Source organism: Anastrepha ludens, chromosome 3, assembly GCF_028408465.1.
Source record: "Anastrepha ludens isolate Willacy chromosome 3, idAnaLude1.1, whole genome shotgun sequence".
Taxonomy (NCBI): domain Eukaryota; kingdom Metazoa; phylum Arthropoda; class Insecta; order Diptera; family Tephritidae; genus Anastrepha; species Anastrepha ludens.
This window is the reverse complement of record NC_071499.1, coordinates 72333195-72394734: the sequence shown is the minus strand read 5'-3', so window position 1 is coordinate 72394734 and position 61540 is coordinate 72333195. Positions and strand designations below refer to the sequence as shown.

The 61540-nt window shown below is 37.0% G+C and overlaps 1 protein-coding gene across 9 annotated transcripts; it reads right to left on the bottom strand.

Annotated features, from left to right (window-relative positions):
• Positions 1-20569: 20569 nt before the first annotated feature.
• Positions 20570-53889, bottom strand: LOC128858199 (histone lysine acetyltransferase CREBBP). 9 transcript variants are annotated; one of them, XM_054094262.1, is made up of 17 exons: positions 53798-53889; positions 47475-48363; positions 47102-47397; positions 46831-47023; positions 46172-46546; positions 41521-45603; positions 41159-41448; positions 40906-41063; positions 32049-32159; positions 30961-31909; positions 30664-30894; positions 30300-30530; positions 26793-27190; positions 26325-26727; positions 25829-26149; positions 25116-25748; positions 20570-25043 (listed from the first exon to the last, which is right to left on the bottom strand). In XM_054094262.1, exons 2-17 carry the CDS (start codon positions 47527-47529, stop codon positions 24321-24323), a joined length of 9450 nt encoding a protein of 3149 aa, XP_053950237.1. In that variant the 5' UTR covers positions 47530-48363; positions 53798-53889; the 3' UTR covers positions 20570-24320. The 9 variants fall into 9 exon arrangements, with proteins under 9 accessions (XP_053950237.1, XP_053950230.1, XP_053950231.1 ...); XM_054094255.1 differs by lacking the exon at positions 53798-53889 and adding an exon at positions 53363-53791; XM_054094256.1 differs by lacking the exon at positions 53798-53889 and adding an exon at positions 53442-53791.
• Between the last annotated feature and the right edge of the window lie 7651 nt (positions 53890-61540).

Here is a 61540-nt window from a genome sequence, read left to right as displayed (position 1 = left end):
TTATGATAGCTAAAATATGATACAAACGCTTTGGTTTCGATGTTGTCAACATATCTTTGAAATATCGGGTCAATTGTTGTTTTTGATCGTGTTGTCGATTCAGTGCGATTGTTACACATTTTTAAATTGAATGTTGTATTGAGAAAGTCAATTAAAGGAACCGCTGTGTCCAATGCAAAATTTACGTTAAAATCGCCACTTAAAATCATTGGAACTTTATCGTAATCTTTTCTAAGTATCCGCGATACTTCTGGTGTATACTTTATTAAATTTTCGAGAATGAATTCCGTGATGCTATTTATTGATTGATTCGGTGAAATATAAATTGCCACAATTAAAACTGTTTTTCCATTGTTCAATCTGGTTTCACATGCACATATTTGTCCCACTTTAGAGAGCTGAACAGACAGTGATTCTAGTTGCTGTGCATTCAGATCTATCTGTGGAGTTACAATACGGGCACCGTCATTTTGATTGTGGTAGATTGCAACACCGCCTGCAATTGCAGTAAATATTTAAAAATGAAAATATTTACGAATATGAAAATGCGGACGCAATACAGCACACGCGGTTGTTATTATGAGCGTCGTAACGCGTATATTACACAGGCGTACTAACATACATACAAACATTCGTAGGACGCTTGGTCGAAGCAAGTATTGGGTAGTGTAGTATAGGTATACATAATGCCTTCTCGCTCATCGTGGCTCCGTAATACGCAGGCGCGCACACATACGAACTAGCATACATACAAACATACATACGTATGACGCTTGAACTAAACACCAAAGCAAGTAATAGGCAGTGTAGTATACATACTACAATACTCACTATACTAGCTTGGCTTAGCAGTACACAGCCACACACATATACGTATATCAACATATAACGCTTCGTAGTGTCGCTTTTTCGTTTCATCGAGTCTCAAATCACTCCCAACGATTCTAAAAAAGTTTTCACTTCAAAAAATATATATAGTAGTTATTCTATCTTTAAACTGAAACAAATTCAGAAAAATTATAATTTTTTATATTATTTTACCTTTAAAATCCATAAATCTTTTAAGCATGGTAAATGACTTCTTCCTCTAAGATCACGTGTCCAACACAACTATGAACTCAATTTTCGGTCCCTCTCTCAGACATTTATTGGTCACAAATATTCAAGAATGACACAAATATTATGTCTGCATCTTTGCACGAACGAGGTAGGGCGCGTGCTCGAAGTTGGCCATTTGTGTTTCTTTGGTCGGTTCTACGGCGATTGATACCCACTTTGACAGAGTAATTTGTGTCTTTGACTTGCCGAATGTCGGCCGGAAAAAAAAGTTTGGGCAAGTTTGAGAAAACTGTTAAATTAGTGGTCAACTGGAATTAAAATGATCACTAAACAACGTTAAGTAACTTTGACATTTTCCTTCGTGCAAAAAACGTTTTTTTTTTGTTTCCAGTGCTTCTTAGCTGTTTACGCTCTATTGAGAGACCATTTTGTTCTAACACTCGCAAAAAATAGTCCAATGACGTCACAACATAGGCAAACTGATATTGAATTTCAGTTATGTATGTTTGTGAACAACCTACAATCGTTTTGACCTGTATAACATTCCAAGATGATTTTTTAAAATTCTTTGAAAACAAAAGCCAAGAACTACTGTCCAAGAAAATAATAATATTTACCGATATGAGAGTTCGAAAAGTGAGGACAGAAGATCTAAAATTGTAAGTTGTTATGTAAATATTGGTTGGGGAATAAGTTCATAGCGTTTTTATATTTTCTTTTATTTTACAACGTTTTTTTACTGTTTGGTCAAGAGTAAGTATTCATTCGATAGAACTCTTTCTGCTCTACAAAACTGTTTTTGAGCTATTTAATTTTTATTAGTTTTGAGGCTTAGAAATGGAATACGCAGGAGGCAAAAATCAACATTTTCGACACCTGCTCTTCTTTGCTTTTCATCGAGGTCAAAAAGTGCCGAAGCAGACGTGTATGGAGGAGGTGCCATAGGCGAGTCTACAGCACGGAAATGGTTTGCAAACTTGCGACTTTGAATTGGCGGAAAAAATGAAGTGCGATCATAAAACGATTCTCAATCACCCTCATTCGATGGGATTTACCAAAAAATTGGGAGTCTGCGAGTCTCACGAGCTCAACGAAAAAAACAAAGAAAGTCGCGTTCAAAATGCTTCTCAGCATCTCGCCCATCATCGAGCGGTCATCAACAGCGCTTTTTGTACCGAATGCGATGCGAAATGGTGCCTATACATCAACATGAAGCAAAGAAAGGAGTGGGTGGCTCCGGGACATACGCCAAAGCCGAGAGTCAATCCGGATATTCATCCAAAGAAGATCATGATATGTGTTTGGTGAGGCTGGGAGGGCATTGTAGACTGGGAAATTCTCGAAAATAATGTCAGGGTCAGCGACGAGCTCTACATCGCCCAGTTATATAGCATGAATGAGGCTATTCGACTAAAAAGATCTTATCGACATGGTCAAACCATTCTCCTTCATGACAACACCAGGTCTTATGTTGCACAAGTCGTCAATGCCGCACACCAAAAGCTCAAATGGGAGTTCCTTCAGCACCCGCCGTATTCTCCAGACCTTGCACCGACCGATTACCATATGAAGGGCGTTACCTTCGATAATAAAGAGGTCCTTAAAAACTGGCTCAACAACTTCTTTGACACCGGACTAGGCGATTTTTGGCGGAACGGCAAATTTGTAAGTCTTATAGGAATTAGTCAGAAGTAAAAAAAGTTGTAAATACAAAATTTTCCATTTTATTTAGTATAAACGGTGGTAAATATTTAGATATTGAAGTATAAAAGATGTGGCAAAACATAAATATAATAAACGCGGTGTTTTCTAGCGGCTAAAAACAAGTTTTTTGCTTTCCTGCACTTTTCAAGGCAGCTCTGGCGTCGCTCTATTTCAAAGAAACATTTAATCCTTGACAGTTCTACAAGTTTTAATGCAAAGAATATTTGAGCAGGCCAATTAGTTAGCCCTTTCATTATGGACACTGTTATATACTTTTGCTTATAGTAGTTGGATTGCCTTTGCTAAGGACAGTTCTTGCTCGTCATTGTAAAGGTATCATACTTCGCCCAATGCACGCTTGTTTTACTTCAACAATTTTAAAGAAAGAATAGAAATATCCTGTAGTACATGAGAAATTGCCAAAGTATCCACTGAAAGTATCGAAAATCGCAATCTTCCATTTTACAGCGCTTTGTAGGCCTTTAACATTTTAATTTTACTCGTTGGTTCGTTTTTTTTTCCTATTACTATGGCAGTATTCAAAGCTACCATTTGGTGATAGAAGCTTTCAAAGTAAAACAAAACAAAGCAAAAAAAGCATGCAAGCCTCCATCGAGGTATCACCTTAACATAAACCCTATTGCCGTAAGTGCAAAGTGCATATCGGATTGCCATGCTATTTTGTTGCTTTTAACACGTCGGCCGCCATCGTACAACTAAAAGAAGGCGTACCACTATACAATAAATAGATAATATTTTATTTTTAATTTTTAGATAATACCATAAAATATTTTTTTAGAATAGATAACATTCGCTTAATTTACTAAAACTCGAAATAGACGATAAATTCTGTTTATAAATAAATAATAGTTTTTCGAAGAGCTAAAGTGGCATTGAACCACCTCAGAAAACAGAAATTAGTAACAAAAGGGAACCTTGAAAGCTGGTTACCTACTTCTGAGAGTTTTGTAGGGGGTTTAGGAAGAATATTTGAACTTCATTAAGTTGATCATATGAATATGAAATTATTTCAACCAAATGTAAATATTTTTTTATAAATGAATAAAAGCACATCGGTGTTTTTCATTCAATACAAATAAGAAATCCGATTTTTCTCCGGCATGTGAAGGTTCTCGCCCGGCACTAACCACCTCTTCAGGTACCCCCTCATCTAACCCTCATCTTTTCCTTTTGCCCAACCTATTTTCTGAGCCTACCGTTAGAAGAGAAAGGGTTTTGTACACTACCACAACAACAACAACAACCATGTTTTTCTCATTAACTTATGCTGATCTACTAGTCTCACACATGCAAGTCAAAAAAAGCAAGAAAATCGATTAATACATCAATTACATAATAAACACGAATTTTTATGCGGACCGAATTAACCTAATATAGTAGTACCACAGAGCAAAATCACAAACGAAATTCATTGATATCTGCATAATACCCATCTTCAATACACTTCATAACATTTCTCTACAGTTTTATAGACAGCTCAACATAATTTCATTGTTTTTTACATAGAAATATAACAATTTTAGCAATACCTCTTCACAACTGCATTGCCTTATTTATACTTGTTCGCTTTATACAAATGCGACACTGTGCCGCCGTGATTTTCTACAAAGGCAGTGAGGTGTTGGCGTTTAGAACGGAGTGATGCGCCATTCACAATACTCAACGATCAATATTTGAGAACTACTCACTTGAACGTATATATGTATGCGTGTATGTATGGATGTATGAATTATATTAATAATTAAATTGAGCTATCACAAGTCAAAGAAAGAAATCTATTGCTCAACATTGATTAGCTTTTAGAGAATGCAGAAATTTCCACATACACATTGTTGTTTTACGTCAAACAAGACGGTATTAAATACTTCATGGCGCATTGACCTATATACTATTAATATTATCGTCTTTTTAGGTGTTCTACTATTCCCAGTCGGAATGAAATCGCAATAAATTCAGTTAGTAACAACTGCAACTTGTGACTCGTATCACTTTACCAAACATATATATATATATATATATAATTGGCGCGTACACCCGTTTTGGGTGTTTGGCCGAGCTCCTCCTTCTATTTGTGGTGTGCGTATTGATGTTGTTCCACAAATGGAGGGACCTACAGTTTCAAGCCGACTCCGAACGGCAGATATTTTTATGAGGAGCTTTTTCATTGCAGAAATACACCCGGAGGTTTGCCATTGCCTGCCGCTATTAGAAAAATGTTTTTCTTAATTTTGGAGCTGGATATCAATTTGCACAGTTACTTAAGGAGCCTGGTTTATAAGGTCAAAAAAATCAATTTTTTTTTTTCGTTTTAAGCGATTCCTAATATATTTCAGAATATTCACACAAAGTTACAGAGCCTAATTCTCAATATTGCCGTAGATACATAGCCAAAGGTAGGCGAGCGTTAGGTACTTACGCTGTGACCGTACAGCTATAGTACAAACTTTATCTTCTTTTCTCGACTTTTCATTTTTATGATTTCTTTGAATTGGCGTACATGAATGAAAAAAAACGAATGAACCTTTTAAAATGAATCATAGCTTGTTCCCTTCAGTATTAAATTCTCTTCTATTTGAACTAACAAAATAGATAAAAATTTTTCAAGATTTTTATACCAAGTTGAAGTAAATTTTTTTTATAGCAAGGCATTTTTTTCTTTAAAACCTCCAAAAAGTTGAAATTTTGGAATTTCTCTCAGTTTTCTTAGTTCATCTAGAATAAAAAATCATGATAATTAGAAATCCATTTGAATTTTTGGCTTTAGATAATATAATAATTACGAGCTGTATCTTGTACGCCAGTTGGAAACTCCAGCGTTGCAGCGCTCTACTAATTTCTATGTTAAACATTTTTTTCAACTTATTTTAACCAGTACAAAAATTTTGTATACTTTTTAAATGTTCATTAAAAGATAGAAAAACTTTGCAGTGCTAAATTAATTTTTTCCTTAAAAAAAAATCGCAAAGAGATGGAATTTTTAGACCTCATAAACCAGGCTCCCCCCTTTAAACAAAACATCCTTTTCGACACTTGCAACAAATGAGCGATATATACACTGTCAACTTTACAACGACTCTTATTGGTCAACTGATTGGTTGCTGTTGTTGTTTTAGCAGCATAAACATTCTTCATACATGTACTAGGAATGCTGCTGCAGTGACAGTACTTGGCCGGATATAAATCCTGGTCGTTCCAGTAACGTAGAACAGACTGCCGCTGGAATGGGTCAACTGATTAATCAAAAGTTATGTTTGTTATGACGTCTATAACCTATTAGTTTTTCAGAGAAAAAAGTTATTAACACTTATCCTGTATACAAAACAAGTAACGTACGTGACATAAGTGAGTCAATTTTGCCCAATGGACGAATGAATAGATTTTGATTTTATTTCAAGGTTTAAAGTATTTTTTTATTTATTAAATTATAGAATTCAACATTTTTTATTTAAAAAATTAAAAAATTCAGTTAAGTAATTACAAAAAGGTGTTCTTATGGCAACTAGTACATAAGATAGATGTTTCAGAATGAGTCTTACAAATAGAGTTTTCGCAGCTTCCGCATTTACTGCTATATTTCGTCCTATTTGATCGACTTGGACAAATAAAGCAACGACCACGTTTTAGATTTGTAGGTTTCGGAGTCTTTTCAGTAGTTTCTGCTGTTTTTTGAGTGTTTATTACGATCATTTTTGCTGCACTGCTTCGAGAGAGTACAGATCTGCGCGAAATTTCCTGTAAAATATATTAAGTTCATTTCCGAGCTCTTCTGGGAACAAACGACGCTTAATTCTTGTTCCATTCAGTGTTTATTTCTCTAAAAATTACAAAAGCATTTTATGCACTTATATCCAACATATTGTAAAACAAGGACTGTGGCCATCGATTTATCCTTCGCTTGCAGGTGTATGTCCTAATAACTTGGTCTAGTATATCGACCCCGAATTTAGTTTTGTTGTAAAAATCTATGATTTCTGGCTTTTCAGTGTGGAGAGTACTGAGTAGATATACAGCTCGATTCTTTTTAGGCACATATCCAACTATTGTGGTTTTGTTCTTGTTATCAAAAGAGAAGTGTGAATAATTTTCTGGTTTATTTTTTAACTTTATAATTTCCACAGGCAAAAACGTTTTATTCTTTCGTACCGTACTAGGGTTATCTTACGTTTCAAAAGTTCAATCCCCAACTCGTGAGATGTAAAAAATTATCGCACGTGATATTACGACCTTGTATATCCCTTACTAGATCGAGTACAACACGCTGCCCGTGCTCTTTCTCAGGCTTACAATTTCGATCTTTATCTCTATACACCTGCAGCGACCATGCAAAACTTGTTTGGCTATCACACAAGGTCCAAATTTTAATTCCGTATTTTCCAGGCTTCGATGGGATATATAGTTTGAAAGGACAACGTCCGCGAAATGTAACCAATTGTTCATCGACTGTGGTGCGATTCCAAACATCCCTGATTGGTGCCAGTTTATCTCGCGCTCACCTCTCATTCCGGTCAGATTTCTTGTCGAACCTCAGGACTCTGGAGATATTCTGAAATCTGCGTAAAGTCATTGTTGATCTGAAAATCGAACGTATTATGCTGAAGGACAGAATTGTCTTCTTCGTCTGTTTCATCTGATAAATTGGGATCCTAAAGGGATTCCACTTCTGATATTTGGTCTTCTTCATCATCACTTTCGGTATCGTGTGGTGCTTCTTCATCCAAATCGGAGTTCTCTAGAAGGGCTTCAATTTCTTCTCTATTCATACTGAAACATAAATAAAACACAACCGCACTAAAAACACTTCTTACTAATTCACAAAATAATATTGATTTCACTTGTTTATACTTACTTTATTCCTTAAGAAAAACAACCTGACGATTCAAGAATTTTTTACGACTGAGCAAAAGATTGTAAACATCGTATATGTACTTACAAACATATAAGTACACATACTGCTTTTACTATTCGGCAATTTTGACCCACTTATACAATATGTGTAACTATTTCTGCCCAGCCTATCCTGTAGATGACATATTTAAACGAACACTTTTTTCAAGTTTAATTTTATTAAATAATAAAAGTCGAGAAGTTTCACCAGATTATATGAAGCATAAAAAAAGATATGCAAAGTTGGGCAATTTTGACCCACTTATACAGGATAAGTGTTAAAACGGTTAGTTTACTGTATCGTAAATATGTACCTAATTGGTTAAGGGGTAGTCTAGAACTTTCAAAAAATCGATTTTTTTTAATATTTCGAAGGTATAGACTTTTAAGAATATACAGTCAAATTTTTGTAAGGATATTCCCAGTATTTTCCATTCTACAGTCGTTTTAGCAGGTAGAGTCAGATTCGTCACGCGGCGGCATCACTTGTCGCTTTATTCACTCTCAAAACTTTAAACTAAATTATCTCGAAACGACTTTTTTCGGCCTGGTGTTGTCAAAAAAAAACACTATTCAACCGAATCGCCTGGAATTTTAATATATTATTCACAACATCAATAGCTATCGCCCGTACTAGAATCATTTTGTTATTTCAATTATTTCGTATTTTTTTGCTTAAAAAACTAAAAAAAAAACGGTTTTTAGAGTGTCAAATTCAAAACCGCGTGATTTTGTAAATTTTTTTTTTTTATTTTAGTACGGGACAGAGCTACTGTCATACTTATTAATAATTTTTTTGGCTTTCGTGTTTCAGATAAATATAAGAGCCTAAATGGACAACACCATCCAGGTCCAATTTTTCGAAGGGGGTCAACTTCAGCCACATTTTTTAAATTAATAAAATTAAAAAAAAAACATTATTAAAAATAAAAGTTAAATAAAAAGCCTAAAAAATGTAAATATCGTTTTTAATTTTTTTTTTAGTTAAAAAAAAATCCTGAAAATACCCTAAATTTTCGACCACCAGCACCCCTTAAATTTCTAATCACGTGCGTTTAATTTTTTTTCATTTCGAATGGCAAGGAAAAGATTTCCGCATGGGTTTGCAAATGTAGCCTGAGTGGGGTTTATGACTATTTCGTAAATAAGTCAACAGTTTTCAAATTAGTTTTAGTTAAGGTAAGAAAGCAAGAAACTGTTTTTATAATTGAACTACCTTGAACTTTAGTATCGTTTATGATTATTTTACGTACTATAAAATGAGTGGCAGCTGATAAGTTAGCAAGCTGTCTGAGGTATTCAATGAATGAAAAGTATGGTTTTATATATTTTTTTTTTCTATGTAATCGTACTCAAGTACTTTCGACATCTAAATATATCCGCGATGTCTTATGCTGCTAAAAACATTACATATTTAGATTTGTCCACGTAAGCGGTATCTGCGAGCGCATTCATCTTATTGTTGAAAAAAAATCTTCGTTTCCATAACTCCTTTTTTAAATTGGAATACTCGTATGTAGGAAAAAATAACATTTTGTGAAGACCTTTTCATTTTATCAGTGTATCAACGAATACAACTAAATGATTCAAAAAGGTAATCGCAGAAACTACTACAACAAAACATGATATTATGTGAAGTATGTGTCTTTGGAAACTACAACTTTACTCCATCTTTCAGGCAACATACGGAATCCTCTGCCGAAAAATTCGAGTTCTTTTGACCTGATCCATTCATTGAGCCAGTTTGCGATGCTCTCGTAAGAACTGAACCGCTCTCCAATAGAGGCTGAAGGTGCAATGTCTGAGGAATACTGCGGGTGGCGCAAGATTTCCCATTTAGTCCCTCTAAATATTCCTGGACCGATTTAAGAATGTGTGGCCTGGCGTTGTCATGCAGCAAAATCAGTTTGTCATGTCCACCGTCTCATTCTGGCCGCTTTTCTTTGAGAGCTCGATTCAAACGCATTAGCTTCAGTCGGTAACGATCGCCAGTGATGGTTTCAGATGCACCAGATGCACAACAATACCTTTGAAGGATGAATATTTTTTTTCGCTGTAGATGGACCTGGTCACCTGGTTGGCTCTAACATTTTCGATTTTTAAGGTTATCATAATAGATCAATTTTCCATCGCCAGTAACGATGCGATGCAGAAAACGTTTTCTTTTCTACCGTTCAAAAAGCATCTCACACGTCACCAAACGTCTCTCGATATCCCTCTCCTTCAGTTTATGTGGCACCCAGTTACCTGCTTTCTGGACCATTCCCATCGCGTGCAAACGACGGTGTTTAACCACGGTTGATCTGTCAACATCTAACTCTTTAGACATGCGTCTTCATCCAATAATTGTTGTAGTTGAGTATGTTCAAATTTTTTCGGTGCCCTTCCGTGATCACTCACGTCGAAATTGCCACTTTGGAAGCGTCGAAACCACTCTTTACGGAGCGTGCTTACCGTAAATATTGATCAATATGCGACACGTTTCAGCTGTACTTTTCTTTAAAATGTAATAATGAAGTATGACTTCCCGTAAATGCTGTTTTTTCGGGACGAACGTAGATATTTTTGACATCAGATAAAAAGAGATCTTTACGCTTCAAACGAATGTCAACTACTGTAATCGAGACTTCATATCTACACCTTTAAATCACCAGTATATTACTAGAGCGATATGGCGAGGGCGAAAACTTATTCCCATACCCAATATATTAGTATTTTATAGGCACTGTCTAAAGATATACTATAGATACAAATTTAAACAAATACTAGCCGCTCCTTAACATTCACGCTTAAGTAACCTCCAGCTTATTCAACCAGCCCCTTTGCCAACTTCAAGAGAGAGCTATTCTCTGACCAGCCTGACTTCAATGGTAGCAAAGAGAGCTATTCTCTTAAACGTACAGTGGTGTGCAAAAAAGCTTTCGAAGCAACAAGTTTTACACTTCATCAAAGCGGTAAATTATGTTTAGCGTAAAGCTGAATAGCCTTTTACAAATATTTATATATGGAGCAGCACTCATAGGAAAACTAGTCAAAGGGAGGTAGGAAACGAGGTCGAAAGCTCATGGTCGAACGCAAGGAAGATACACTACAAGGTTTGGCCATCCAAAACAAGGTTAGGTTAGGTTAGCCAGGTTGCTTGCCTAAGGCAAGACACCATGTGGCTCTAAGACTCATTGTGATCAAATTACACCGCCATTAATTTTTAGCGGTAGTTAAAACAAGGCTTTCATTATCACTACAACTTCAAATCACTAAATCCGCTTATTGCACGAATTATTTAGTGCACTATGTCCAACCCTGATTGTGATACATGTATTTGATTTCCATCCCCTAAGTTGCTTAAGCCACTAAGATCTTTTTATGAGAGTAACTGTTGGATCCAGACATTTTGTCCTTTTAGGATTCAGTTTTGGCCAGATAACTTTGGAGACTCTACAGTTAGTAATCAGAGACCACCTTCTGTTGGTATAGGTCCGAAGCGAAATTGTTACAGTAAATTTAGCTGCCACATCATCAGGAACTCGGCTACAGAAATTTGCCCGCTCGTTGCACACGTGCACGGAAATTAGCGTCGGAAAAATTAGCAGTCTGTTGAATTTATATTTGTTGTGCGAAGTATGCATAATCGGCATTACGCTCCTCCAATTAGTGGTTGTTCAGATGGCAAAGAAATAATATTAACTGCATTCGGGTTGATTTTTCCTCATATCACCAACACAATCTCAGTTTTTTCGTAAACAAACCACCGTCACATCCAAAGTAGCGTCAGAAAATCAGCTGACTCCCTCAAATGCGCTGAGAGCCGGTTAACGGTCGAACGATAGCCACACCTTCTGAATACTTTTCACCATAAGCAACGCGTGGATTTTTGCTTAAAAGTGTATCATAAAAGTAACATTGCCGCAATTATTGAAGATCGAACACACCCGGATTTTTACTGCCTCAGCTGATTTCGCAAAATAACTTGCGATAAAGAAATGTTAAGAATTTAATCATTTAAAATGGATTCTCTGCTCAAAAATTTTATATTTTGTTGCATTCTAAAATCTTATAAATAAAAATCATTTGGTTCATGGATGTATGTGACTTTAAAACTTTAGAACAGACTGACTCATTTGGCTCATTCGTATTTTTTTATTTATGGTTAGAAGGGCAAGGTTTCTTCGAGTTATTATAAAAATCGTATTTATGGTCCGATTTGATTCACACTCGAAATGTATATGGGTAACGTGAAGAGATATTATTTTGCAAAGTACATAGAAGCTAGGTAATGCCAGAGTCGAGTTGTCACTAAAAACGGCAACTTTTGCAAAATATGACCCACCAGAACGCTCTGGAGTCAAGTTATTACTAGACATCTAGTTTATAGTCCAATACAGTTTATATTCGAAGTGTATATTTTTAAAAATAAAAAAAGTTTCAATTACGTTACAAAAAGTGATTTTCCAAAATTTTCAAACAGCAATTCGCAACTTCCTTTAAGCATAGTGTTTTAAGAAGAAATGTATGGCGTAATCCCAGAGTTGATCTGTTTTGCCAACAGCCAGTTTATTTTTCCAAAGACGGAAGGGCAAAACATACAGCTTAACATCAGGCGCTACGATGAAAACAAAGGGTATTTTAAAAGATGCGCCTAGATCTCCTTCTCAATTGGCGCGATAGCCGCTTACGCGATTTTGGCCGAGTTTAACAAGGCACGCAAGTCGTTTCTTTCTCGTGCTAACCGGCGCCAGTTGAACACACCAAGTGAAGCCTAGTCCTTCTCCAACTGATCTTTCGCAAAGGAGGTCATAATCTTCCTCTGCTACCACCAGCTCGTACCGCATCGAATACTTTATGAGCCGGAGCGTTTGTATCCCTTCGGACGACATGACCCAGCCAGCGTAGCCGCTGGATCTTTATTTGCTGCGTTATGTCTATGTCGTCGTTAAGCTCATTGTTCCATCGCCTGCGATATTCGCCGTTGCCAACGTGCAAAGGTCCAAAAGTCTTCCGTTTTAAAATGAAACGCGTAACAACTTAGATTATTTTAGGTTTCAGTATTTTTATTCAAAATACGGTTCTTAATAATTATATCTGAAAAATTACATCATTTAAATGTCCGCCATAAGCACGTCTACAGGTAAAAACCGCCAAAAAGTCAATTCATGAAGGCCTAATTGTTGAGAACGTCGAGGTATCGATGTTGAAGGTTGTACAGCAACAGAAGCGTTACAGCAGCAATGGCGGTACTTTTTCTATCCTCAACAAAATCAGTTTCTTGAAAGCTTTTCACCATCCTTTGAATTGCCGACCCGTTCGAACGAAACCCCCAAGCAATTTACGAATTTTGCGATATGTTGTTCTTAAAGTTCGACCATTTTCATAACAAGTTTCAAGAATTTTAACGCCTTGTTCTATCGGTAAATTGGAAATCTGACTACTTTAAAACTGTCAAAGATGGCATCAAAGAGATACCGCCTAGGAATTGTTCACTACATCGAGGCGTAAAAAAAATTCAAATAATTCTGTGGCCACATGACATAGTACAAGGTGAAGTTCAAAATAAGCAAGTTGGAAGTTACATCCCTAGCTGACTTCCACTGAAAGCTTGGCGACGTTCGGCTCAGTGGAAGCGAAGTTATTGGATCTAAAGTGTCAGTACGTTTGTGTCATCGGTTCAAAAATGAGTTTCGAACAAAGAGCGAATATCAAATTTTGGTTTAAAATCGGTAAAACGTTTACCGAAACATTTGAGTTGATGAAAAAAGTTTATGGCGATGATTGTCTATCTCGTGCCAGAGTTCATGAGTGGTTTACACGTTTCAGAGATGATTGTGAGGACATAAATGACAATGAACTTACGGGCCCAAAATCAGTAATCATCGAAAACTCCATTGAAATTGTTCGTAAATTTATCAAAAATAAACCGAAATCATCGTTGAAATTCATGGAATTGGAGTTGAAAATCTCTTTCATTCCGCACAAGTTAACTGAGGACAAAAAATTGGTGGTTCAGCATTTGAAAGACCTCATTAAAGATACGAGAAAAGACGAGAACTTCCTTTACAACATTGCAGCTGGTGATGAAACGTGATGTTTCCAAAATGAACCTGAAACTACGCTTATTGCATGCCAATGCACCATCTCATCGATCTGATGGCTGATTTTGGCTGATTTTTTTACTAGAAATCGCATTTTAACTATCAATCAGTCACCGTATTCGCCTGATATGGCTTCCTGTGACTTCTACCTATTCGGAAAATTTGGCCATGAAAGGAAAACGTTTTACGTGCGTAGAGGCCATCCAAAAGGCTTGTACTGACATCCTGAGGGACATTCCGGTCAATGACCTGAAACACTCTTTCGAAAAGCTTTTATTTTGAATAAATAAACTCAAAGTTATCAGAACAAAGCTCCAATCATTCCTATTTTAGCTCAGTCTTGTTTATTTTGGACTTCACCTTGTAGCTCGTAATAGATTTAGTAGCATATTGCATAGCAAATCGTTTGACTCAAATTCTCGCACATTCGCGTCGAAGGACAGCCACGAACATGTACATGGAAGTGCAGGGTGAAAAAGAGTTTCATGGATATGAATTAATAAAAGTCACTCACTTCCGAGTATTTGAAAATGTATGCTTACATTCAATTGCATTAAGGGGTTGTATACAGTTAGAAGGCCGAAATTTCCAGAATTTTTTCTGAGAAAACTTTTAATTTTATTGATCTAAATATTTTTACACATATATGTTATCTTTTAACTGTATTTTAAGACTTAATATGAGTAAAAATATTTATTTGGAAATGAGCAACAGTTGATCTCCGGAAGCTCCTCTCAAAAAATACGTTTTGCGGTGACCACTATGTCTCTGAACTAGATCCTCTGAAATTAAAAAACCAAACAGATTTCGTTAAAGTAATGTTAAATCCAGTAATTAATCGGAGAAATAAGCAAATACATTTTTTTGACAAAATGGCGGTTTCTAAAACAAAAAAATCGATTTTTGACCAAAATTTCGGCCTTAAATTGTTGATAAAAAAATATTTATCGGTGAGAAAAGATCTCCAATTAATTACTAAAAAATATATTTAAGAAGCTCGAGTAAAAATTTGACTAACTCACTAATCGGTTTAGCCGTTCTTGTCGAGTAATGCTGGTCACCGACTTTGAAAACACCATTTTGAGAAAAACGCGTTTAAAGTTTGGACTTGTACTCACAAGCGCTCTGAAACGCCTTTTCAAATTTGCGTGTAACTTCGAAAATATTCACCGGAACGATATTAAATTTTCTGTGGGTATTCTTAAATATATAATATGTACAGTGGTGGCCTTATAATTAGAAACGATGTGCTAAGAAAAATAAAATCACTGTGCATAGTTTTGGAAGACGTGCACTGTGAATTATGAGCATCGTTATTCTTAGAATAGGCTATGAACATTGTAGTTAGAAAATCACGTTGATATTTGATGGTTGATTCCTGATAAAATTCACATTGTTTCTCTGATTGTGTTTCTTGGCTGGCCACAAAATTAGAAACGCGCCGTTTTTTCTTAAATTTTCTATATTTATCTTGGAGTTAGTGTTAAAGTATATTAAAAAATTTCAATGCCGGCTATCGCACAAAGGTTTGGCTGCTCCAAAAAAATGGTATTCGGAGCAATTCATTTGTACAAAAAAACGAGGAACTTTGAAACCCCAGCCAGGAAGCCTAGACCTCGAAAAACAACTCCAGCGGATGATAAGCATATTTGTAGGGCCAGCAAGAGCAACCCTTTTATGTCTTCGCATGATATAAAAGCCGAAGTTGCAGAGCAATTAAACGTAGAAGTCTCCGCTTGGACGATAAGAAGGCGCTTACAAGAGGCGGGACTACGTGGGTGCATCGCACGAAAAAAAACCGCATGTGTCAAACAAAAATTTTATGAAGCGGTTACGATTTGCTAAGGAAATGCTCAAAAAAGATTCAAGATTCTGGAATAGAGTTCTCTGGAGTGACGAATCGAAATTCAATTTATTATGGGGAGCATTTTCTTGGCGTGGCGTGGGCCCAATTGTGCGCATTGACGGAGTCATGGACCAACATCAACATAAAAGCATTCTGGAAAATGTAATGGAACCATATTCCTTTGAGAACATGCCGGTTCACTACATTTTCCAGCATGACAATGATCCAAAGCACACTTCACGGTTAGTAAAGCGTTGGCTTTTGGATCAAAATATTGATGTTTTGGACTGGCCACCGCAAAGTCCTGATCTCAACCCAATTGAGAACTTATGGGCAATTGTGAAACGCGATCTCAAGGACAAAAGTCCGAGAAATAATAATGAATTGTTTCAATTGGTGCAGCGAAGCTGGGAGAGCATATCTGTTGAAAGATGCCAAAATTTAATACAAAGCTTGCCGAGAAGACTGCAAAATGTTATAAACAATAAGTGTTATCCCACAAAATATTAAAATTATGCTAATTTTGTTGAACTTTTTGAAGATATTTTTAAGTTTTCCTTGTCGTTTCTAATTATTTGACCAAGATGAATTTGTGTTTGAAGAATTTGAAGAGGACGAGCCAAGGAGCACCAGGAGATTTGGTGACTCCTAAAACACTCAGGCTAAAAATCCCATTGTATTTAAAGCTCTGGAAAGGGGGTAGATAGTCAAGGAGGGAGGGAGAAAAGTATCAGAGAAAGAGATAGGAGAGAATAGAGACAGAGATAGAGATAGTTAGTCCTGTGAGAATTTTCCAGATTCTTTGGCAAATCTGTAAATATCCTCCATTTTTAGAGAACGAATATTACTCATTCCCATGACATCGGAACCCAATACTCGTAGTCGCGCTCTAGCAAAGGCAGGACACTCACAGAGAAAGTGCTCAGTGCTATCCGCCTCCTCCAAGCATGACAGGCATACCGGGTCCTCGATGATTCCAATGGTGGTCATATGCTGACCCCATGGGTTGTGTCCTGTAATGATGCCGACCATCAACCGAATGTCTTTCCTTCTAAGTTTTAGTAGAAAGTTTGACAGTTTTCTGTTCGGACTTGTCACAAAACACTTTGCAGTTCTGCAGCGTTCTAGACCGGACCATCGCTCTTTATGTAGATTGCCTACATAATCGTTGATCCAATTCTTGATTCCTGCGGGACTGATTCCAATTATTGGCTCTGGCCCCTGTGGGGGCACCGCTGATCCACGGTTGGCCAATTCGTCGGCAATTTCGTTTCCTTGAACACCGGAGTGTCCCGGAACCCATATAAGTACAAGCCTGTTTTGTCTTGCGACAGAATTAAGCTTCTACTTACATTCTTGAACAATCTTTGAGGTTTGCTTCGCGTTCTCCAGCGCCTTCAATGCAGCCTGACTGTCACTGAAGACTCCAATCTGTTTCCCGCTCCATCTCCTCTCGATTATCCATTCGGCTACTTTTAGGATGGCAAAAACTTCTGTTTGGAAAACAGTTGCCATTCCCCCCATAGCATAGTGATACTTATTACTATCGTTTAAGTACCATCCGGCTCCAGACCCTATTTCAGTCTTGGAAAATATCCATCAAACCTCCCTGCATGCATTCTGGATTGCTCCATTGCTCACGCAATGGAAATCTGACATCAAATTTCCTTCCGAACGAAACTGTGGGTATCAGGTCATCTTTAGGTGCCAAAAACAGTGGATACTGCTCCGACAGCAACTTAAAGATTTCTCTGTGTCCCGAAGTTCCATCTTCGTGCCAGAAACCATATTTATGGAGTCTACACATTGCTTTTATTGCTTCCTGTTGTATCTTAAGATCCAGGGGGAGCAAATTAAGCATAGCATTTAGGGCATCACCAGAGGTTGTACTCATGGCACCCGTGATGCATAAACATACACTTCTTTGCAGCCTGTATAGTTCCCGGATTGTGGACTTAACCATGCTCCGTCGCCACCAGACCACAGAAGCGTAAGTGATGATTGGTCTGATAAGTGCCGTGTATATCCATAGGACCACAGCAGGTTTCAGACCCCAAGTTTTGCCAAAGGCTCTACGGCATTGCTGAAAAATCTTCAATGCACGATTCACCTTCACTGAAACGTGTGTCTCCCAGGTCAGCTTCTTATCCAAGATTACTCCTAGATATTTAACTTCGTTGGAAAGACCAAGTGTCACACCTTTCAGTGTTGGAAGACTGAGTCCATCCAATTTCCGTTTTTTCGTAAACAAGACTATGGTTGTTTTGTTCGGATTAACGGGAAGACCTTGTCTCATGCACCAATCATCGATTTTGTCAAGGATCCTCTGCACTTTCGTGCAAAGCCTCCTTAAGGATTTATCCGATGTTAGCGCACAGACGTCGTCCGCATATGCTTGGACGTGAAAGCCGAGTTCCTGCATCTCCGCTAATAGGGAGTCTACGACGAAGCACCACAGCAGCGGAGAAAAAACACCCCCTTGGGGACATCCTTGCTTGGCCCTGACTGTGATTTGCTCGTCGTCGCTCCCACCAGCGGTTAACAGCCTCTCAGAGAGCATGGAGTATATCCATTTTATAATGGCTTGATTAACTCCGTGTCGTTCGGCAGAAGAACATATCGAGCCGAAAGTGGCATTATCATGTTTAGTATTAAGTTAATTTTTTTTTTTTTTAGGATTGTAGTAATGGTGAAAATTTTTTATGTTAAACTGAAAGACTACTTGTTTTTGTATTATTTCTAATAAAAAAAAAAATAATGTGGCGAAATAAATTTTAAAATTGTATTAGTAAAATCAAATGCTGCTATCTCGTTTCTATTTATAAGGCCACCACTGTACATTAAGAAAAAAAAAAAAATTTTAATTCTAACTATATTTAACCCCTCAAAATTTGCACGGGCGACGCCGGCCATGAGCAACCAGCTGGTTTTAAATAAAAGATATTGAATTTCGTCATTTTAATATTTTTTATTCAATTTCATTTTGTGTATATATACGCATTTTGAATTTTGTATATAATTTTTATATTTATTATTATTTTACTGTATGTATATAATTATAATTATATAAACCGTTATCATTAATTTTTACTATACAAATAATGCTGTTTTATCTTATGCGATACACGAGCGCGCCTTTCTGCTTTCATCCACATACATATGTATGTGTGTAATATTTATATTATATTTAGTTTGGTTTAAGTTTGTTTTTTTCTTGTTTTTTTTGTTTTTTTTTTTCATTTAATGCTTACGTTACGTTATTGTTTTATTTGCAATATTTATTAAACTAGGACTTAAGGCTTAAACTTAGTTTACGTTCAAAACTCTCCACTTATTTGAGAAATAAAACTAAGAACATTTTCAAATTGCAATTTGCTGCTTTCTTTCTTTTTTTGTTGTAATTAATTGTAATTCGTTATGCTAACGCTCCGCTCAAGCCTATAAATTTACACATACCTGCGTGTGTGATTCTTTCTCTTTTTTTTTTGTTAAATTAAGCATACAAATACACTCACTTAGGCATACATTTAAACACAAAACGATGGTCGCAATAAAGGACGCACTTAAATTAGACACTTTTCGAGATGATGCAGTTTATTTTATTTTGCTTGTTTTCTAAATATTTTACAATAGTTTCTTACACACAAAATTACCATTTATTTTTTCCATTTTTTCTTTGTGGCTTTGCTGGCACATAAACCAGCTTCAAACGCATACATATATGTACATTTAAATAAAGACAAGCCAGAACGCGTATGTGTATGTGACGTGAATGCTATGCGGTATGCATGTAAACGAAATTGCAAAAACATTTTAAATCTGGCGTCAGATTGGAAAATTGATTTTTTATAAAATCGTTTCTTTTTCCATAATGTTTTCAAACTTAAAATTTTTAGTAAAAATCAAATATGCTGTATTTTTCAAATTCCTATAAGACCTCTGTGCAATTTAAAATTTTATTTTAGTGGTTCATAAATGTACATATACAATTTTCTCCTCCACTTTCTACGTATGCATGGGCGTGTATATATAGAATGGGGTTTTTTGTTTTATAAATCGCGCTTCTTAGCTTTCCTCAATGTTTTGTATTTTTTCGATTTTTCGTGGAGTAATGAACGCATACCTAAATATAATATAATATTTTACACACCATTATTTTATTATTTAATTTCACGCAAGTAAATAATCAGTATTTCACAGTTCAGACGCCGCATACACACCCTTTACCTTAGCTTTTCCGACTTGATTGAATTTGTGTGCATGAATAATTACATTCAGGGCTTTCATTAGAATTTTTTACTTTTTGCTTTTTATTTTTCAACCATCAGTGCATACGGTTAGAACTAATGAACAGATTTAATCGGCTGAATAGTACAATACGACGTTTCGTTTTATTATTATTTCTTTAGTATAGCTTTATTTATAAATTTTCCCGTAAAAAGTACATCTATATATAACACAATGCCTAGACTAAATTTGAAAACAAAGTCCTTTTTATTGATATTGTTCCCATTAGGCTGCTAGTCGCTTACTTACTAATATTATTATATTAATAATACGGCTGTAGACTATAGGTTACGATTTACTAAAGTAAATTTTTAATTTTCAATTTCTTCATTGATATTCTATAAATACATTAAGGAAAAGTTTAAAGTTAACATATTGAAAAATTTACACGCAAAAGACGAAATAAAAAGATCCGTCATCATTTTTGTTTTTTTGTTTGTTTTTTTTTTTTTGTTTTTTGCTTGCTTTATTCATTTATTGTTAGTTTTATTTGTAAGACCACACTAAGACTTTTGAACTACTTACATTTGTAAAGAAATTATAGCTTTATGCATTCACTGTTACATTTTTATGTATTTAACCTTATATTACCTATTTCTCTCAATTTACTTACTATTCACACACATTGAAACACGAATACCTACACATATACATCTGTATGCAAATCACAAAAATTTCGGAATTATCCCTTAAAAACGACTTCTTTTATTGTTAATAAATTTTACGTGCTTTCCATTAGTTTTCAATACGCTTACAAATTAACTTAAATTATCTTGCTAATCGTATGTATGTATGTATGTATACGTTAATATGTATGATTATATATATGTATGTACATTTATGAATATTACAAATGTTTGTAATAAACATTGCGTTTTATGTATTAAAAACTTGAGTTCGATACGATTTTTTAATTGATTGAATAAGTAACTTACGCTGCTTCTTTTTTCGTTTTTTGTTTTTTTTTTTCTCTTTATTTTCTTTTTCTTACTCTACGCGCTATGTTCTATGTACAATGCAGTTTTCATTTAGAACTTAGTTTGAAATTTGTTATATGTAATTTTCAATGCACTGCACAATTTTCGTCACGATTTTCATTTAACTGTCGTTAGTTGGCGGCGGGCGGTTGACCAGCAAATGTTTCACCGAGCGAAAATTGTGCAGCACACAAAATCGAAGAACGGTGTAGCTACCTACACCTTAACCTTACCAAAATAATGTATTCCTTTCTGTGCACGTGTATATGTGTGTGTAGAATGCAAATGTATGGTATGTATCTAAAAGCGTGCGCACTGTGTCTAAGGCGAATATGCATACACATACACATGTTGTATGAGTCACAGCGGTGAATTTTGTTGTATTGAAATGTGAAAATATGTTTGTTTTACGCGCATGGGGGTGTGTGCGTACACTTGGGCGGTTCTGTGTGCGCACACGCACACCCATGCAAATCTGACACACATTTGCCAAATTATTAAACAAAAAAAAAAAAAAAAAAAACCTAAATTTGTCGTTATTTTATGTTCAACTGCTGATAATAAATTGATTATATGTAAGTATGTATAGACCAATTAATCGTTCATAGCCACATATACAAAAACGAAGCGTCTTGTATATTTATGTATGGGTTTGTGTTGCAAGCACTGTGCATGAGAGTTGAGATACTGTACATACATATGTATATTACTTTGTTGTTGATATACTATGTTGAGATACTGTACATACATATGTATATTACTTTTTACAAATGCTAACATATTTTCAAGTAAAACTTATAGATATCAAAAATGAAGGAAAAATTAAACAGCGCTCATTTTATATAAAATTAATATTATAATATAAAAAGCTATCACAAAATAGAACTAAGCATGCGTGCACTAGCACTTACCATACATACAACTATGAAATATTTAACTTTTAAGGGGTTCAAGTTTTATAAAAAAAAAAACAAAAATAAGAGTTACTTAACCTCGATTTAAATTACTTAAAGTTATTGTTTTCAAGATGGTAATATATGCTTCATGTTGCGAGAGCACTTTTTAATGAGAATTATGTGCGCAGATTTAACTTAGTTCATATATATTTTTTTGGTTTTTTGTTTTTTAATTTTATTTTTGTGTGTTTTTTCTGAAATAATAGTATAGCTTTTATTTGCGTATGCGTAAATTAGGTGTTTAGTCTAGAAAATGTATGAAAACTCGCGTTTGGAGCGGTGTTCGAGTTAATGAACCAAACCATTATTTGTGAAAATATGTATTTGAACATATACTGGGCATGTTTTCCACTTTTCTTTTAATAAAATCTTGTTTTCTTTTAGTTTTGGTTTCATTTTATATGTACTCCAATCAATCAAATTTCGTAGTGATTCGTTAATCTTTTAATTTTTCACAATTAGGTATTTTGTGTAGCCTTTTTTTTCCTTTTAGAATTTACTCAATAGGCATCTAAGATTTCATTATTATCCTGTAGAGTAAGTAATGAAAAAATGAGCTCAAGCAAATACATACGACGTTGGAGTTAGTAATCCACTTGAGTTCATGCTATCAATAAGAGTTGTATTTTATGCTTGAATTTTATGTCGGCATATGAAAAGAAATGTCCTTCGCCGGTTTCGTAGCGATTTATGGAAAATTTGGAATCGCTGAAATTCTTATGAAGTTCATACTAATTAATGAATTATTAACATAAAAAGTATAAATACTGAAAAGGCACATTTTATATTGTTACTGGATGTCGTATGCAATGATGTGTACGCATCAAGCCGCTTTATGATACACAACTGCGGTATTAACCGAATCAATTGGGAAACTAAGTAAGCAATAGAAATAGTGTTGATAGATATTTAAATAGGGAATTTGGCGATAAGTTGTTAATGTAAGCCATTGCCTTTTTCAATTTATTACTGCGTTTAACTTTAAGAATAAATGCGTTAAGATCGGTACCATCCCTCTCTATTCTATCTATATAGAACATAACCAGCGTAATTTGACCTATTATCGTAGCCAGAAAAAGTGAATTCTTAAATGTTATCATTTAATGACATTTAAGATCAACTTTATTTTGTCTATGCTCAAGCCTTATTACTTTCCACTTTTGACGCATGCAAAAAAAAAAAACAAAGAAACAATCAAAAATTAAACGGAATACAGAGTTGCACGTTGCTGAACTTGGCAATTTCTTTGCGATTACTTTATTAATGCACAATTTATTCCCCAATTACGAAACTTTATCTTGCAAAAGTGCTTGGCTATTAAAATATTTAGTAATCAAAAATGCTATAGGTGTGCACACTAATAATATACATACATGCAACTTGTTGCTTGCTTCATCATTTGTTCATTTTTTACCATTTTGAAACTTTTCTGTGGCTTTTTATTTAATAATTAAATAAAAATGTTATTAGTTAAAAATATATGTATATTTACAAAAACTGCATTCCCTCTTGGTTTCCTTTTATACTTTTTATACAAAATTACTTTGTGTTTTGATTTTGTAGTTTATTCTTTTGCAGTTCTCAATGTGTTAAAAATAAACTTTTACGTCTTACATTAAATTTACATGTACATAACTATGATTTATGGTAGATTATTAATTATTTAAATTGCATTCATGGATCTTTCTATATATATACTATATGTGCATGTGCATGTGGCAGAGTGTATTCAACGGCTTTTTAAGAATGAGTATAATCAAGTTAACTATAAAAGCAGAAAATTACCAAAAAAAAACAAAAAAAAAAAACTTAAATAAAGGATAATTCCAATGCGTACAAAGGGGCCGGTTGCATATACGATAAGTTTCGCTACATTTGGTAATCAATGCTTTGAAGGTGCAGCCTTCGAACAGGCGACACAATTTCGGTTTTAACAAAAAGCTAAAGATTACTACTTTTCATATTTTTCATAAAACTAAATACGCCTGAAAACATAAATTTCTCTAGAAAAAAAAAAAAAAAAAACACAACACGCGTATTAGTTGTACGCAACCGCACAGGGTTTAGTGTGCATTCATCTCACGCGGTAGCTAAGCTGCATTATACTGTTTGTTTGATCGATTTTGTCTATATTGAGTACTAGCTACATGCATGCATCTCATCGATTGGAAGAACTGTGGTTCCAATCGAACAGGTGATAATTGCTGCACAAAGTTTTAAACGCGATTCATTAATTATTAAGTCTACATATAATCCAAAGAAACGAATAATCCATAAACCTAACTTATAGTGGTAGGTAATTTGAAAATCAGTAACCTCAATGTGGGTACCACAAATATTTAACATATATAGCATATAAAAATTCAACTAAAGTTAAAAATATTGTATAATTGAAAAACCTGTAGTTATTCAATTTCGGTTTGTCTCAGTAATAACGCGGGTACATTTTGTTGCTGTTGTTGTTGAATGCAGGTGGTGCCTGCAACTGCTAATTGCTACACTAGAGCTGTTCCACGAATTTGGTCAGCTGATCGGATGCATCGGTAACGGCTTGGCCGCCACCGGCACCGCCGACCACTCCACCTCCGACAACACCTCCTACACCTACATCCTGTGACACACCACCTGGCAGTGGTGATTGGTGCGGCGCATGCATACCGCCAACGTGATTATGTAGGCCGCCGTCGTGTGACGGACCTTGTGGCGCTGGTGAATGGCTCATCACATGATGTGGTGAAGGTTGGGCTCGTGGCGATGCCGATGGACCGCCAGCACGTGGGGATGGCGCTGAACGCGGTGACGGCGTTGGCTGCGGCGAACGTATGGGTGGTGACGAACGTGCCGCCGTTTGCATTAGCTGCTGTTGTAGAGTATGCGGCGTTGGTGGACCCATTACATTGGGACCACCCACCATGCCGACACCGGGACCACCTACCACACCACCACCTTGCATCATTTGCTGCTGCTGTTGCTGTTGTTGTGGCACAGCACCTGACATGCCACCCATTTGCTGTTGCGGTGTTGGTGGTTTTAGACCTTGTTGCATCGCTGCTGCTGCGGCCGCGTACTGATCACCTGGTCCACCAGGACCGAAGTTACCACCGGCAAACTGTTGTCCGCCACCACCACCCATCTGTGGCGGTGCACGTTGTCGTTGCGGATAAGGAGGCGGGTAGTTGGGCATTGGCATTTGACGCGCTTTAAACCACTGCACATTAGGCATCTGTGGAGAATACAAGTTAAAAGAGTTAGTCACAATTTAATTTGAACTCGCTGCCGCTATTCAACAACTTACCGGTCCTTGCTGCTGCATGCCACCAGGAACTTGCTGTTGTTGTTGCATCATCATCGGGTTTTGCATGCCTGGCATTCGCTGGTGTGGCGGCCCTGGTTGTTGCTGTTGCGGCTGCATTACCACCTGTTGCTGATTCGCCTGCGACATTTGCTGCTGCTGACTCATCATATGCTGCAACTGTTGGTTTTGTTGAATTATTTGTTGCTGCTGTTGTTGCTGCTGCTGCTGTTGTTGCGGTCCATTTCCATTTGGTCCGCCACCAGCGTTTCCAGCGTTTGGTTGGCTCTGTTGGCGTTGCTTTATAATGGCAGCCATAATTTGCGGATTGCGTTTAAGGACTTGCAATATCTGCTGGTTGTCATGTGAGGGATTGTTTTTAATCTTTTGCATAATAAGCGCAAGCTGGGCTTCGTTCAGCGTTTGACCGCTACCAACAGCTGCTCCATGCTGGCCACCCTGCGGTCGAATGCCGCCACCTGGACCACCTACCTGGCCGCCAACGCCCATACCTCCCATGCTAACGCCACCACCACCAGGCATATTACTGCCACCAGCATTGCCAGTGCCCATATTACTGACTGGGCCACCAATCATTTGACTCGAGCCGCCAGCTCCAACCATACTTATCATATTCTAATAGTTAAAGGAACATAAATACATTTAAGTATATACTATACAAATGTGATACATTTCATTTTTTTCTATCCACTTACCGGTTGCATGGCGTTCTGCTGCATTTGAACCTGGGCTGTGCTTGGTTGACGCATGCCTTGATTGGCATTGCCTTGATAGCGATTACCGCCACCCCATTGATCCATAGGCATGCTATTGCCCATGACAGCATTTACGCCACCAGGACCCATTTGGCCAACGCCTACACCACCTACACCGCCAACACCAACCGGCACATTTCCAACATTCCCTCCAATCATACTTCCACCAGGATTGCCTTGATTTGGCATTCCTCCTATGTGACGTTGCATTACGGGAGGCGGCATTGGGCCGCCTTGTTGGCGTGCTGCTTCCTCTTGGACCTATTGAACACAAAACAAAAATACCATTTGAAGTTTAAGTGCGAAAAATTACTATCTACCTATGTGCAAGATTGTGACGAATTATTATGAGCTTACTTAAGATTACTTATTTGTGTTAACATTCATTTAAAAATTTTAAATTGAATTGTAAGAGATTGGTTTCTCTAATACTAACCTGTTTAACCACCTGTAAAACATTGGGTGAAGGTGAATGACCACCGCCTGGTTTCATACCAATACCAGGTTGATGCGGATGCGGTGAAGTCATGCCTCCCATAGGTGCCGACACAGGTGAAGGTACTGCTACTGTAGAAGGACTCATTCCGCCTGCGCCGGTTGCTGCCATCAAAGCTGGTTGACCAGGCATATTCGGTTGAGCCACGCCAACGCCTTGCATACCAACACCAACATTAACGCCACCGCCCACACCCACTCCAACAGCACCAGGTCCGACAACTCCGCTCGGCCCTACAACCTGGCTAGTTGCAACGCCAGGTCCACCAGTTAGTGCTGCAGGTGTGGTAACGGTACGAGTCATAAGCGCCATACGACGGCGCAATAGTTGTTGCTGTTGCAATCTGTGATTAAAAAGTAAGTTAAAGTAAATAAAGAAAACTTCTCGAAATCAATAGCAATATCATACTTTTGCTGTAGTTGTTGTTGTTTGAGCTTATGTTTGATGTTTGGACAGAAAGGCACTGGGCATTTCTGTTCCTGGCAGTGCTTGGCGTGGTAGCAGCAGAGCGCAATGAGTTGTTTGCAAATTGGGCAGCCACCATTGGTTTTTCGCTTGCAGTTCTTTGTGTGCTGCACGACGCGTTTCATCTTCTGGCACGAAGGTAAACGGCAATTGGCGTCACGACATTGGCACGCATGAACCAGTGACTGAATGCAGCGCTGTATGGATTGCTTGCGTGCTTCTTGAGGATTAGCTTGCTTGAGATCAGCTGGCGATGAGCCATCATCAATGTCCAGCCCGAGTTTCTCCATCTTATGCGGATGCCCGACTTTCTCCTTGCACACCGAGCAGAGATCAAAATCCTGTAAAAGCGTGCATAAATAATATTAAAAGAATTATAATAAAGAAATTAACAAAATGTTATGTTTAGATATTAAGAGATAGGCGAAGATAGCTAGACTCCTTTGGAATTGCAGGTACTAATGAATGACAATGTGAAACTCCATTGAATATGCTGGAACTTAGCAGCAAAAAATAGTCCTTCAGAGGGTACAGGCGAGCCGATTTTGGAAAAGATAACTTCTAAGATAGTTTGGCGTTTATCAATTCTTAAAACGGAATCGGAAACTATTCCGTGCTTTCAGGGAGTCAGAAATTTCACAACTCAATTTGTTAATGCAAACACATCGGCGATGAAATATCTCATTTCTGTGAACAAATACAAAATAAAATCACCTCTATCGATTTAAACTTTCCAAGCATTCTTAAATTTCTTATGACAGAATTTACTTACAATACTTTCGAAAAAAAATAAAATATTTATTGTCAATACTGGATGGCAACACCCTAGACGAGGAACGTAAACGAACGAGGAACGAGAGAATAGCGTCTCTTTGATTCAACACAGCCAGCATCATTCACTCACTAACTTTCTGGCCGCCAGGACGAATAAATTAATATTGAATAAAGTCAAATAAATAAGTTACTAGCTATAAAGTGGTGGCCCCGTAGTGACGACCGATTTGAAGACGCTGTTACACCAGTTCACGTGGCACTGCTCGCTTTTAAGCCGCCACCATTTTGGAAATTAGATTCATGTCTTTGGTTCACGCAGGTAGAAGCACAAAAAATAATTTACGGTGGTTGCTGAAATTTATTCTGCAGTATTTTCACACGCTACGGATATAGTTGCAGCTTCCCCCGCTTTGACGAATTCGGCGAATTAAATAAAAAAAAAAAAGGCTAAAACGTTTGTTCGAAGCGTGCGAACTTTGGACAAAGAAACTTTAAAATCGCTTTGGCTGCAGCGCTTGCCTGTGCACGTGCAACATATTTTAACAACGCTGGCGGACAACATTGAAGAGTTAGCTAGGAAAGCCGACAACATAATGGATGTTTCACCAACGAATAGCAACGTGAACGACATCAGCACTCCTTATATATCAACTGCAACCTCTGAATTGGAGATCAGATTAGATCGATTAGAGTTTAATAACCGTTGTTGTTGTTGTAGCAACATATAAATTTCCAATACATATACGGGGAATGCTGCTGAAGTGACGGTCCTTAGCCGAATATTAATCCGGGTCGTTCCGGTTACGTAGAACCGAATTTGTGGGAACGACCGTCGTAGCGCATGGCAAAAGGAATGCAATCGTGAAGGTGGTACTGCGCGCCTGCAGCCACACAAAAAACAACGCGCAATAAAGGCTCGATCAGCAGCACAACCATCCGTTGGTACCATCGCACATTTGGTGAAGGCAACCGCAGAACGGCAACCGCGGAGCTGATTTAGTTCCAGCCGCCCGTATGTTCGTGATAGAGTATCTTTCCAAAAATTTCTCGTCGACACGGGGCTGAGATTTCAGTGATACCCAAACGTTCGAACGGCAGTGATCACACAGCAGCTATGAAATTAGTTGCTGCTAACAACACGCAAATAAACACATATGGCACGAAACGTTTTACGTTGAATTTGGGTGTACGCAGACCATTTTCCTGGTTATACATAATCGCAGAGGTTGCACATCCAATTATAGGGGCTGAGTTTTTGCAACACTCTCCTCGTGTCGACTAAAGGTATCAAGCCATTACCAAGGAAAGTAAAAGGCATACTCGAATTAAAAAAAAAGCCGAAAGATGTTCACAAATTAAGAAGATTCCTGGAAGCCAAAAATCTTTATAAGTCATTTTTGCATCATACTGCTGCTACCGAAATTCGACTGCTAAAGCTAATGGGCCCCTGCAAAAAGCGTTATAGAACAGTGATCGCCTGGACAACAGAAGCAACGCAAGCTTTTGAAAAATTAACAAAAAAAAGAAACACTTAGCGGAAGCGGCACTCTTAGTTTTTCTGCTAAGAGGCGCGTCGGTAGCATTAATGTCAGATGCTGGATGCCACTAAGATTTTACTCGCAGAAGTTTATCCCAACCGAACCACGATACAGCGCTTATGACCGGGAGCTTTTGGCCATTTACAAAGCCATTCGACACTTTCGTTATTTTTTAGAGGGAACGAATTTTACCATCTTTACTGATCACAAACCGCTGACAACCGTTTTCGATCAGAAGTGGGCGAACCTCTAACCACGACATACTCGCCAGTTAAATTTTATCTGTCAATTTTAATCCGATATTAGACATATCAATGGCACTGGAATTTTATCACAATCGCACTGTTGAGCTTTGCACGCGCCGGATTAGAGGAGACAAGTTGCTCATGAAAAGACAAACCCGACCGAGAACACTTCAGATTCTCGATATCTTTATTGCAAGGTGCGCCAAATGGCTGTTGTGGCAGCCGTGTTACGCTTGATATCTTTTTTTTTTCATGTAGAAAAGCAAGAAAGCAATGCGTTGCTCATTTACTGTGACAGCAAACCCTAATATATCCTCGTGAATTATCTTTGAAAGCTTCCAATTCAGTTATTTTCAATGAGACGCTTTGAACTAGCAGCATCAAGTGCTGTTGTTGTTGTAAGAGCATAAACAGTCCCTGTAAAGGTTTGGCGAATACTGCTGGTACTGTCACAGTCCTCAACCTGTTAAATATTCTGTTCGTGCCGGTAACGTAGAACCGACTGTCGTGGGAGCAAGTGCCTTCTTTTTTGCTGAATTTCCTTTCAATTTAGAGAAAACAGCAGGGAGAGTAACAGAAAATGTGGAACAAAAATTTGGCATACGACATCACAGGTTAAAGCCGCATAACAAAAACCATGATTATTTCTTTAAATTTATTGCAACAAGCAAAAATTCAACTCAAAACCTTAATTATTTCCTTGAATTTATTTCGTCAAGCAAAATATTTTAAATAATTACCGCGAGCTTACAAGGAAAACAGGGATACTTTCACAAGCTTTACTAGCTAAAATATTATTCAACAACCACTCAAATACGTCCATCGGTTGTAACTTTAAAATTTATAATCATGCAAAAAGAAAAACAATAAAAAGGAATATCACATATACTCACATCACAAACGGTGCAGTGGTATCGTGTTTCCACTGCTGTTTTACAATTGTTGCACGTGTAGACAAACTTGTCTTGGCCTTGGTTGTGCAATTCGTACAGCATGCAGAGTGTTGAGAATTGCGCGCGTCGAAGCGATGAAAATTCGTAGTGTTTATCTCTCGCCAGTGTTAGGAATGCATCACGGCCATCCATCAGATCGCAGGCTAGCAATGGATCTGGATCTTGTATGGGCTGTAAAAACAAAAAGCGTGGTTTAAAGTTAAAGTTCGCAAATTCACTGATAACGCAATCACAATGGCGTTAAGAAAACACTGTATATGTAAGATAAGTACAAGTAAATCTAATTGTAATTGAATGAGCTTACCGCCAAGCTTGCAGCTGACTGCGCTGAATGCAGACGTATCACAAAGAACACCTCCTTGTGCTTCTCCATTGTGGCATAGATCTTGGCGGAGAGGTCGTTGCCTGTCTGTTGTTCATTGGTTTTCTTGTTGTTTTTGCGCTGTGCAGCTTTAGATTTATTCGACTTTTTAGCTTTCTTTTGGCCCTTTTTCTTGCCATCACCGCTTACTTCATTATCTTCAATGGAGAATATCTGTGAAGTAAAACAAAAAAAAAATTAATTTTACACTTTACATGAAATTCAAAGTGTGAATCTTACATTGGCTGCTGCAGCAGCTTCTGCTGCCTCGGCTTGTTTCCTTTTCTCCTCTTCCTCCTGATCCAACTCTTTGATACTTTCTTCCAACACATTGGGCCAGAAATCACCTTCAAAATAAGGCAGCTCTGCCGCTGAAGTTAATTTGTCTTCCATTGCCTGCTTCAAGATATCCTTGTAATCCTGTATGGTACGCTCAATCATGCCCTTGTCCAACATCTTCTTGTACCATTCTTGTAAGCGCTTCGGCTTTGGTATTTTCTGGTCTGTCGGATGGCAATGAAAGATGTAATCGTCGCCTTCGGATGGTGGGCACGCCCAAATATGCGCCATTGTGTAGCCCAACTGCTTCACATAATCCATATAACCCAGCAGTATTTCATGATACACTGCAGTACGATATTGGCGCGGTCTAAAGAAGTGTACCGAATCCAAGTAGGCGATATACACACGCCGCGTATTCGGTTGTGGGCATTCTGAGCCATATTCTTGTACGTGCATACCAAAGAAGCATACATCGACGCCATCCACCTCCTCAAAGGCGAATAACGCTTTCGCACGATACGGAAACTCTGAAGACATTTCACCATTATCGACGAATCGTCGTCGCATGCCCGGTTTTACTTCAACACATTTGTCTGACGAAGACACAACACGGATGTGAACCTCACCAGCGCCTGCCTCTTTCTTCTTCAAAAAGTTATTCACACGTGTTTCAATGTAAATTCCAAGTTTTGTAGTGGGCAAACGCTTCGCATTGAATTTGTTCTCCTTCCGTTTGGAATTCTTTTTCTTAAGACAATTATCACAAACGAAACCACCCGGCCAAATGGTATCTAGCCAGAGCACGCAAATTTGATGTTGCTTGCGACCGCATTCCTGGCAATCAACAAACGGCTCCAACTCTAGATGATCATTTTTCATCTCTCTGAATTGGTCCTTGCGAATTTGACTAGTGTGTGAGTGGAGAAAATTTTAAAAATAAAACGAAAAAATTCAATTGAAATAATGACAGCATAATCTACTGTTAATTTTCAAGACTTCAGACGATATTGTATTAAAAAATTATATTTATAACGGTAGCTACTTACGTTTGCGACTGCTGTGGATCATCGCCCAGAGTAACGGTGTCTCCTTGAATGTCGTTGAAGCATTTTTGGCAGAAAGTGTATCTGTTTGAGGCAACACCATAATCCTTTAGACTTTAGTATTTACAAAACCAATACGAATTTTAACAAATTGATTATATTATTTTTTTTTTTTATTATGAGGTGTAAGTACGAATGTGTGTGATTGCATCCCAGCAGCAAAGAATGAGCAGAAACAGGTGGAAGGCGATCGGATAAACGTTATGAAAAAACCAAACGAGAAGCAATGGTGTATGATTGTTGATACGTGCGTTTCGTGCGTTTTGTGGACGTTCGGTTTTTTGCATTTTATGTACAGCAAATTTTCGATGCAGTTGGATGTGTATTTGTGTGGGAGTGAGCGTAGTACATGAGATTAATATGCGGTAGCAGTGCATGTGTACATATGTACATGTGGATTTAAATCAAGTCGTTAGTGAGAGCACGAAAACAAGTGGGTGGTGGTTAGGCGTTTAGGCAGATGGTTGACACCGCAGGTTTCAAGATGTTATTAATAAGCGTATAGTTGTAAGTAGCAAGCGATCAGCATTTAAAGACGGCAACAGCGATAGCGGTGGTTATTAAAATGGTTTGTGTTGTTGTTACACAATAAGCAGATGTGTACGTAAGATTTTAATTGGTCGATGGTTGTTGATGGATGGATGAATTTAGTTGGTAGTTGATCGATTTTTTTATTAGGATTGCATTTTTGTTTTTGTTATAGGATGTTACAGACGCACACAATGAACCATTACCACAAGAATTTGATATATTTGTTTTTTTTATGGATATTGCAAAGGAATAGAAGAAAATAAAAAACAATAAGGTTCACATTAGAATTGTTTGGTTATAAAATATAAAAAAGGTGATGTCACTATACGACTACATACATAAAAACAAAATACATGTAACTACTGTATTTTATATTTAATTATTCTTTAACATAGTTGTATTTGTAACGAGGTTAATAGATATAATTTACTATAAACTCACTGGTAAAAATAAATAAAATTAAGCGTTTAGTGCGTGCATGTAATTATTAGTGCAGGTGCAATTATTTTTATTTCATCATTGGAATTACGGTAAGTTTTAAATTCGTGCCTCTTTTGTGTCACTTAAATTGAAAAGAATGTGTTCGATAATTTTACTCTATTGCCATTAGCAGTGGCAAGGAATATGATTTCCCAAGACAAATGACCGTTTCAGCATGTAACATTTGTTAATGTTTTCCTACTAAAACAATTTAAGTATTTATCATAATGCAAATTCGGTTTTATCCTGTTTGTTTATTATTATTGTTATTCTTGTAGCAGCACAAACATTTGACAAGGTGCCCTTAAAAATAAAATGCAAGGTCAACGTTTTTCAACGTCTGAATCCTTTAAAAAGCTCGTTTTGTAGACAACCACTTCTGGGTGGAAACAGTGATCTGAAAGTTGGTCCAAGCGAATGCAGAAGTTTATTGACTTCCAACAAGAATATTGTGAAAAACAATGACGTCATTTTTATTGTATTTTGCTGTGTTTTCATTATTGGGCGTAAAATATGAATGGCAACCCTCGTATTATTAAAAACGGCGTATGCCATTTTTAAGAGCTGAGTGATTAGACGCTAGAGTGCACGATCTGCTAATGTGTAGCTCTCGCAAGACGGACACTCACACGCCTAAGTAGGTAGTGTGACTCTAAATCCATTGGAAATATGAAAAAAGGCGGAGAAAGTATTCAAATTCATTGGAAGCCTCCAATTACAGGCTCTCGATCAAGCACAATATACCACTTTAGAAGGCGTAGCGCATGCACTATGGACCAATTATTCAAATGCCGAATTTAAAAAAAAATTACCGAAAGTAAAATTTTGGTCGTATCAAAATTGTAAATCATAGATGAAATAACATAATAGCCCAAGAGAAAATCACTTATTGGAACTCATGAGTTTACAAAACAGATTTAAAACTCTGAAGACATTAGAAAAGCGTTCATAAATAGAAGACGGGCACCGATATTAATTGCCCTGAGCAAAATAACACTTGATTCATTGTAAATTCACACGACAAAAAACTCTAGGTTACCGGAATTACTCGTAATTGCATCCGACCAAGCATATCTACTTCAGCAGCTTTCACGAATAAAGTATTCAGAATGTTCTATGCTGTAACAAAAACTATAAACACAATTCGTTGAAGAAATTTCTAATTTAACATTCTTGTTGCCGACTATAGTAGCGAAAATGATAAACATACTCTTAAAAAAGATGGGGCCTGAATGATCTGATTTAAAGCGCAATTTCTATTATAGTAATTGACAAGATTAATTATGTTCTTCGGTGGAAGAGCAATCTTTCAAGGCGATTCTGCGTATGGCATAGTGTAAATTTATTTTATAAACTGTGATTCATTTCCAATGGTTTAGGGGTATCTGTCAATGTTTTCAGCTGTATTTGAAGTATTCTTAAATTTTACTCGCTTTCTTCGAAACTATTATTCACGCACTTCCAATAGAACTCAGGTTATTCGGAAGAAAAGGAACGTAATAATAAAATAACGCTAAAAAAAGCTCCTCATAAAAATATCTGCCGTTCAGAGTCGGCTTGAAACTGTAGGTCCCTACATTTGTGGAACAAAATCAAGACGCACACCACAAATAGGAGGAGGAGCTCGGCCAAACACCCAAAAAGGGTGTACGCGCCAATTATATAAATGGGTATATAAATAAATGCTTAAGATAAAAAACTCACTGGGGTTGAATCTTAAATTTATCGATTGTGGCCTCACTGAATGGCGGAAAAACAAGCAGAAAAGAGCGATTCGAACGATTATTAGTTGCGGCTGCGGTAATCATTCGAGCTAATAAAGAAATTGGGGCAACTAATACCCGAAACTTCTATCTTCGCAGGTGTAGTTAAACAGTGAAAGCCACAATGACTGAAACTTAGACTGGCGGCCAAGGAATAGATGCTGATATGATTCCACCTTATCCTATAGACAGCTGCACACTCAAAGTAAAGCCAAGTTTCACAGTATGGATACCTAATGAACTGTTAGAACACCCACCACAATCGACGTAGAGTCTTTGTCAGCCTGAGGAGTCTCTGGAGTACCGGTTTAATTAAAGGATAGAAAACAATTTTGCTCAGATTAAGCATATTTATTCTGAATATGATAAACATATCTCCATATAGAGGGCCAATTTATTGCATATGTACTTGTACAGGGTGGGCCATATAGCGTTTGCTTTTTGAACCACCTATTTTTTTGAGAATGGTATATTAACACAAATGACATGTCAAATGTGTTCATAATTTACTTAAAGGTTTGACATTTACGAAATGGGACGCTATACGCTTGAACAAAATTGGGAAATATGGAAAACCTATTTCCAAAGTGGAGAGTCTTCTTCTTTTCTGATGAAGCTCATTTTCACATCGATGGCTACGTCAATAAGCAAAATTGTCGGATTTGGGGCTCACACACGGGAAAATCCACACGTTACTGTAGAGAAGCAAATGCATCCACAACGAGTCACTGTTTGGTGCGGGTTTTGGTCTGGCGGCATCATCGGGCCATTTTTTTTTTCGAAAAAGAGCGAGGAGCCGCGGTTACAGTAAATGGCGAGAGTTACCGTGACATGCTCAACGAGTTGTTTCCAAAAATTGAAGAGGATGACATGGACGACATTTCGTTTCAACAGGACGGTGCAACTTGTCACACTGCCAAAGTTACACTCGAACTTTTGGCTACCGTTTTTGAAAACCGAATAATCAGCCGAAATTCCGATATCAATTGGCCGCCTCGGAGCTGTGATTTAAGCCCGTTGAACTTTTTTTTGTGGGAAGCCGTTAAAGACAAATGCTATGCGGACCATCCAGAGACGATTGATGCTTTAAAACACGAAATCGAAGTTGCCATTCATGAAATTGGAGCCCAAACAATCGAAAATGTGCCTAAAAATTGGGTTGATCGAATGGCCACTGTAAAGCCAGTCGTGGCAGTCATTTGAACGATATTATTTTTCATTCATAAATGACAATGTTCAATCTTCAAAATAAAAAAAAAGTTTGGAAAATAATAATTTTTTTTTATAGCCGATTCAAAAAGCAAATTTTACATGGCCCACCCTATATATATTTATTTATTTGAAATATAATAATAAATAATCATATTGTAAAATCAAGGCAATTAGCAGCAGAGGCTATCAGCCTATATGTATGTATTCTAATGTACCCAAACTTAATTCAGATTATAGGTAAATATATCGACCTAGCGGATTAATTTTTATCCTGCATTGAAATTTGTCGACGAGGTTTGTTATAGTTACTTTGAAAAATAAAGATAGCAAAAATCTAACACTATTGATTCAGTTTGGTCGACACTTAATACAAATTGCGCGGTGTGAAAGTCACCAGCAAAATTATTTCTAGGCAAAATAAAAATAAAAAAAAATATATATATACAAAAAAGCAAAAAAAAAAAAAAACAGTCCAGTTGTGCACAGAAATTGGCAGAGCAAATTAGTAGGAAAATCCCTGATTTTTGGAAAACAACTCACCAAGCCTATCATTGTGCAGTAATTTCTGGCCAAAGAAGTTACAAATAACATTATTATTACTCCACTTGATTTTTCTCTCTTTACAAAATTCAATTACTAACCGTTTTTAGTTTAAAAAGAAAATTCGCTTAAGCCGATTCCGGAAATTGGATTTGAAAATGTTTTGATTATTGGATTGTTGTGTATTGCGGCAATTAAAAACGAAACAACAAATTTAGTGAGTAATAAAACTGTTCAGGACGATTCCCAGGTCCTTTTTTCTCTTCTCGCTTTCCTTTTACCAGTAACGAACTCGAAGTTATACGGGATATTGTATTTTGGGGGAAAAGTTCGTATGATAAATAAAAAAAAAAAATAAATAAAAGAGGTAAATGTGATAACTTTTTCAAATAAAATTTCCGCCAGCTAAAAACCCCATCTGCCGTTCGGTGGCGGTGTACCATATAACTGTAGGTCCCTCCATTTGTGGGAAAACATCAAAAATAGGAGAAAGTGTAAGAACTTAAACTTTTCAGTAGAAAACTATATTAAAAAATATTTTAGGTCAAAAACTACCAATAAGAGTTAACTCGAGTTGCTTGTTCCGGGTCGTTCCGGAAACGTAGGAACAACTGCTGAGGGAACGTAATTAGGTTGGTTGTGTTTTACTGACCGATTCCCCGTATATTTTAACAAGAGTACGTAGCAATGAAATATGTAATTGGTAATTGAACATATTTTGATATTGATATTTTTTATTGCCCGTTGATTGATGAACCGGTTTTGGTTCTACGAGTGCGTTAGTGGTTATACACATATGATCACATATGCCTTTATCTATCGATTTCCTTGTGCCGCTCGGAAAAATTTAAAGCTACAGAGGCACAATAAACAAATTAACTGGATCCAGTCAACAATATCCTTCCATTCATTAAATATTTTATGTGTTATGTATGACACTGCTGTGTGGCAACACCCTTGACGAGGAACGTAAACGAACAGAACGAGAGAATAGCGTCTCTTTGATTCAACGCAACCAGCATAACTCACTCACTTTTTTACTGGCCGTCAGAAAAAGCGGACGCATTTTGACTGTTTCTCCAGCCAGGAGATTTTTTCATGGCGGAAATACATCGGAGGTTTGCCATTATCTGCCGAGCGGCGACCGCTATTAGAAAAAAACATTTTTGTGTTACACGGAGATTCAAACCTACCTTCTCCGAATGGTCATGCACCAATCCATTCGACAAAGGTTATGTCAGTGCAGTTTCAGGATTTTTTATTTTTTGGCTATTGTACTATCAAGGAATCAGTCTACAAAATTCATTCAAGGTAGGACTAAAAAATTTAAGTAGTTATTCTATAACAGCGCAATAGTTGCAAACGACTTGTTACATATAACGGCAAGAGAGTTCAATATGGGTTTCCACGTATAGTGATTATTTAAGTCCTGCGCTTTAGGTATGTGTATGCTGTTACAACAAAAACAACAACGTGAATGGAATTAACTAACTGTGAAGTAGATGCGGTTCATTGTTAACAATTTTGTAGAGCGTTTGAAGTTATGCATTCGCGCTAAAGGGGACCACTTCGAGACGAATTGCGTTTTATTACCTTGGCTTTTTAATGTTTCTTTTGTTTAATATTGAATTCTTTTCCGTTGTTATCTAAAGGGTTTTCCAATAGCAGTTGTTATTTTAGAATGGATTGCACTATCGAGAGATGATTAACAATTTTTTATGGCCGGAATTGAATGGTATTGATCTGGACTACGTTTATTTTCAACAAGGCGGCGCTACGTGCCACACAAGCAACGAAACCATTGATCTTTTATGGGAAAGTTTCCGGACCGTGTTATCTGTCGAAGAGGTGATCACAATTGGCCACCGAGATCTTGTGATTTAACACCTTCTGACTTTTTTATTTGGATCCACGTGAAAGAGAAGGTCTACTACGCCTACAGCCCAGGGTCGATTCAAGACCTCAAAGAAAGAATTCGTGAGGCTATCAAGGACTAAGGGCAGCCACTTTGCAATTCGGTTATGGAAAATTTCATGAAAAGGATATTGTCCTGTAAGCGTGGTCGTGGTGGTAATTTTCCTGATGCTATTTTCCACTATTAACGGCATACCTTCCTCTTTATAAAGAAATTAACATCCGAACATTTACATATATTAAAAAATAGCATTTTTCTTTGAATATCAAAATAACACCTCTTATTGGAAACCCCTATACATTTATTTTTTGTGACCTTTTATAACTTCTTTGTATTATAATATAATCAAATATAAAGGGGACTTTCCCTTTATTTTATTTTCCTGCCTTACATTATAAGGTTACAGAAAATTTGCACACCTCATAAAATTAATGGTCAAATTTGGTGATCACGGTATTGCTTAGGCTTAATGCATTAATACAGCAAAATAATGTAATTTTTATTTTAAAATTCAAAAGTAAGCGTTGGTTAATGGTAGTAAAGGGTTAAGGTATGGGCCTTTAGTACTGCGACCATATTGATCTATTGTGCACCTGTAAGTAAGCGTTACCCTTTTATTAACACTACTCGTAAAAGCTTTACATTTATCATGATTGTATTTATGCACTTTTTTATACTTTGCACTTTTTAATCTATTAATTTTATATAAATGAATATTTCATTTAATTTTATTAATATTTGTCAATACAAGAAATTTAAAAATTGCAAAGAAATGCCGGAAGTAGATTTACTTTTTGAACTTTGGCAAGAACGGTCATTGTATGAATAATAAGTCATTTGTGAATGAGAAACCTAAGGGCTTACTAGGAATTGTCATATCCATATACATATCTTTGTTCAAGGTAAGTTGGCAAGGGAATTTTGCGAAATCTGTCCGCGAGCATATATCAATAATTAAAAACAAAAATCAACAAATAAGTAAAAATCGCGATATCTTTTTAAAAAATTAAGACAAGTTACTCATATATGGTATAAATGAACAAAACAAAAAAACAATTACACAATAAAAATTTCGGAAATGGGTGATGCCATGCGACTTAATAAAACTCGCCCAAATTTGGTAAATTTAGATCCGATATAAGTATTATTGGCATCGGATGAAAACCACGCCCACCTTTTATACGATAAGACAGAAATTAATTCTGCGTTTGGTACAACCATACTCGCTAGTGACAAATTTTACTCGATAGCTTTGTTGTTGCTTTCACATGCAAATTTTTCGTCAGCTAATCGAGCATAGAGATAGCGAGAAAAGAAGTTGCGAATAGAAGGGCCTTATATTTAGGAAACTTTAGGCAAATAATATTACAAAAAGAAAATTAAAAAAAAAAATCCAATTTATAACAAAAAAGCGAATTATTAATAATGTTGAAGCGAATGATATTTTTCAAAAGGATTAATAAAAATTTCTTCATCACATTGATATATAGAGAATATATTTTACTAAAGTGATAGCGACAGTTTTGAAGAAAGTAGTGATTTTGAAAGTTTTGAAAAAAGTAATGATTTTAACTTCTTCAAAACTGTCGCTATCACTTTAACAAAATATATTCTCTATTTCTGCCATTATTGGGCTGTGTATCCCAAATAAGGTTCACCACAATACTAAAATTATTTGTTCTGTTGCAACTGATAAACAAGAATGTACATGTTAAATATTGCCTCCATTTCAATGACGTATCGAAACATCATGTGCGAGTTTAGCAAAATAAATGCATAACTTTCTGATACGTCTAATTTACGCAAAATATCAAATTTTAATATATTAAAATGCGCGTTACTACTTTTATTGAATTATTATTACAGTGAAAATAATAATGAAAATATGATAATTATTTAACTTCTTTTCATATAGTGACCGTTTTCGCTTAATGGGACTTTACGTTATAAAACTATATGAGACGAATAGGGTTACTCTAATTCCAATGAAAATATTATATAAATAATTTCAAAAGCAAAACCGAAATTCTATTTCACAAACGATAAATTATTTAGTACAATTTAAGTTATAATTTTAATATTTAAATATGAGAAACATGTGTGAGTGTTTGTGTTACATTACAATTAAAATTTTTCTTTCAATTAAAAAAAAAACACATCAACAAGGAAATATATTGTGCTACTTGTACCGTTTGCATTATATTATATTTAGTACTTCTTAGCAAATTTTTTTACTTGACTGTACATTGAGTTTGTATGTATTTAATATATAATTTTAAAAATACTTTCATTACACTTATTGATGTATTTTTTTTTCTTTAATTATTTGTACTTTTATAAAAATGTATCATGAACATACCTATTTTGGTAGCTGTAATACTTGGCATCACGTGGTATTGTACAAAGCTGTTTTCCATAGCAACATAGCACCTGTGGGTTGAATGTGTATTTACGGCCGCAGCAGTAGCCTAAAGCTTGCATCACTGGGTCAATTTCTTGCTCAAAAACTTCGGATAACTGTAATTAAACGGATAACAAGTTCGAAAAGGAATTAATTTTCTATTCGATTTATTTTTATTTTATCCGAAATGAAACCTAAGTATGAAACCTACCTTTGTGCAGTATCGGTAGACACGTGAAGTCTTCCTGTTATAGAGCCAAGCATTGTCAAACATTAGCCACACATCGTCGACATACTCCCAGGGATCATTATATTTGCCATTCATGAGATTATTGCGTATGGTACCCAAGTCCATAGGTTTCTTTACAATATCAAAATAGTCTGGTATGCCGAGCATTTGTGGATCCACAGGACAACGGAACGGTGCTGATTCTGGTTCATGGCGTATCAACTTATCTAATGTTGGTAATAGCGCCTGTTTCAACTCTTCGGGATTGAACACTGAAATGGAGGTGCAATAATGTGTTGGTTGTATATGCAATTTTTTTGATCTTAAAACTTCGTAAAACTTACCACATTTTTTCTTTTTGTCGCCAGCGTTGGGCATCAATGGCTCGGGTACCACTGGTTTTGTTTCTAACTTTACTTTAACTTCGCCATCAGATGTCTTTGCGTCGTCCTTACTATCAGCAGCATTAGTGTTTCCACTTCCACCTACACCATTTGCACCGTTGTTGTCATCGGTATCCATTGGTTCCGTTTTTATTACAACATCACCATCTTCAGTCTTGATTTCAACCTTCACATTCGTGCCATCATTATTTACATTTTTACCCACACCAGCCGATGATTGTGAGTCCATTTGGGAACTCTCTCCAGCTCCACCACTTCCATCTTCCATATACTCTTTTTTGATATCATCTTCTTGCTTAATAGAATCTAGCTTGCCTTTTGAAGCGTTACCGCTCTCACCACCAGAATCAGCACTAGGCGATGGCGGCGTTTCATCGTTATCACGCGCCGCTGCTTCCAATGCGGCCATTTGTGATGAGAGATTACTGCTGGACGAAGGACGTGAGCTCATCACAGTCGATTTCGAGGTAGTTGTGGCTACTGCACTGACACTACTGTTGCTATTGCTGTTACCTCCTTTACCCATCGATATTTGTTGCTGTTGCTGCTGTATCAGTGTCGGTCCATTACTGCTTGTGTTGACGACATTCAGAGGTGCCGATGCAGACGTGGGAGTGCTGGAGGAGCCTGCAGTTGATGTTGTAGATGTGCCACTCATTAACGCACTTACAGCACTCGATGATGCACTAACATTCACCGACACCGAGGTTCCAGATGCTGCCGATGCTGGTGATGCCGCCAGGATGGGCGGTGTACTGCTTGCTCGCTCACTCAGTGGCTGCATAAGTGATGTTACGGATGGAGGATTATTGGAAGGCGTACCAATTGGGCCATTCGATACGAAATTAGGCGACGGACTGGGTGCGGCAACCATGCCACCTGTTGTAGGACCTCCAGGTGTGGTGTTTATCCCTACTGAACCCGTACCGACTAGCGACTCTAGACTAGTAGGTGTTGGCGGCATATTACCCACAGAACCGACATTTTGTTTCGCCTGTTGTTGTTGTTGCTGCTGCTGCTGCTGTTGCTGCGACATTGGTGACGGGAACGGATTTTGCTGTTGCTGCTGTTGTTGTTGTTGCTGCATTTGTGCCGCAGCATTATTAAATGGTGATTGTGGCAATAACATACCAGATTGCTGTTGCTGCTGCTGTTGTGCTTGCTGTTGCTGCTGCTGCTGTTGTTGCAAGAGCCGTTGCTTCATAATTTCTGTAAGCTGCTGCGGTGGTTGTGAACCATTGCCTCCGTTCGCGGTAATGAACTGTTGTTGACCGGGAACAGGGCTCGTCAATACATTGGCAACGCCACCAGCTCCTGACTGACCAGGTTGCATTGCTTGAACACCGAAAGGCGATAAAACTGGATTTTGCACAACCATATTCTGCTGTGTGGCATTTGGCATTACACCCATGCCACTATTTGGACTGGGTCCCGGCGGGCCGACCAGTAAATTTCCTTGCTGCTGTTGTGGAAATTGCATGCGTTGTTGCTGCTGATGCAAGGCCAACAAGTTGCCCCCAGGTGAGTGACTGCGTATTCCTACCATATTTTGTCCAGCCTGTCCTGGCATCATACCAACATTGCCGGGTACCTGTGCTCTAAGTTGTTGCTGCATCATACCAGCAGCGCCCAAAGGCACACCCTGCCCTCCACTACCGCCCATAGGACTGATCATTGGGCGGATCTGGGTTTGCTGTGCTTGCGGATGTCCAGGCGGCAGTTGTTGACCAACTGGTACAGTATTACTTGGTCCTGGTCCGGGGCCAGCTCCTGCACCACCGGTCCCTTGCTGCTGCTGTTGCATTATTAACAATTGCTGCTCTTTTCTTTTGATGCGTTTTTCTTCCAACTCCTTTTGAATCTTGTAGATCTTTTCGGCAAGTAGGTGATAATACTCCGAACGGGACTTTGCGGCTTCGTACATGTCTTTCTCAACTTTTTCAGCGTATGAAACTAGATTCGCCATGCGTTTATCCGCCATGGTCGTCGGATCTGACGTGGGGAAAATTGCTTGCACAAGTTTGTGGACAAGATGTTTGCGCAGGTCGGCCGTCACCGATTCACGCCAGTCTCTTTCTTCGTTACCAGCATTATTATTTCCGCCTCCATTGCCACCTTGCGATGATGTAGCACCACCGCCGGGTGCATTATTACCGGGGGGGCCTTGGACACCTACCATGCCACCAGCGCCGCCGCCAGTACCTGGACCAACTCCAGGACCACTTGCATTGTTGTTACCGCCTACCACACCAACAGGTCCACCTGCCACTCCGCTTATAGCCGTTGCATTGGCCATCGCTACATTATGTGACTGTAATTTCATTTTGGCCAATTCTTGAGCACCTACTAACTGTTTGTTGGGTGGAGGCCCATTACCGCCGGCGCCAACCATTTCTGCTGCATTGCCGGCGCCACCACCACCGCTAGCCAATTGTGCATTGTTGAACGCGGAAGTGTTATTAAAGTTGTGAACGCTCACCGAGAGTGGAATGTTTGATTGTTGCTGCTGGCCCGTATTTTGTTGATTCGGACCGGCATTGTTGGCGTTCGGGCCGCCGATTAAACCTGCCAACTGTGGATTATTATTATGACCGCCCTGCAAAAGTACTTGCTGTTGTTGAGCACTTTGTGTTTGCTGTTGCATGCCATTATCTGGGCCTCCTGCTCCGCCAAGCATCATGTTGTTTCCCATAATTGTATTTGCGTTCGGGCCACCAGCTACTACGCCACCACCGGGACCGCCGACTGGTGCAGACATAACTCGTACAGCCGGGCCGCCTCCCGGCATACGAATGCCTTGCAACTGTTGCTGTGCATTTACGGCACTATTTTGCAGCATATTAGGGCCTGGTCCCGAATTGGAGACTGCACCTTGCATACCCAAACTGTCGAATCGTCGAATCTCCTGATTCGGATTTTGTGCATTCTGTTGTTGCATTTGTTGTGCAATGTCAGCGTTTGTCTTTATGCCAAGTTGTTGCTGATTTGGACCGCCTGCCATACCCGTTTGACCGCCCGGTCCGGTGACAATATTCGGTCCACCAGAATTTTGCTGTGGCATTCCAGAATTCTGCGGCCCCCCACTACCAACGGTATTTCCGTCCGGCTGCTGCTGTTGTTGCTGCTTAACAATACCTTGCAAAGGCTGGTTTACGTTTGAATTTGCATTAGCCCCGATCGCGTTGTTATGAAAACTCTGTTGTTGCCGGAAGGGCAAGCAAATTAGACATTCTGAACGAGTACAGGTCTTGTAATGTAACAGAATTTGACGAGACGAGGTACAGTGTTGAACGCTACATTCTTTACTTTGTTTGCAGTTCGCCATATGCGCCAGAACATCCTGCATAGATTTACAATAGGGAACTGGGCATTTTTCGCGATTTGGATTGAGGGACTCGCGCTTATTACACTTGTGTGCATGTAAAAGAAGCACCAGCTGTTGCTGTATGTGCTTCTTACGTTCTTCAGAGAGATGGCCGCTAGCACTAGAACCCCCTCCTGCACCACCACCGCCACTTCCACCAGCTGCACCAGTTTGTTGTGATGTGCCCGGTTGTTGCTGCTGTTGTTGATGAAGTATTTGATTTTGTTGTGGGCCTCCACCAGGTTGCGGCGGTCGTGGTCCCATTGTCGCACCACCCATAAGTCCACCTTGCGCATTCTGCTGTTGATTTGGACCCATTTGTTGTTGTTGCTGCTGTTGAGGACCGCCAACCATACCGCCAGGTGTACCATCATTACCCACTCCAGCCATTCCCATGGGTACACCAGGTCGGTTACCCTGTTGCATAGGATGAACATTGCCACGTTGTGCCATTTGTTGTGCCAATAGTTGTTGTGGGTTATTTGGATTCACGTTGATTCCGCCCTGTGGCCCACCTGGTCCGCCATAGTTCCCAACACCGCCTACCGCATTTCCATATGGTCCATTTGGTCCGACTGCAACATTAGCGCCAACCATATTAGCCATTTGACCAGGGCCACCGTACGTAAGATTACCGTTCAGCACATCTGATCGTTGAGCTGCACAGTGATTTAATCCCACACAAATGAGGGACAAATAAAAATTGTTAAGGGATTCTTTATTATTTATCATCTTAAGGCAATACGAATGTATGAATTTGAATGAATGAATATAGTTTTTTAATACGCAATTGATGAGAGTGGATTGGTTGATTAAAGTTTTAACGCGAAAGGCCTCCGTGGGTAAAACAGAAATTTGTACATTTCTTTTGTATGAAACGATAAATGATTGCTATCGCAATATAACTATTATACGAAAATAAGCGACAGGGTAACAAGTAATGTAATGAAATGCATGACATATTGTATAACCGTTCTTTTCAGTATTTCAACATTACAAAGTAATCGCAGACATTGATATATACAACTCATTTTTAAAACAATTGATTAAACTTAAAATAATAGTTTGCACACTATTCATATATGTATTGTTATATGAAATTTATGTTATTATATCTACATATTCATCTACAACATAAACCTACATTTAAAATCTTTACGCACACGTGTCAAATCATTCAACGCAAAATTCTTGAGACCCTTATAAATAAATAAAAGAAAAACTTACCCATTTGTATATTTGGATTCTGCATTCGAGGACCTCCGCCTGGTCCAACACCAGGCCCATTGCCAGCCATTAAATGTGGGCCGGGACCACGCAGCATATGTTGTCCCACCATTCTGCCCATCATTGGACCATTCTGTAGACCTTGAGGATGGCCAGGACCACCACCTAAATGCATTCCTTGATTTGGACCACCAACAGGTCCCATATTTCCTACGGGTCCAACTCCGGTTGGCCCAGCACTCATCATACCACCAGCACCGGCGCCTATTTGTTGTTTTAATGTATTTACCATTCCAGCATTGCCACCCAGGCTACCCAAATTGCTATTGGTGATCACCATGCCTCCAATATTACCCTGGGCAATCGTATTCATACCTAAATGCGAAATTATTGCACATTTTTTATTACATACATGTTAACAAATATAATTCTTAGATGAAAATACTTATTATATATTCTTCCAAAAAAAATTTCCTAATAATTTCACAATTAAGTTGCCCAATGAAATACTTAGTTGACCTATTTGTACTACCTTAACAAAGTTCGAAACATTTCAGTACATTTAAGACTACTACTTCACCTAGTCTTAAACCATTTGATATTAGTTGGTATTTAATTGAATCAAATTAGTAACAATATATGAATGTGAGTTTTATTACCAGGCATTGTGCTCATTCCTTGAGTGCCGTTATTTGAAATAGACATCGACATTGAATTGACCATACCCATTTGACCACCAACTACTTGCAAACCAGCTGCGTTTGGTGATTGCAGATTAGGCGATTTGCTTCCTAATTGGTTCATACTAGCTCCACTCATAGGGTTACCTATCATTCCGGTATTCTTATTACCCTGCAAATGAAGTAAATTAAATTAAAATATTAAATATTAAATTTGCAGATTCTTAATTTTATAAGGCATTACACTTACTTGTTGTTGCAATAGCTGCTGCAGATGTTGATGGTGTTGCATCTGCCGTAAAGGATTGCTACCACCGACTTGATTGCCGCCCACGCCTGTGGCATCATCGCCGCCACCATTCATTTGTGGCCCACCTGGTCCGGGGCCTTGTGCAGGTGGCTTATTGGGACCACCGACCACATTAACCCCGAGGCCAGAACCTGGTCCTCCTGGTCCACCACCACTACTAAGGGGATCTGGCCAATTGCTGTTACCAGTTACCAACTCATCTGGCAGATCATCTTCTAAAACGGAAACGTAATCCGCTAAACAAAATAAAAGGGATGCAATAGTTTAATAAAACTTATACTTTTATATTTGTAGTTATAGTAATTTAACTCACTTGGATCCATTTTGGTCCGCTTTTGCGGGGGTTCGTCCATATGATCTGCCATCATTCAGAAATCGTTGTTTTGTTCTATATTTTGGTATTTAGTAGCCGTATACGCGTTTTACTTTACGCACCTTTTCACTTGATGTTCAGATGGATCAACTTGTTGTTGAAATAGTTACAAATTTTTGCGAAGGCAAAAACAAAAGTTTATTTTAAAAATGTTAATAACGACGAAAGTAGACGAGATTTTACAAAAGTCGAAAGTATCGCTGCATTTAGTAGGAGGGCAAATGTCTCTCCCGCAAATGGTTTAATTTTCAAAACACTACCACTCGACACTGTTGCACTCATTTGCCTTGCTGTTGAAATGACATTATGGGAGAATGTTAAAATTTCCCAGGTCTGGACACGTTGTTTACTTCGGCTTTGTTTCTGCAGCCTGATTAGATTCTTTAGCACTCTTTGAAATCGCTTTCGTTTAATTATGAAATGTTCCAACTGTGTTAAATCGTTTTTTCCGGTCACGATTGAGTGCATTTTGTGTTAGAAATCGCAGAGGAAGGCCTGAAAGTTTCGGCTTATTTCCTATTATTTTGGTATACTTCCAACCGTTCTCGTTTAAGATGATTTGTTTTTTTTTTTTTTTGTTTGTTTATAGTTAGAGAAACAAATTTTAGGTGAACATATTTTCAGTTCAATTTACGTACATTCTCATTCGTTTGTTTATTGGCACTTGACACTTTCCTGCGTTTGCATTGATGGTTCAATCATCATTTTTAATCGCCGACGATTATCACCATCAACATCTTTCAAATCAAACATTGTTTTCTTTGAGTATATGTTTTTTGCGCCTTTTTTGCATTAATAAAAATTCCAACGATATTTAAATGTACATCAACTGTAAAAGGAATAAAAAAAAAAAAGATTTAATATTTTGAATTTGTACTCGGAATCATATTGATTTCGTAATTATTTTCACGTCCACCATGCATTGTTTAAATTTTATTTGGCCTATTTGTTTGCGGATATGTTGGAGTACAAGAACATTGTGACAGTTGACAGTAATGATAGGGTTTCTTTAACTTACAAAAACAAAGTTTTATATTTGGTATCAATTAATCAAAAAATTGCTTAAAAATTCAAAAACAAGCATAGATATATGAGTTATATCGTTCAACGAATTTCTCTCAAAATTGTCAAGCCACAATCATCATAGCCAAATGGCAAACAGCAAAGATTTTCTCTTTGATTCGTTCATCTTTCTTTTCAGCCGACCGTCGGCCGCCCGTACAATTTCGTGTAAATTTTTCGTTCATTCTATCATATATGTGACCACTAATGTCCTAACTGGAAGCGTGTACATATGAACGTTGTTTCGTTCGTTCAAGCAGCTCAATTTGTTGGTAATTTTGAGCGAGAGGAAGACAAGCATATTGTCGGCGACTGCTCGTTGATTTTGTCAACCACACTCGTTTGTTTCTTTCTTAACTACTCGTTACTTTTCCACTGACGGACTTTTGGCTCTACCAGCCTCTGTGCCTGCTTGCTACTGCCCAGCTACCACACAAGCCGACCGATTCGCTCAAAACACTGTATACGGAACGCGAATAGTCAGTGTGTTGCTTGCACTACTACACTTGCATCGCGACCACCTCGACCAACGAGTGCGAGCAGTATTGGAAAAAGAAAGAAAAACAGACAAGCAATGACTGAAATTTTTTGTCGCTAGTTTTCACGTCGTATCGAAAATTTCTATTTGCAGAATTTTTGTTTTATAAAATTTTCATGTTAAGAAAAAATCGTAAAATTTTTTACGAAAAAAGCAGATTTACAGAAAAAAATTTACTTTAATACAAAATTATTATTCATATTTTGCTCACTTCTGATTTTTATTAAAAACATTGTTTTTCGCCGGCAATCTTTTTTTTAAATAAAGTTCATAATTTTTTTTTATTTTGCTTTTTCAAAATATAATTTTAACATTTTTTCTGGATTTTTGACAATTTTTTTAATTCTTTTCGCAGCAATAAAACAAAAATTCAGTGCGTTTGCTCCGCACCAGTAAAAACTCAACTGATTTCGCGAACGAGTAACGACAGAACTAGGAAGAAAGACTGAAATTGAAAGAGTCGAGTCGATTTATGAGTCTCTGAATAGCGCGATACAAGTGTTGTCAGCTCAAAGTGATTACTCAAACTTAAAGTCCCAAAGGGATTTTTACTAGCATTCCATCGATTAAATATCGGGAAAAGGAATCAACATACCCACATATATGTGTCTATCTATATAATAATAAACAAAAATTAGTAATATTTTTTACACAGATAAACATTTCTTGAGAACTATTAACTCAGACTAACTTCAAAAGCCTACACCATAGCCAGACTAACTTTAAAAGCCTACTATATCAAAATATTATATTGCAATGTAACTCAGACTAACTTTAAAATAACACTAATAACAGTTTGTCAAAAACTACAAACGCTTGAAAAATAGTTATTTATTCCCATAATCTAAACTTGGTAATATCTTAATTACCGCGCTCGAATACAGGGGAGTAAATATCCCCGATTTGAAGATATGAAAAATTTTAGTGTTAACAACACTTCGTATCATAAAGCAAGTGTAGAAAAAATTGATACAAACTTCGGATATACTCGGTTGATGAACAATGACAGCCCGATGGTTAAAAGAGACAGTATATGAGTAATGAGCAGTAGGATGTCCCGAAATATTTTTTTTTAGTTTTTCTAAACGCAAGACCTCTTAAAATTTGTGTAATTAATTGTAGATTCCAAAAATAATTTTGAAATAAAAATGAAATTATATCTTCAGGTCTCTACCGATCTTCAAACTTTAGAATATTTTACCTTTTTTTGTAATTTTTCGCATTTTTTAATTTCGCTGAACTGAATTGAATATACAAAAATATTAACTTTTTTATTACATTCAAGTATAATGTAAACATAATATTTTAATTCGCATGCATTGACAAGTTCCCAATCACTAAATCTTTGCTAGGTTTCAACCTGCAAATACCCTCAATTTTCAACATAATTCGAAGTGTTTCTTACCTTAACTAGGGAGTGTTTTCTTCAAAGCCACTCAGTTTCTTGTGTCGTTAAAGTGCAGTTGCGATTGTTTTATTTTTAAAAGTGGATTAAATAATGAGTTTGAGGCGTAGTGAAACTACTTGTGCTATATTGGGACCTTACGAAGAACTTGGCGATCGACAGCTACCAACCATAAAGGACGTCATTAAATATATTTTATTCGTAAAACACGATCTAAAATTGAAGTACAATGGAAAAGATCCATCAAATTCAGATACATTTGGGATTGTTTCTGAAAAAATATGCGATATTTGGACCAAAGCTTCGATTCCAATCGTAACAAAAGAACGAATTATTCAATTACAAAAACAACATTTCGAAAAATATCTCCATTTAAAAAGATACCCCAAAAACAAAAGAAGTGATAGCTATGAAAATAAACTGAAATGTTTCTTAGTGTTATCAGAAAAACTCTTCGACGTTGCTGCTTGTAAATGCACTTCTTTCAAATTTTGTTCATGTTTAAAACCTAAAAAAGTTCCCATCAATGAAAGAAATTTTATGTTGGATCAGAGAAATGACAGGAAAATGGCTATTGGCGGAATTGATAAGAAGGAAACGACTAGATTAATGAAACGACAGCAGAGACAAATAGAAGAATCAACAAGGGCAACAAAAAAGTTCTGTTCTACTCAAGAAACCTATTCGGACTCAGCCTGTTATGAAGATGCGATGAGTGAATCTTGTCTGGAAATAAATCCGATATTAGAGGGATCATCGACCAGCATGCCCTCAGTAGAGGCGCCATCAACTTCAACGGCAAATCGAAACACACTGCCGTTGCCTACCGTGGCTAAGGTCTGTGACAGATACGGCTTATCGTTGCGATCTGCTGCGGCTGTAACTTCGGCGGTTTTGGCAGACGTTGGCTTGGTTTCTACCAAAGAGTTAACTCTGGTTATTGATAAAAACAAGATCCACAGAGCGGTATCTAAAGCCCGGACCGAAGCCTCAAAAGATATTAGAAGCACCGTTATAAAAAGCATTTACTTTGATGGACGTAAGGACAAGACTCTGATAAATGAGAAAATAGGGAATCGCTACCGTCGCAAAGAAGTTTTAGAAGACCACGTCTCAGTTTTGGCTGAACCTGGATCAATTTATTTAGGTCACACAACGCCGAATCGTGGGACTGGGAAGGAAATTCAGATTTCGATCACAACTTTATTAGAAGGACAACGTTGGAAGTTAGATGACCTGATTTGCGTGGGATGTGACGGAACTGCAACTAATACCGGTTGGAAGGGTGGCGTGATTCAAAATTTAGAGCAATATTTAAAACGGCCACTCCAATGGTGTGTTTGTTTACTTCATGCTAACGAATTACCGCTTCGTCATCTATTTTCTACTTTAGATGGTCCCACTTCTGGGCCTAAAGAATATTCTGGACCTATCGGAAAACAATTAGTTGGCTGTGAAACTAAAACCCCCGTGTCTTTCTGTGCGGTGGCTGGTAATTTGCCTGACTTGCCGAGAAATGTGATCAATGATCTTAGTACAGATCAAAAATACCTTTATCAGATGAGTAATGCTGTATCAACTGGTTTCTGTGCTCCTGAGCTGGCAAACCGTCAACCTGGAAAAATGGCGCACTCGAGATGGCTTACTACTGCTAATCGTATACTCAGACTTTATATAAGTACTCTTCATCCAACAGAAAATTTGAAACTGCTTGTCAATTATGTTGTTAAAGCATACGCCCCGATGTGGTTCCTTATCAAGCAACAAAGTTCATTTAAGGATGGCGCGAAGCATACTTACCAATTGACTCAGTACTCTCGATTTCTGCCAGAAAATTTGAAATCTGTTGTGGATCCTGTTATCGAAAGAAACGCCTTTTATGCGCACCCAGAAAACCTACTTGTCAGTATGTTATTTGATGAGAGGGATCACATTCGGGAGCTGGCATTACAGAAAATAATAACAGCTAGAGAAAATGAATCTTCAACAAAACTCAGAATATTCAGGCCACCAAAACTTAACTTCTCGGCCCGAGATTACACTGAAATGATTCTATGGGACGAATGCCTAACTACAACACCCCCTGTTCTTCGTCACATTTCAGACGAGGAGCTAAAAAACATGGCAAAAGATAAGATCTTGGAAATCGATGACTTTCCTTGTCATACACAATCAGTGGAAAGGTGTGTAAAACTGGTAACAGAGGCCTCACAACGTGTAACTGCCGCAAGCTCTAGAGATGGTTTCATTAGAACCAGGCTACAATCTCGAGCAGAAATGCCAAATTTTGGGCACAAAAATCTTTTTAAATATTAAGATTCTTTTATTAATTGACCGCTTTACTTCGTTTATTTTATTTTATTGTTCTGTAGTTCACTAATTTGCATAATAAACCAGCTTATGAATTTAACTTTTGTTTTATTTTCGGCATATGGTTCATTCTTGTAAAAATGTAAGATTTAATAAACTTTAACGTTCTGTAGAGCCCTCAAGATAATATGTAATTCAAATTTTCTTATGATATTCGTAATCTGTGTAAAATTACGCAAATTTTGACAACTCTTGCGTTTGGATATCTTGAAAAATAAAAAATTTCATACATTGACGGGACACCCTAATGAGCAGCGCTTACGCTTGTGCTACATTCACACACATCTCAGGCATGTAGTCATATTCTTCTAGCGCACTTCCACTCACTTTGCGTTCGGTTTATTTTTGTCACTTTTCTCTTTCACTATCTACATTTTCGATTTTGACATAAATAAGTGAACAGCGAGTTTCATGAAACGAATTTCTATGCATATTATACTCGTCTATACATACACGACTCCGCGTCCGAATCGTATGAGCAGTAAATCAACGAGTTGTAGCATATTTAAATACGATTTATACACTTAATTACCCCATCTCAAAGAACTTTACGTATATAAAAATGCGTCAAATACACAGAAGGTTTTTTTAGTTCAAAAAATGCATATCAACTAGAACAATTTTTTGTACAATAAATAAATCAATCCATGATCATTGCAACGAGCTGCGAAAAATCACGACGAATTGTACTGATGCACTCACGCACACGAACTCGTCCGAGAGAAAATCGAACCGAAATCGTAACAGAGCGCGACAAAAGCTGCCAATATTTTTCCAACTTAATGATTTGTAGATTATTTAAGTTATACACTATTCACAACAAATGCGCCGAATTATTCATATTATAATTAATTTTAATATACATATATTTCAAACAATTTATCTGACCACTATCGCAACTTCCACTGTAATGCCACGACCATCACGACCATGTTCGCGCACACACTAACAAAATGGCGGATCTACCCAATGGCTCTAGTAGCTACAAGTAAAACAGAGATGTCCATATGAGAGCAATTTACAAGTGCTGCCATTCTCATAGAAATACATCAGGCTGTAAAATATTATATTTAGAAAACATGAAAATTTCTAAAGCTTCGTTGTTTGGTTATCGTTAATAAACGATATTAAGCAAATTTTTTTTGATTTTACAAAAATATGAACGTATGTGGGTTTAACTCACGGTCGATTAAACTTTTATGATCTATTTCAAATAATTAATATATATCAAATAAATTATGAAGTTTGGCAACTTCGTAAATTATGCTACACGATACAAGTCCTTGCGTATATTTTTAACTGTATGGAACTGGCACTTAAATATCGTGAATCAATATCATGAAAAATTTACATTTTAGTCGTGAAATTCAGAATATACAATACAGAAAAAAGTAGTAAAGATGAGAAGATACGTAGTTTAATCCGATCCTTAAATTTAAAAATATTCCAAATAGCTATTTTAAATACCTAAATTCAAATGACATACGTATGTTACTATTGTGGTTTGTAACACTGTAGCACCGTCGATTTACCGATCTACAAATGGATTTTAGGTCTAGCAAGTGTCTAATGGACTATGCAGAATGCCTCCAATTTTCAAATTAGAAAAGTAAATATGTATGTACATATGTGGATCGATAGAAGTTCTAGAGACAAACATAGCCATATAACTTTTTTTGGGGGAAATGAAAACTATAGGTGTTATTTATTGGTCAAATCAAAATTAAACATATTTGAATCTTAAAATATCTCGAAAATCAATGTATGGTTTTAAGCCTGCGACTTAATGAATCTTGTAAAATTTATAAAAAAATGTAATAGGTACATATAATATAAAAACAAGTTTTTAAATTAAAATTAAACATATTTGAATATTAAAATATCTCGAAAAACAGTGTATGCTTTTAAAAAGTCATTTATAAAAAGCCTTCGACTTAATGAATCTTGTAAAATTTATAAAAAACGAGCACTTATATAAAAATAATTTTAAATATTAAATAAAACAATTGTTTTAATAACTTTATTAATGGTGTAAAAAAATAATTAATATGTATACATATGTACTCCTGTTTATAAGCACTGACTCTGTATACTATATTCAAAGCCTCGTTTATATATATATAAGCATATAATTAAACGAAATGAACGACTACTACTAAAATAAATGCATTTCCATTTAAAACAAGAATACATAGAGATTTCCTTTATTTAAACTAGTTAATTGTGTGTATGTATGTGCAACCAATTTCAAGTGCACAGAGATTAATAAATTGTTATACCGAATTTTGGTTCTTCTTTTGAGTTCCACATAATTATACTATGTAGGAGCTTGTTAGATAATACAATAGTTAAAAAAAACTCAGATTTTCGACTGAATATTCATTGTAGCGAGGCCGAGATAGTACTGTTCACAGGAAATGCTTTTGTCGTGATTTTTTGTGTTTATTTAAATAGGTGAAATTTTCTTACAGTCATTTTTGCTTCCAAGGAATGAATAAAATAAATAATTTTATAATAGGAGTTGTTGTTGAAGCAGAATAAACATTTTCCATAAAAGTGTCAGTCCTTGGCCGAATTTAAATAAGGGCCGTTCCGGTAACGTTAAGTCGATTGTCAACTGACTTTCTGGGTCGGTTTTATAAACGAAATTTAGTTGAACTTAAGATCTACTTTAGCTAAATCTCAGCTAAGTACACTTTAATGGTATTTTTCCCGGGTACTTTTCTCACAATATTCAGACAAGTTCGCCAAAATAGTTGTGCGAAAACTTTTAGAAATATTTGATAAGTAGAACGGCGTATATTCATGCTGAACACTAGCGCATTCAGTTCTTAATGCACCTATAAATGTACATTTACCAACAAAAAAATCTCAACCTAAATGCTAAATGTTTTTTTGCATTAAGAATCTAAATGCTGAAAGCAACTCTGTAATCTTCGAACAATTGGTTAATTCGAACAACGTCTTGAGCGTTTTTGTTATAATCCAAAGTTTCAAAGATTTTTGCTCGAATTTTGTTAACTTCGCAAATCGACGTGTTTATTTCCTTAATTATAATCTAAATAAAGAATTATAGACAAATATAACTTTACCATAAATAAGATAAACCTTACTAGACGCTTTTCCCACTGATTTACAAATCAAGTAGCATTTCAATGTAGATAAAAGACAAGAGTTTTGCTCCTCACCTAATATCATTCTAAATGCAATTCCGTTGCTTTTAAGGCTTTCCGCTTGAGGGTAAGCGAAAAATTTTAATATACCTATCAGCACGTATAAATTATTTTACAACAATAACAAATATATGATTCTGAACGAGAGTAAATGCATATTTTGTAAAAGCGATACCATGAACACATTTCGAAAAAGCAATGTTCGAAAGTTTTAAATGCACATTTAATGCTCAGCACAAACGCCGCATAAATATATAAAATATTTAATTAAAAAATATGGTAGCATCGCAGAAAAATGCTTTGTATACAAGGCGAATTGAATACCTAAGATGGCGCCTTTCGAAAAACGTTACTTAATTTTTAGCGATTTTGACAAGTCTGAAATCAGGCACAATGACAGGATAAAATAAGCAAATAAAACAATAGCTGAATAGCTTGGTAAAATTGTGACATTTAAACTAAACAAACTAGTGAAACTAAGTGCCGCGTGCTAAACAGCCTCCAAATCCAGTTTTTTGCGTTTGTATACGGACATTGTACAGATCCATAAGCAAAAAAACTCTCAGGTGGTTGTTAAAAAGTGTTCACAGCTGAGATCGCCTCATGAAATTATTAAATTTCATAGAAAATCGTATCGAAAAATCTAAAACAACTACGTAAAAATTCAGACATTTCTCAATAAAAACAAGAAAAATTATTATAGCCTAGAAATATATTAAAAATATTTGATATTGTAAGTTTTCCAAGTCAAAGATATTATTTTGTATATTTTCGTTGTGGATATTCCAAGACGAATTGAGTACTGAAGGGTCGCCAATAAAAAAAACAGTTACTTTACTCTAACGTCAGCTCCCTTCGCAATACAAAATAAACACAAGTAGGAGAAATTACACGTTTCTAAAAATTCAGTGAATGGCTTGGTAATATTGTGATTTGTGAGATTAAAATTAAATAAACTAATGCGGGGGGCCGCCGTAGCCGAATTGGTTGGTGCGTGACTACCATTCGGAATTCACAGAGAGAACGTAGGTTCGAATCTCGGTGAAACACCAAAATTAAGAAAAACATTTTTCTAATAGCGGTCGCCTCTCGGCAGGCAATGGCAAACCTCCGAGTGTATTTCTGCCATGAAAAAAAGCTCCTCATAAAAATATCTGCCGTTCGGAGTCGGCTTGAAACTGTAGGTCCCTCCATTTGTGGAACAATATCAAGACGCATGGGAGGAAGAGCTCGGCCAAACACCCATACAGGCTGTACGCGCCAATTATATATATATATAAACTAATGCAAACGAAGTGCCGCGTGTTAAATTTTCAAAGCACAAATGAATATAAAGCCTTGAAAGTAACTGTTTTTTAATGGCCCCACCCAAGAATGATAAAGAAACAGATTGCGCCATTCGAATTCGCCGTGTCGTACGAGCGGATGAATAAACAAGCAAAAGTGAGGGGAATTATTAGTTTGTGAAGAAGATGAGTAGGCGAAACAAATGGAAGCAACCAAACACAAGAAATTATACACACACACATAGTTTCTAACCACGGCGTATTCATCATAAAAACGCAAAAAACTGCATTTGGAGGCTTTATATTAATTTGTGCTTTCGCAATTTAACGCACAGCACTTCGTTTTCGTTAGTTTGATTAGTTTAAATTTCACAAATCACTATATTACCTAGCCATTCACTGAATTTTCGCAAACATGTAATTTTTCCTACTTCTGTTTATTTTGTATTGTAAAATCGCGAAAAATAAAGTAACTGTTATTAATGGGGCTACCTTAGTTACTCAATTCGCCTTGGGCGCCACCTAAGATTCTCAATTCGCCTTGCATTAAGGTCTAATTATGCACAAGGCGAATTGACAATCAAGTAATTCTGCTTTCTTTTGTTTTTTTTATTTATGGTGTCTGACAACACAGCGAATTGTATGCTATCATATTTGGATTATGCATACTTCGCACAACTTTAGAAAACTTAAAGCATATAATATTTACGATTTTCTTATATTAATTAATATAATAATATGTTTTTCAAGTAAATCTATAAAAATATTGCTATTGCTATCACTATAGATATTTGAAATGAAATTTAACAATATTTTCAGCAGTTGTTTCGGGTAATCAGACATTTGCAAAAGGCATTCAACAGATTCTTATACGACAGTTTAAAATTTATGCGAAAACCGAATAGTAACTCTGTGCAGATCTACTGCAAATAACGAGGTCTAAATAAGTAATGTTTCATATTAAAAGACGGCTGAGGTCATTTTTTCAGAAAATGTTGTTGCTTTTGACTTTGTATGTTTTTTTGTAAACAAACTATCAAATAACATCTATCACGCGACATAAGACTAAATCCAAAGCTAAGCTATTTCGTAAAATATTCAAGCTTCAGCACTGAAGTTCCGTATGTAGAATGTAAAATTTTCCACGACGCCAAACACTGATTGTTTCTTTTGTACGGCGATATTTCATAAGCTAACTGTTGTTATTAGAAACAGACCGGTACTGCAGCTTCTTATTCATATCCCATCTTTGAAAAAAGTTATAGATGGAACCAGAAGGAACTAATTGTATTAATAAGAATTTCAAAAATATGAAAATTGCGTATTTCTTCATATACTAATCATAAGATATTTGGTTTCGCGTTTTACGGAATTTTCCTTTGCAAATAATTTTTTCGCCCATTTTATTTGCCGATTTTTATTAGCAATATTAGCTAAGTCATGCACTCGATACGCTACTGTGATTTTGTTTTGCCATCTGGTTGTCAGTACTGTCAGCATGCACCAGCGCCACCTAACTGTCATTTAGTAACAGGGCGACGAACAAAGAACAAAAAATCAAAGAAAAAATGAGACATCTGTTGGGAAAAATATTGTAATGGCTTAAGGCATTGATAAATTGAACAGGATAAATCATAAATTATTCAAATTTTACTGAAATCAATTACACTTCTGAAGCACTTCAAATTTTCTTCACGGGTTCTGCAGACCGTGGAAAAACTTACACATTAAAGTGCCTCATGGAAACATACAATCGCTACACTCAGGAGAACAACTCAATGAACAACGTCTACATTGCCTGTGCAAGCACAGGTAAAGCCGCTGAACCTCTTGATGGCACTACAGTTCATTCAGCGTTTCGTCTCACAACTTCTCGCGTGACGAAATTCTTATCCACAGAAAATTTGCAAGCTCGTAGGCGTCAAAGCTGTTTTCATCGACGAGATCAGCATGTTAAGTTCAGCTATTCTTCAACAAGTTAACTACGATTGCAGTAGATTACTGGCATATACGACAAACCTTTCGGAGACAGTCACGTTATATTATGTGGAGATTTCAGGCAGCTTCCACCTGTACGAACAACTCCATGTTATACTAGCCGATCAACCAATTAGGAGGCCCGATTCTTTGGCACAGCATTGATTACTTCCCACTGGTTCGTGTTGTGCGACAAAACGATGAGCGGTTTTCAACGATTCTAACAAAAATCGGCATTGGACTTCAACTAAGCAACGATAATATCTCCCTTATTAAGTCCAGACATAAACCTTAGGCTTGGTGCAAGGAAAACGTGTCTAATGCTGTCAGGCTGTATTATATATTAGTAACAATGAAGTGGATGCGTACAACCGAAGCGCAATTCTAAATGCATACAACTGTCTCGCACATGATATTATGCTTGGTTATTCAAGTGAACAAGAGAAGAGACAGTACCAAGGTAAACTACACAAGATGACAGTGGCAGAAACCGATGGATTACCGTACCTGCTGCCTTTGGCAGAAGGATATCCCGACATAGATGTCGCTGATGGATTGGTAAATGGAGCTATTGGTGTCTTGCGACATATCGAACGTCAGCAGTCAAATGTAGATGACAATTCTGCAGAAGCAGGACCATCGACCAATACAACTTCGCCAGCAGCTAGAGAAGAAATTGTTACTTTATGGTTCGAGTTTCCAGAAGAAACAACAGAAACCAGAGCAAAAGTTCAATGTCGATCTCACGTGCAAAGCAAGCCCAACACTTTGCCTACAAACTGTTATAAGAAAATAGCAACCATAACACTAACAAAAACAATAAAATGCAAACGAAAACAGTTTCCTTGCGTTCCTGCTTGTGCCATCACTATTCACAAGACACAAGGTAGGACGTTTACTGTCATTGTTTATAAATACTCATCCAAGCAACCGCAACAGTGGTGCTGAGTCGGGTAACAAGTATAGAAGGCTTGCATATTATCACTGAAAAAGACGCTCCATTTCGCTTTAAACACGGACGGGAGGGAAACGATTCACAGACAACAAGATATATCCGTAAAGAATATATTCGACTTCGTGGACACACACTTCGAATAATTACTGATAATGCAGTAAAATTCTGTAATTCACAGAGTTTACCTGCTCACTTTGCAGATATTGAAAAAGACACAGTGATTCCAAGGTCTGAATATTTGATTCTGACCGAAACGTAGATGCGTGACAATTGTGATTAAATTTCAATTGAAAATTTTGAATGTGTAACCTAGCAGAATAATCGATCAGATTCTGAAACAAACGCAGCGGGTGGAGTGACAATTTATAGAAAGTTATCGTAGACATCCACGGCCAAAATTGTCAACGTTGAACTGTCGAATACAACCCGCCTTATTAGAAACACTGGTGACGTTTGCTTGGCAGAAGTTACAGGCTTCACCGCTGATACCACGTTTAAAATGGTTCTTGATGCAGTTTATGCTCATCCTGGAGCACTATTTCCGTATGTTTACAACAGCCAGTATGTACATCCCATCATAGAAGTTGATACCGATGTACCAATTCTTCTTTGTGGTGACTTCAACACAAACGTTAAAAATGACGAAACATTTATCAAATTCACGAAAGATTCAATGTCCATTGTGCATCAGACGCTAATAAGTCAACAACACTAAGGGTGCGTGCATGTCAGAGATGCGATAAGCGATAAGAGCGTCGATAAGAGCAGCGACAAAAGCATAGCGTCGAGCTTTAGTTTTGTGTGGTGTATAAAACAGAGCTGCGATAAGAGCGTTAGTTGCATTTGCAATTTAAGTTTTGAAAAGTGAAGAGCTATAATATTTATAATAATGAGTGATTCAGAGGAGGAAAATATGTTGTTGTTGACGCCTACTGCTGCTTATTATCATCTACATAATACTGTAAGGGAAAAACGTCAGTTTTCGGCGCATCCTATAAACCAAGCAAGACTAGAACTCGGAGAATTTCACCACCTCTATAATAGTTTGAGACAGGATCCAAAAAAGTTTTTCGAATATATGAGAATGACAAGCGATACATTCGATTATATTCTGTCTCAAATTTCGGATCGACTGCAGCATAATTGGCAAAACTGCCACAACAGACCAATCTTGCAAGAGGAGCGATTGATGCTTACAATAAGGTACATACGTACGAATAATTTTATTGGAGAAAAATTA

Bases quoted from the DNA above. Each gene is read 5' to 3' on its own strand.
- LOC128858199 (XM_054094262.1), bottom strand. From the start codon at position 47,529: ATGATGGCAGATCATATGGACGAACCCCCGCAAAAGCGGACCAAAATG. The intron at 30,895-30,960 runs GTAAGATTCACA...TTTACTTCACAG, and splicing joins AAGCTGCTGCAGCAGCCAAT to ATATTCTCCATTGAAGATAA. The intron at 25,044-25,115 runs GTAAGTTGTTGA...TATTCTCCACAG, and splicing joins GCATGCAGCAGCAAGGACCG to ATGCCTAATGTGCAGTGGTT.